General features: G+C 51.9%; 2 protein-coding genes and 1 pseudogene across 2 annotated transcripts in view; 1 reads left to right on the top strand and 2 right to left on the bottom strand.

Moving 5' to 3' along the window:
• Positions 1–11,385: 11,385 nt before the first annotated feature.
• Positions 11,386–43,558, top strand: LOC101937183 (uncharacterized). Its single transcript, XM_065565340.1, has 8 exons — positions 11,386–11,862; positions 13,548–13,841; positions 31,051–31,347; positions 32,132–32,434; positions 34,051–34,392; positions 35,111–35,212; positions 40,605–40,726; positions 42,296–43,558. Exons 4-8 carry the CDS (start codon positions 32,251–32,253, stop codon positions 42,440–42,442), a joined length of 897 nt encoding a protein of 298 aa, XP_065421412.1. The 5' UTR covers positions 11,386–11,862; positions 13,548–13,841; positions 31,051–31,347; positions 32,132–32,250; the 3' UTR covers positions 42,443–43,558.
• Positions 43,559–52,496: 8,938 nt separating this feature from the next.
• On the bottom strand, positions 52,497–53,407 carry LOC135975468 (apoptosis-stimulating of p53 protein 2-like; annotated as a pseudogene).
• Positions 53,408–63,066: 9,659 nt separating this feature from the next.
• Positions 63,067–70,925, bottom strand: part of LOC135975228 (Fc receptor-like protein 2) — a 154,335-nt gene continuing 146,476 nt past the window's right edge. The window contains exon 4 of the mRNA XM_065565388.1: positions 63,067–64,233. Coding sequence (XP_065421460.1) covers positions 63,641–64,233 — 593 coding nt within the window. The 3' untranslated portion in view covers positions 63,067–63,640. The remainder of the gene's footprint in view (positions 64,234–70,925) is intronic.

Below are 70,925 nucleotides of genomic sequence, written 5' to 3' on the forward strand. Positions count from 1 at the left end.
CTGAGAAGTGGCTGTGACCGCTGCTGGCTCCCTCCCCCGAGAAGACAGAGGTCACCCAGGGACACCCCGAAGGGAGGGGAGGAAGTGGCTCAGGGATAGCGACTCCAGTCTGGCTGCATTGCTGTGTGAACGCAGTCAGCGTCTTGCGGCTGGATTCCCTGCTGACCCAGTGGCAGTGCACTGCACCACCGTTAGGGCCTAGGCTGGGAGATGGTGGAGTCAGGTGGGCCCCGGTTCCTCTATGCCCTGCTGACAACCCCACCCCTGAGGGGGCAGCCTCCCACCAAGGCCAGGAGGCCTGTGCTAGCCTCCCGTCCGCCAGAGCCAGGACGTTAAACTATCCACTGCTCTGCCCTGCCCAAGTCCTGAGCCTCCCAGACTGTTCCATGCTCTGCTCTGCAGCAGGGCCTGAGCCCTGAACCTTCACTGCCCTGCCCATGGCCTGAGCCTCCCAGACAGTTTGATGCTGAGCCCCTGCCCAAGGGCCTCCTGAGCCTTTGCTACTTATATCCTGCCTGTCCTGAACGTTGGACCTGCTGAAGGCTTTGAGCCCAGCACTGTGAGCTTCCCCACAGAAGTGCCTAGTGGTTGCGCAGTCTTTGCTGGGGGGATGGGATCCCTAAGCCCACCACAGAGTAGCTGAGATGCAGGGAGAGGCACTGACTAGAAACAGAGGGAGAAACTGGGATGTTCAGGTGGGCTTCAGATTCCCAGCAACTCTCCCATCAAACTGCAGGAAAAGGGGGTTCACCTGTCACTGTGGTGGAGATGGGAGTACTGTCTCTAGATAGGATCTCTCCATTGGATTACCATCTCCAGTACGCACAGGCAAGGCCGGCTCTAAGTTTTTTTCCGCCCCAGGCAAAAACGAAGAGCGCCGCCCTGCCGAACCCCGCCCCACGCGAGCGCCGCCGAAATCCCCACCCCCGCAGCACCACGCCACCTAAAGCCCCGCCCCCTCCAAGCACCACGCCGGCCGAAGCCCTGCCCCGCCTCCGAGCGCCACGCCGCCCGAAGCCCCCGCCCCCCCTCCGAGCGCCGCGCCGCCCGAAGCCCCCGCCCCCCACTCCGAGCGCCGCGCCGCCCGAAGCCCCCCCCAACTCCGAGTGCCGCGCCGCCCGAAGCCCCCGCCCCCCACTCCGAGCGCCGCGCCGCCCGAAGCCCCCGCCCCCCACTCCGAGCGCCGCCCGAAGCCCCCGCAGCCCCTCTGAGCGCCACGCCGCCCGAAGCCCCCGCCCCCCCTCCGAGCGCCACGCCGCCCGAAGCCCCCACCCCTCCTCCGAGCGCCGCGCCGCCCGAAGCCCCCACCCCTCCTCCGAGCGCCGCGCCGCCCGAAGCCCCCACCCCTCCTCCGAGCGCCGCGCCGCCCGAAGCCCCCGCCCCCTCCGAGCGCCGTGCCGCCCGAAGCCCCCGCCGCCCCTCCGAACTCCACGCCGCCCGAAACCCCCGCCCCCACTCCGAGCGCCACACCGCCCGAAGCCCGCGCCCCCCCTCTGAGCGCCACGCCGCCCGAAGCCCCCACCCCTCCTCCGAGCGCCGCGCCGCCCGAAGCCCCCGCAGCCCCTCTGAGCGCCACGCCGCCCGAAGCCCCCGCCCCCCCTCCGAGCGCCACGCCGCCCGAAGCCCCCACCCCTCCTCCGAGCGCCGCGCCGCCCGAAGCCCCCGCCCCCTCCGAGCGCCGTGCCGCCCGAAGCCCCCGCCGCCCCTCCGAACTCCACGCCGCCCGAAACCCCCGCCCCCACTCCGAGCGCCACACCGCCCGAAGCCCGCGCCCCCCCTCCGAGCGCCGCGCCGCCCGAAGCCCCCACCCCCCCTCCGAGCGCTACGCCACCGAATCCAAAAAAATAAAAATTAAAAAATCGAGCGCCGCCCTGCCCCAAGGTGCTGCCCCAAGCACGTGCTTGGTCGGCTGGTGCCTGGAGCCGGCCCTGCGCACAGGTTCACGACCCAGCGTTTCGCTTCTCTGCCGTGAGCTCCATCCGGGCTCCTGCATTTGGGACTATGTTGGGGAGCTGCTGCCTATTTGGATAGAAGGATCTGTACCCCAACACCAGTTCACACCAAGGAGCCTCACACCTCAGGAGAACCCGCTCCCCTGTGGGTACACTATGCAGAAGGGATCCCAAGAGACTGCTGGGGAAGGTCGGCTAACTACAATAGCGGCAGAGGGATCAATAAACGGACTCCTTCCTACCTTGGCTTCCCTCCTGGCCCTTTCCCCAGCTCCTCCCTGGGCTGTCTGCACATATACTTCTCTCTGGACCTTCACTCCAGCCTCCAGCAACCAGAGAGGTGGGAGAGCTTCTCCCCACAGCCCCACATCTCCTCTGGGCTGCCTCCCTTTCTGCTCACTGCCCAGCCCTTCCCCAGCTGGGCTCCGTCTCCAACTGGGCCGGGCCCTCCAGCTCCCGTTACCCCTCTCAGTGACAGTGTGGGGTCAAGACCCATCACACGGGGTCGGGGTTTAGGGACTGGAAACCCTCCCCAGCCCCGTCACTCCCTGTGTGTGCTAAGCTCCCTGCGCTGCAGCAGAACCTCCAAATGTTAGATTAAAACACACCCCAAGGCCACAGCAGGACCAGAGGGCTGGTTTCCGAGTCTTCCCTGTGAATGAGCGAGATCCCCGCTGGGGTCAATGCCCCGTAGCTCCATTGAGTGAATGGACCCAGATCCCAGCTGGGGTCAATGGGCCGTAGCTCCACTGGAGTCATTAGAGCTAGATCCCAGCGGGTGTGAGCCAGTGTAACTCATCTGAGGTTCCTTTGCACCAGCTGAATCCCTGGCTCACCCCTGGGGGCGTCAGAAACCTGCGGCTGCTGCCCCACCCCCACACCAATTGTCAGCTCTGATAAATGGCCACCTCCCCTATGCACGCCCTATGCACCAGGCACCAGTGTCTCTCCAGTCCCTGATTTGAGCAGTGACCACGCCTGAGGGTTTGACTTCCTCTGCCTCCGTCAGAGAGGAGGGACCCATCCCCCTCCTTGCACCCAGATGGGGCCGGTGGTTGAGCTAAGAGCCCAGCTCCGAGCCCAGAACGACGAGCTCAGCATGGCGCTAACTCACCTTCTGCCTCTGCTGGGTAAGTGACCTTCCTCGGCCCCCATCCCTCTGTGTGTCTGTCCAGTGATACCCCTGTCCCCTATCACTCCATCCTCATACACCCCACATCCGCTCCCCAGAGCTCTGACTCCCTCTGTCCTCTTCTCTTCCAGCCCCTCTCCTGATTCTCCCCAGGGGGGTGGGGATCCCCCGTCCTCCCACACTGTGATGTGTGGAATTCAAAGGAAGGGGGGATCCCTGGGTGCGCCCGTGTCATTGGCTGGGTGGGTCAGGCCGCCCCATTCACAGGCATCTCCTGTGGAACCTGCCCCAGCAGCAGCAGCTCCGGTCCGGAGCTATGTCCGTGGGGGTGGAAGAGAGACCCCAGCGGATGCCTCCCTTTGCTGGGTCCCAGCCCAGGCCATAGGGGAGAAGATGCCGCGATGCCCATGGGAGATACCCAGCCCCTCATTGGCAGCCTCAGCAGAGAGAACAAGGGCTGGACGGGCCATGGAGACTGAGCACCCACCTCCCCATTACACTGAGTCCCCCCAGACAGGGGTCCAGCAGGATGGGGCTGTGTGGAGGTGGGAGCTCTCCCTACCCCAGCTCTGGGCTCCCACAGTGGACTCAGGGCCAGGGGGCACAGACCCAGCACCGCCCAGTGGGACATTAAAAGCAGGTTCTGCAGAGACCCCAGAGGAAACACAGTGGGTGGAAAACTCCCCCCTCCCTTCCCCACATCCGCCTGAACTTCCTCATTTCTCTTTCACGCCTTCTAGCTACTGCCAGGCAGGGCTGAAGGTCGGCTGATGGGTTCTCCCCCCCACTTACACTTCGTTCCCCCAGATGGAGGATGTGGGGTGAATACCCTGATGGGAATGAGGGTCTTCAGATTGAACCATTTGCATCAACAACCCTGCCCCATTCAACCCCCTCTGCACCCCACTCCCCCAGTGTGGAGAATGTGTGGCAGTGAGAACCCAGCCCCAGAGCTCCCTCGCATGAGCATGTTACTGGCTGAGACTCCAACACCCCTCGGGAAGGAGGGGAAAGTCCAGCAGGGACCGGAGGCTGCTCATTCCGGTGGTATCCAATCCCAGCTGTTCCCGGCTCATTTCCCATCCAGATGGGGTGGGTGTAGGGCTCAGCCACTGGGAGAGGATCCAGCCATGCTGTGCTGGGCCCAGCAGGTATTGGGAAGAGGGCTCTGTTCCCACTGGTTTACTGGAGAGCTCCCCCACGTATATTTGCCGTGGGTTATTTCACAGTCAGGGGGCAGGAGAAAGGGAGGTGGGACTAGGTTGAGGCCCTGGGTTGGGGCCTTGTTCCCCCACCTGCTCTTCCCCTCTGTAGCGAAGTGAGACTCACCCCTGCGGCGCCTCTTGCTGGTCATCTCAGGAATTAGCTCTTCCAGCCTCTGGAGCAGCCTCTGCAGCCTGGTGTGTCGCCTGCCACTGGACCCCATGTCCCTCCCAGACCCCAGTGTACTTTACATCCGGGTTCTGCCCCCTACCAGCAACCCACAAACTCCCCTCCCAGGGGAACCCCCAATCCCCTATCGCCCCCTTGCCTCAGTGGCTACTGCCAGTCTCCATTTAGCCCCCGCTCCCTGGGACAGATGCCGTCTATAACCCACTCATCATCGGCAAGGGGGGTTGGATCAGCTGCGTCTGCCTATTCCCGGGCAGCCCTAGTGTCCTTGTTGTGGGCCCTTAACTCAGCCTGGGGCTTAGCTAGGCTGGAGCTCCCCAGCTCCCTCGGCCTTCCCCAGCACTGCTCCACCCTAGATACCCACCTCAGCTCCCAGCAGCCAGATCCTTCGCTCTCTAGCTTCTAGAGAGAGAGTCTCTCCTACAGCCTCTGGCCCTGAGCCCTCTTATAGGGCCAGCTGTGGCCTGGTTGGGGCATGGCCTCAGCTGTGGCTGCTTCTCCAATCAGCCTAGCTTTTTCCAGCCACAGCCCTCTCCAGGGCGGCTTTAACCCCTTCAGGGCTGGAGCGGGGTGACCACCCCGCGACACCCTCACTCCATGGGTGTCTCTCCTGTGTCTCTACTCCAGACTCCCTGCCGGCCCACTTCCCGGTTCACCAATACGGCCTCAGGTTTACACCTTCTGCCCAGTTACAGCTGGAGAGAGAACGTGGAGATCTTGGTGGCTGTACAAGGACCATCAAATGCTCTCCCCATCCCTGGTCCTCAGCCACTTCTCCCTGGCAAAATCTCCACAAGGGTTTATTTCCTAGAGCAGCCCGGAGCTGGTCACCCACCCAGACACCGCAGCGATCGGCAACCCAGAAACCCCAGCGGTGGCAGATTGGGTGTGTTGTTTGGACACCGAACAGGATCTCAGTGTGTCGGGGTCTGATTTATACTGCTAGGTAGTGCCATGGTAGACATTATGGGAAGCCCTGAGCCAGATGTACTTTGACAATTTGACAGTGCGCTGGGAGTTGGAGAGGGTCCAGTTCCCAGTCCTGCCACAGACTCTCCCCTTGACCTTGGACCAGTCACTTCCCTTGGGGATCTCCAAGGAGACTAAGGCTGTTTGGTGCCAAAATCCCATTGAAATTTCTTGGGGGCCTAACTCTTTTAAGCACCTGATGAAGTCTGAGCCTCGGTTTCCCCCATTAGAATGGGGATAATTCCTCCTTCTTGTCTTTCCGGGGCGGGCTGATGACACATGCACAAATGTCCATGGCATACAAAGATGCCAGGGCGAGAGGAGCCATCTTACCCCTGGATTTGGCCCTGGGCCGACCACTGCTGGAATCCTGCATCCAGTTCTGGTCTCCACCATTCAAGGATGGAGATAAATTGGAGAGGGGGCAGGGCAGGGTTAGGGTTATGATTAAACAGTTGCAAAACCTGCTTTAGAGTGAGAGACTCCAGGAGCTCGAGCTGTTTAGCGTAGCAACGAGAAGGTTCCTATCTGGGGAACAGAAATTTGATAATCGACGGCTCTTCAATTGAGCAGACAAAGATCAAACACAACCCCAAGGCTGGGAGCTGAAGCTAGACAGATGCAGACTGGAAATAAGCTGCAGATATTAACTGTGAGGGGAATTCAATACTCGGAACATTCCCCAGGGGTCGTGGTGGATTCGCCAGCGCTGGCGATTTCTTAATGAAGCCTGAATGTTTTGCTCAGAGATCTACTCTAGGTGACAGAAGAATCAGTTCAGGGAAGCCCTAGGGCCTGGGTGACACAGGAGGTTGGACTCCATGATCACGATGGTCCCTTCTGGCCTTGGGATCTATGAAAATATAGGAGGAAGAGAGAGGGAGAGAGACAGGCCGTGCTTCGTTTGCCATGGTGTATTTCCAAGCGTGGGGGTGGGTGCCGGGCAGTGAGATGAGGCTGCCTGTGATCATGTCTGTCCAGGACTCCTCTCTTCCCCCTTGTTCATTCTCCTAATTCCATCATGGCCTCTCCCTCTCCACTGACCCCTCTGCCTCTGTTCTAGATCACCTGCCGGCCCCCAAACTCTCTCTGGACACCAGGTACACAGTGTATTTCCCAGGGGAGCGGGTTACCCTCACGTGCTCGGCTCCTGAGACTGAGCTGTATTGGAGATACAGATTCTTCTATCAAGGGCAGCAGGATCCCAGCGTAGTCCAACACCCGAATGAAGGCACCCGGCTGGAGCTCACAGCTGCGAAGGGAAATGCTGGGACATACACCTGTGCGTACTGGAGATGGGAATCCAATCGAGAGATCTCATCATGGAACAGCAGCGCTGTCTCCATCACAGTGACAGGTGAGCCCCTGTTTTTCCTGCTGTTTGATGGGAGAGTCTCTAGGGATCTGACACCCACCCTGTGACAGAGCCTCAGGTGCTCTAGAGCCGCTCTGGAGCAGTGCCTGGGAGGGCCCCGTCCATGTGTCAGCCCCCGTAGGGTCACAGTCTCACTAGGAGCCATTTGGCTGCAGCGTCTCCTGGGACTGAACCTTGGAGCCTTCAGCACCCCTGGGTCACGCCTCGAGCTCCCCGCAGCAACACCACCTCATTGCACACCTGAGACAGACACTTGCACACCCAAAGGGAGCAACGCGCCCCCACCTTCCTTAAACTGCAGTGACTCTCAGCGAGTGCGGTAACAGCAGGAGGTTTATTGGCTATTTCGGAACCAGCGTAGAAAGTCCTTAGTTACTGTCGAGAACAGAAAGTTACAGCAAAGTCCATCTGGGTCAGTCCAGAGTCCTCTGGCCCCTCTGTAGTCCAAGTCCCTGAGCGTCTTCTCCTTCCAGCAGCTCACAGTCAGGAACCCCACCTGGGTCCTCCTCAGTCCTTTGTTCTTGTTACCGAGGAAACCTTGTCACCTGACCCTTCTCCTTAGCCCTTTGTTCTCCATCTGGACACACCGCACTGCCTTCCTGCAGAGGGTGGGCCATCCATGGTCGTTAGCTCCTAGACATGAAATGTCCAGGAAATTTGAGTGACCATTGTCTTGTGGGGCTCTTCATGGGCATGGGGCCCCATGCCCCAGGCCGCTAGGCATCAGCCACACCCGATATCTGGGTCTTTGCAAAGGCTAAACAATCTTTTCCCACCCCCTCATTAGCCATGCAGCACATAGGGGAAACTGAGCCATGCACAATATTAATAGAAAACTGCCATATGGTCACCCTCCCCCCCCCCCCCCCAACACCTCAGCTTCACTCCCTGCCTCTAGTCAGGGCCACTCCCTGCATCTCAGACGCTCTGTGGTGGGTAGGGGGATCCCACCTGATCAGCAAAGAATGGGCACTGAGAGGGCACCGCTGTGGGGTAGCTCCAGCCCTGGGGTCCCAGGTGGGCACTGCTCTGGGGAAGCTCACAGCGCTGGAGACCTGGCTGGGCACTGTCAGGGCCACCCACTGTGAATCTTCATCCCTGCAGCTGCCTGGATTCCTCAGTCATGATTTCTATCAGGCAGGGATTGGTTCCTGTCACGTTACCCTGACCCCCTGCTGGCACCAATACGCCAGGATCCTCTGCTGCCGTTGTGTATCACAGGGGAAGGTGCTACTCTGAGGTGCTCGGCATTCAGGGGTGAAAGCACCATAGGATACAAATTCTTCTCTCAAAGCAGGGATTTGGTCTCCAAAGAGGTCTCTGGTCCCAGTGCAGTGACCGACTGATGCTCACAGCTGAGGCAGAGACAACCCGTCCCTTACCCCTGCTGTGCACTGGGCAACCCAGTCCAGCCAGCGGATCCCACACAGAGTGTCCCTGCCTCCTGCTGGGAAACATGTGGGCACTGTGCAGGGTTGGGGCTCAGTGAGATACAGGGGAGCAGTGAGAGGAAACGCGGTGGGTGGAAAAACTCCCCACTCCCTTCCCCACATCCACACTGGCTTCCACATTTCTGTGCAGTACTTTCTAGGTACGGCAACGCAGATCTAATGGTCGGCTGACGGGTTCTCCTCCCTCTTCTGCCTCTGCCCCCAGAATGCAGAACATGGGGTGAATACCCTGATGGAAATGGGGGTCTTGGGGTTGAACCATTTGCATCAGCAACCCTTCCCCACTCCAACGCTCTTTCTGCACCCCTCTTCTCCAGCATGGAGAGTGTGGGGTAGTGAGAGCCCAGCCCCACAACTCCCTAGGGTGAGCGTGTTACTGGCTGAGACTCCTGCACCCACCGGGCAGGAGGGGAGAGTCCAGCGGGGACCGAAAGTGGCTCATTTCTTGGTGGGATCCCCTCACAGTTGTCCCCCTCCCCTCTCCCGTCCAGGTGGTGGGGGTTGGAGCTCAGATACTGGGAGAGGATCCAGCCATGCTGTGCTGGGCCCAGCAGGTACTGGGGAGGGGGCACCGCTCCCACAAGTTTACTGGAGAGCTCCCCCATGTATATCTGCCATCAAGTATGTCACAGTCAGGGGGCAGGAGAAAGGGAGGTGGGACTAGGTTGAGGCCCTGTGTTGGGGCCTGGTTCCCCCACCAGCTCTTCCCCTCTGTAGCGAAGTGAGACTCACCCCTGCGGTGCCTCTTGCCGGTCATCTCGGGAATTAGCTCTTCCAGCTTCTGGAGCAGCCTCTGCAGGCCGGTGTCTCGCCTGCCACTGGACCCCATGTCCCTCCCAGACCCCAGTGTCCTTTACATCAGGGTTCTGCCCCTTAGCAGCAACCCACAAACTCCCCTCCCAGAGGAACCCCCAAACCCCTATCCCCACCTTGCCTCAGTGGCTACTGCCAGTCTCCATTTAGCCCCCGCTCCCTGGGGCAGACGCCGTCTGTAATCCACTCATCATCGGCAAGGAGGGTTGGACCAGCTGCGTCTGCCTATTCCTGGGCACTCTCTCTACAGCCCTAGTGCCCTTGTTGTGGGCCCTTAACTCAGCCTGGGTCTTAGCTAGGCTGGAGCTCCCCAGCCCCCTCGGCCTTCCCCGGCACTGCTCTACCCTAGGTACCCACCTCAGCTCCCAGCAGCCAGGGCCTTCACTCTCTAGCTCCTACAGAGAGAGTCTCTCCTACAGCCTCTGGCCCTCAGCCCTCTTATAGGGCCAGCTGTGGCCTGGTTGGGGCGTGGCCTCAGCTGTGGCTGCTTCTCCAATCAGCCTAGCTTTTTCCAGCCACAGCCCTCTCCAGGGCTGCTTTAACCCCTTCAGGGCTGGAGCGGGGTGGCCACCCCGCCCCGCGACACCCTCACTCCATGGGGGTCTCTCCCCTGCCTCTACTCCAGACTCCCTGCAGGCCCCCAGCCTCAGGTTTCCACCTTTTGCCCAGTTATATCTGGAGAGAGAACATAGAGATCTTGGTTGCTGTACAAGGACCATCAAACGCTTTCCCCATCCCTGGTCCTCAGTCACTTCTCCCTGGCAAAATCTACACCAGGGTTTATTTCCTAGAGCAGCCAGGAGCTGGTCATCCACCTAGACACCACAGGCATCGGCAACTGAGAAACCCCAGCGGTGGCAGATTGGATGTGTCGTTTGGACACTGAACAGGGTCTCAGTGTGCCGGGGTCTGATTTATACTGCTAGGTAGTGCCATGGTAGACATTATAGGAAGCCCTGAGCCAGATGTGCTTTGACAATTCGACAGTGCGCTGGGACTTGGAGAGGGTCCAGTTCCCAGTCCTGCCACAGACTCTCCCCGTGACCTTGGACCAGTCACTTCCCTTGGGGATCTCCAAGGAGACTAAGGCTGTTTGGTGCCAAAATCCCATTGAGATTTGTTGGGGCCTAACTCCTTTAAGCTCCTGAGGAACTCCGGCCTCAATTTCCCCCATTAGAATAGTGATAATTCCTCCTTCTTGCCTTTCAGGGGTGGGGTGATGGCACATGCACGAATGTCCATGGCATACAAACATGCCAGGGTGAGAGAAGCCATCTTACCTTTGGATTTGGCTCTGGGGCGACCGCTGCTGGAATCCTGCGTCCAGTTCTGGTCTCCACCATTCAAGGATGGAGATAAATTGGAGAAGGGGCAGGACAGGGTTAGGGTTATGATTAAACGGTTGAAAAACCTGCCATAGAGTGAGAGACTCCAGGAGCTCGAGCTGTTAATGTATCAACGAGAAGGTTCCTATCTGGGGAACAGAAATGTGATAATCGACGGATCTTTAATTAAACAGACAAAGATCAAACACAACCCCAAGGCTGGGAGCTGTAGCTAGACAAATTCATACTGGCAATAGGGCACATATTTTAGCAGTGAGTGGAATTAACCACTGGGACAATTTCCCAGGGGTCGTGGTGGATTCTCCAGCGCTGACGATTTCTAAATCAAGCCTGAATGTTTCTCTCAGAGATCTGCTCTAGGTCACAGAGGAATCAGTTCAGGGAAGCCCTAGGGCCTGGGTGACACAGGAGGTCGGACTCCATGATCACAATGGTCCCTTCTGGCTTTGGGATCTATAAAAAGATCCCAGAGGCCAGGTCGACCCTAGCTATTTTGATGCCGGGGGGGGGGGTTCTGTGGGGTCCCAGACCTCCGCTGGGGGCTCTGTGGGGCCCGCCCCAGTCCTCCAGGGGGGGGGGGGGAAGTTCACCTCTTCCTGCGGGAAGTGGAGTGACTTGGCCCCAACCTGCTCCACTCCCCTGGCTCCCAGACTTTGGGGGCAGGGGAGAACCGCCCCCCAGCAGCTGGGAGCCAGGGGAGTGGAACAGGCTGGGGCCGGGTCGCTCTACTTACCGGTGAGGGCAGGCCTGACCGCTTCTGCAGTCCTCAGGGCGTGGGGGTGGAGCAGGGGCAGGAAGAGGTGGGGTTGGGGCAGAGCAGGGGCTGGGGTCATGGGGAAGAGGCAGGGAAGGGGCTGGAGCAGCACACAGCAGTGCAGGGGACCAGGAAATCCTGGTGGCCTAGGCAGCCGCGTAATTTGCGTATGGGTAGGGACAGCCCTGCTAGAGGGAGAGAGAGAGAGAGAGACGGGCCATAGTTTATTTGCCATGGTATATTTCCCAGCGTGGGGGGTGGGTGCTGGGCAGTGAAATGAGCCTGTTTGTGATCATGTCTCTCCAGGACTCATCTCTTCCCCCTTCTCCTCATTCAATCATGGTCTCTCCCACTCCACTGAGCCCTCTGCCTCTGTTCTTGCTCACCTGCCGGCCCCCACACTCTCTCTGGACACCAGGTACACAGTGTATCTCCCAGGGGAGCGGGTTACCCTCACGTGCTCGGCTCCTAGGGGTGAGCTGGTTTCGGGATATAGATTCTCCTATCAAAAAGGGCAGCAGGACCCCAGTGCAGTCCAACACCCGAATGAAGGTGCCCGGCTGGAGCTCACAGCCGAGAAGGGAAATGCTGGGACATACACCTGTGCGTACTGGAGATGGGAATCCAATCAAGAGATCTCATCTGGGAACAGCAACTCCGTCTCCATCACAGTGACAGGTGAGCCCCTGGTTTTCCTGCTGTTTGACGGGAGAGTCTCTAGGGGTCTGACGCCCACCCTGTGACAGAGCCTCAGGTGCGGTGCTCTAGAGCCGCTCTGGAGCAGTCCCTGGGAGGGCCCCTCCCTGTGTCAGCCCCCGTAGGGTCACAGTCTCACTAGGGGCCATTTGGCTGCAGCGTCTCCTGGGACTGAACCTTGGAGCCTTCAGCCCCCCTGGGTCACACCTCGAGCTCCCCGCAGCGACACCACCTCATTGCACACCTGAGACAGACACTTGCACACCCAAAGGGAGCAACGCGCCCCCACCTTCCTTAAACTGCAGTGACTCTCAGCGAGTGCGGTAACAGCAGGAGGTTTATTGGCTATTTCGGAAACAGCGTAGAAAGTCCTTAGTTACCGTAGAGAACAGGAAGTTACAGCAAAGTCCATCTGGGTCAGTCCACATAAGCCACACCCAATACCTGGGTCTCTGTAAAGAGTAAACATTCCCCATGCAGTACATAGGGGAAACTGAGGCATGCACCATATTAATAGAAAATTGACAGAGTCACACACCCCAACACCTCAGTTTTACTCCCTGCCTCTAGTCAGGGCCACTCCCTGCATCTCAGACACTCTGTGGTGGGCACGGGGGTGTCAACTGATCAGCAAAGAATGGGCACTGAGAGGGCACTGCTGTGGGGTAGCTCCAGCACTGGGGTCCTACGTGGGCACGGCTCGAGGGAAGCTCACAGCGCTGGAGACCTGGCTGGGCACTGTCAGGGCCACCAACTGTGAATCTTCATCCCTGCAGCTGCCTGGATTCCTCAGTCATGATTTCTATCAGGAGAGGGATTGGTTACTGTCATGTTACCCTGACCCCCTGCTGGCACCAATACGCCAGGATCCTCTACTGCCTTCATATATCAGAGGGGAAGGTGCTACCCTGAGGTGCTCGGCATTCGGGGGTGAAATCACCATAGGATACAAATTCTTCCCTCAAAGCAGGGATTTGGTCTCTGAAGAGGTTCCTGGTCCCAGTGGAGTGACCGGCTGATGCTCACAGCTGAGACAGAGATTACCCGTCCCGTACCCCTGCTGTGCACTGGGCAACCCAGTCCAGCCAGCGGATCCCACACAGAGTGTCCCTGCCTCCTGCTGGGAAACATGTGGGCACTGTGCAGGGTTGGGGCTCAGTGAGATACAGGGGAGCAGTGAGAGGAAACGCGGTGGGTGGAAAAACTCCCCCTCCCTTCCCCACATCCACACTGGCTTCCTCATTTCTGTGCAGTACTTTCTAGCTACTGCTAGGCAGGTCTGATGGTCGGCTGACGGGTTCTCCCCCCTCTTCTGCCTCTGCCCCCAGAATGGAGAAAATGGGGTGAATAACCTGACGGGTACATCGGGTTGCAGGTCGATTCCGTACTGGGTGCAGTGTGAAGGTGTCTAGGGCTGAAATTTCCTCTTCTATTGGGTTGTGGTAGATGCGGGGGTGCAGCGTGGTGCTATGTTGGGGTGCAGTGTAATATTGGGGTGTGGTGTGATGCTAGTTTGGGGTACAGTGGGATTGCAAAGGGGCAACGATTCCTCTATGGGTATCCCCTCCCCCCACTGTCAGCCAGTAACAACCTTCTCCCCAGCATCTCCTTCTCCTGGCTCTGAGCCCCTTCTGCTGCAGTGAAATCTCACCCGTTTTCTTTTCCAGACACCCCGGCAGCCCCCACCCTCTCCCTGAGCCCCCCGCACCAGCTGTACCTCACCGGGGAGTCTGTTCGGCTCACGTGTTCGCCTCCCCGTGGAGATGAGGCAGTTACAAGATTTCAGGTCTACAAGTACAGGGGAAGGAACATCTCACCTGATGTCTTATCCAACTCCAGGGCCACAAACTTTAAATTGAAGCCAGGGGACTCCGGGTCGTACATCTGCCTGTACTGGATACGCCCATCCGGAAGGGAGATCCCATCTGTGCAGAGTGCCCCGGTCTCCATCTCTGTGAGAGGTGAGTGCTGTGCTTTCTCCAGCTTCCCTTGGTGCCTTTGCTTTACGGAGACTCCCCAGATTTCCTGTGGGCAACCCAGAACCTGCAGTTAATGAGATGAATGTCGCACACACAGAGCAGAGCTGGTCATCTCTAGCAGGGGGCAGTGGACACACACACACACACACACACACACACACACACTCACTCTCTCTCTCTCTCTCTCTCTCTCTCTCTCTCACTTTCTGCCATATGACAGGCAGTCCCTTCCTCTTTTTTCAGCCCCCACCCCAGCTCCCCAGCTCACCGTGTTCCTGCAGCAGCCTGTCTACATAACTGGAGAAGCTGTGACCCTGACGTGCTCAGTTGCTGGGTTTGAGTAGTAGCCGTGTTAGTCTGTATCCGCAAAAAGAACAGGAGTACTTGTGGCACCTTACAGACTAACAAATTTATTGTAGTGTAACCCTTCTGCCCCTCTGAGTTGGCAACAATAAGGGCCGGGTTCAGTATCTAGGGGTTCCGTTTCAATAACGCAATGCAAAACCGGCTCGAGCCCCTACCCAGTGACCTGGGACAATTACATCCCATCCCCCCGGGTGCCTCTAGGAGGCAATACTTCCCCTCTCGCAAGCACGGAGTCTGAGTGTAGCAAAAGCCTTTTAATAAAGGAGGGAAACAATGCGGCATTATGTTGGGGAAACACCACAAACAGGATTCATAACACAAACCATGAGCAAAAGACCCACCTCCAAGTAAGTTTGGCAGTGTCCTTTTCCCCTCAGGATCTTAAGTCCAATCACCCCAAAGTCCAACAACCCCAAAGCCTCTGTCCCTGGTCAGTGCCGCCCCAGAGTTCAAATGTTTATCTGCAGAGTTTTACCCCCCTAGCCTGGGAGGAAATGGGGGGGCACACGGGATGCTAAAGGGCACCTTATGTGATCCGAGGCCGATTGCCCCACCTCTCCGTGGAGTTCTACTGCAGCCTTTACCACGAATGGCTCCGCTCTACCAGCCGCGCCGCGCTGCTACGCTCCTCCAGCCGTCCCCGCAAACTGCTCCGCTCTGCTCCCCCGTTCTCTGGGCTGCTCCAACCGTCCCACAAACTGCTCAGCTCTGCCAGCCGCTCCACTCCACCAGCCGTCCCATGAACCGCTCCAGCTGCCCCCGCAAATGGCTCAGCTCCGCTCCACTCGCTGTTCCATGGGCCGCTCCAACCGTCTCACAAACTGCTCAGCTCTGCTAGTTGCTTAGCAATATATCTTCAGGCTCCCCCACTGGGTAACACAGCACTCAGTGATCTCAGCTCAGCAATTTCAGCTCTTTTAATGATTTCAGCTTGTAGTAGGGGAGCCCCAGTGCTGGTGCACCATTGGCCTAAAGTGAATTCAGCTCAGCAACTTTGAGTTAGACTCCTAATGGAACCAAAGTTAGTTCTGCTATTCAACAGTGGAGAAAGACAATAGTGCAATTGGTATTCCAGGCACTCAAACAGGGGCCATACCCTCAGGTACACATACCTGTCCCCAGCTACTCTCAATTCACTGGGTTGTGTAACCCATGCCCCTTGTCTAGCGAGTGCTACTTAGTTACTGGTGAGTCTCTCTGTCATACAACAGTTCCACTGGCCTTGATTCACAGAGTCAGGATAACAACACTTTATTCTTCTTGCCCCAATAACAGAGAAACTGGGGATCCCACACTAGCCAAAGTAACCACTTTCAGTTGTTGTTGTCCCAGGCTAGACGGGTGGGTGTGCCTATGCAAACAAGATCAGCCCCTGGAGTTCTTTTCCACACTTGCCATAATTCACCACCAGATGTCAGGGTAGAGCTCATCCTGACTCTGCTTATAGTAGCATAAGCTTTCGTGGGCTACAGTTGCTGGGGCGTCCAGTGTGGCCCGGATCCAGTTCTTCAGGGACAACCAGAGAATTGACACCAAGGGATTGTTCTTACCTGGTTACAGTTACACTGATATCATTCAGCTGTCAGGGGTGTCGGGATCGCATCCCAGAGTATACACCTGTGATTACTGGAAGATGGAGTCTGGGTGAGAGATCCCATCAGTGATAAGCCGACCCATCTCAGTAGCAGTGACAGGTGAGACCCCCTGTCACCCTGCCATGGGGCAGCAAACAGCAGGAATCTCTTCTCCATGTACTGGGTGAGATACAGCCCAGTCACTCAGCTCCACACAGGGCTGTTAGGGGCTTATTCCTTCATCCTCTCACTTCCCTGGTCCTTCTCGCATGAACAGAGAACAACAATACCCAAAGTCCGAAGGTGCAAACAATTTGATGTTTATTGGGGTGAACTTCCAGCAAGGAATGATTTCAATTTCCTTCCTTGGTGTCCCCCATCCCAGCTCTGTTACCACAGAGCCTTGCCTGTATCCCTGTTCCCATTCCCCCCCTTACTTCCTGATTGACTGCAGACTATATAGTAAAACTTGAGTTCTGCTTAGCTATACCTTAACCAATCATTTTACTGAAATTTAACTAACCAATCCTAACATATTGTAACATGATTATTTCACCAATTATACCCCACCACCTTAATTGGTTTACATCCAGCAAAATTAATTATACAGCAGACAGAAACAATAACAGAAAAATCAGAAGAGAAGACTGAGAGGGGATTTGATAGCTGCTTTCAACTACCTGAAAGGGGGATCCAAAGAGGATGGATCTAGACTGTTCTCAGTGGTACCAGGTGACAGAACAAGGAGTAATGGTCTCAAGTTGCAGTGGGGGAGGTTTAGATTGGATATTAGGAAAACTTTTTCACTAGGAGAGTGGTGAAGCAGTGGAATGGGTTACCTAGGGAAGTGGTGGAATCTCCTTCCTTAGAGGTTTTTAAGGTCAAGCTTGACAAAGCCCTGCCTGGGATGATTTAGTTGGGAATTGGTCCTGCTTTGAGCAGGGGCTTGGATTAGATGACCTCCTGAGGTCCCTTCCAACCCTGATATTCTATGATTCTAACCAGACAGAGATTATACAGACAAACAATAGGGAAGTGGGGACTACAGTCATAGAACAACACAGAAATGAGGATTTCACATCCCATCTATTGATTGATAAGTGAATTCTTGCCAGACCGGATGCTACCAAACTAAGTTTTCTTTAACGATCTTAAGATCTGTTTCTTTATCTGGTGGTGATGGGCACTATCAGGACAGGATTGTTTTCCTAACAGCCCAATAGCACCTTATTTCAGTGGGGCTGGTTTGGGATGTGAGGATGTGACCGTTCGCGTCCCACCTTATGGCTGCCTTTGCTGCTTAGCCAAAGGCCTTAGCCTAAGAACCAGGCCTCAGACTATCCTAGTGAGCGAAGGCCCATAGACAGGCAGACAGTGATTTTGATTCGTGTTTTGTACGTCTATAACTAGCTAAGTGATAAGAATACACCTAAATTCTTAAAGTCTAGGCCTTTGCAGACAGGCCTGAATATCGATATCCTAACAAGGGCACCCACTGGGTCAGTTTCACCCCCCTCTCCGGTCAGTGCCAATCCCTGGGTCCTTGGGCACCCTGGTAGTTTGGAGGTGCAGGGGGAGGGGTGCTGGCAGTGATATGGGGAGGGAGGGAGGGAGGAAGGGGAGGTCCCAGGCAACCAATAAACGTCGCTTCAGTTTATAGCAGGATTTGATCACCTGGGGTGTTTAACTGAAACCCAGATTTAGGGCCAGGACTGTAACATTCGTCAGTATCATAGAAACATCGATTCTGAGGCCAGAGGAGACGACTGATCGTCTGCTCTGAGCCCCTGCAGAACACAGGCCATGGAAGAGCCCTGGATTAACCCTGCTTGGACTAGGGCAGCTCTTTTAGAAAAGACACCTCGTCCAGACTGAAAAATCACCAATGATGGCGCATCCCTCTGCCCCCCTCTGGGTGCCGGGAGCCAGGACGTAGGTGGTCTGGCCTGATTGTCTGAGCAGGGCCGGAACTAGGAACAAGTTCAGAGCAAGGCAGGAACCAGGATGGGAGCGGAGCAGGAACAGGGCTGGAGACAGTTTTCAGGAGCCAGGCAAAGAGCAGGGTCCCACGCAGCAGCAGGACGTCACAGCTGCTCTGACAGCCCCCAGCCAGGTCATTTCCTGGTTTAGGCAATGGGTGCCAGCCAATCAGGCGACCCCGAGCCTTGGGTATCCCGACAGGCCATCCTATGCGGCCTGACATGCCAGCATTACTGGCAGCTGCTTCATCTGTCTCCCTTGGTGATGAAGAGGGAGTGTCAGAGACCCTGGTTCCCCCCTGCCCTGGGCTCCAGACCTGCCCACTCAAGGACCCCACTCTCAGGTCCTTAGGATGGGTCCCAGTGCGCTTCATGGGTCTCAATCCATCCACCCTGGCACCACTGGAGCCCTTTGGAAGGGGGGAACCAGAACTGTGCAGAGCAGCTTGGGATGAAGCGGAGGCGGGAGAATCTCTGGGTGTGGCTGGCTGAGGGGGCAGGAATTTATTTCATACGGGGGGGATGTTATTATTTACTTGAGTAGGACGTCATTTCTAAAGAACATTCTCGCCACCCTCCCCCCCCTTCAGTCTGTCCATCTGCCCCCAAACTCACTCTGAGCTCACAGTACTTGATATTTGTAAGGTGAATCTGTGACCCTGTCATGCTCAGACCCCTTGTCTCCTGCTGTTTGCTCACCCTGTGGCTGGGTATCTCTGCTCCAAGTACCGGGTGTGACACAGCTCAGTTTCTCAGCTCCAGATGGGGCCATCCACCGGGTCAGTTACAAACCCTGTCTCTGCTCAGTGTCACTTCCTGGGTCTCTGGATCCCCTGGTGTGTTTGGAGAAGACATAGGTACTACTTTGAGGTTCAGGGGCTGCCAGTCAGTAGTAACATCTGAAAGCTTAGGGAGGTTTAATGAAACAAACTCCAAATCTCCCCCAGAGAGCTGTAAACCTTGGAGCAGCCATTTATTGCCACACCAGAACTAGCCAACCGCCAGCCAAAACTGACTGGGCTATCCCCTAATAATCTAACTCAGTTGCCATAGCAACACAAGATTCTATTACCACAACAACCAAATACACAATATATTCCTCCTCCCTTAATAAGAATGTCCCCTAAATAAAACAAACACTAAACTAGAGAAGGAGGGTAGACTGCCTCCATTCCCGGCTAAACCCTGGGGATTATTTTGCCCCATAACCATGGGTTCGCCCTAGCTAAAGATCCAGCCGACGAGGAGGCCTTCTGTCTCCAGGTGGATTACGGTGGACTTCTGGTGTTGTTGGACCCAAAAGTGTCTTGAGCGCGGGCCTGACAATGGGCTCAGGGTTCGTAGGGTGAATGGGTGAGGATGGGGTATCAGCTCGTGCCGGGCAGAGGGGTATCTCTGCCGCTGGCAGTAATGGAGGGGAAAAGTCAGGAACAGGTGACTCTTGATTCGGTGTCTCGCCGGAGGTGGTGAAGTCGGGCAACTCAACTGAAGATGTGTCCTGAGGACTGGTATGACCTGGCAGCAGCTGAGCTACATGTCGCCGCCAGGTGAGATCCTCTGCAGTCCGGACTGTGTAGGGAACAGGTCCCGTTTGAGCGATGACAGTGGCAGGGACCCATTTAGCTCCAGAAGTATAATTCCGAGCCAAAACCGGCTGTCCCGGGCTAAAGGTTTGGTCTTTTGCTCTGGATGCACGCCTGATGACTTGATCTTGCTGCTGATGTTGCACAATTTGTTGGGGTTCAGAAGGTTTCAGCAGATCAAAGCAAGTGCGCAGCTGTCATCCCATCATTAGAAAGGCTGGGGATGCCTTGGTTATAGCATGAGTTGTGTTTCCGTAGGATAGTAAGAAGGTGTCCAAATGCTTTTGAATGGATAATTGTCCCCTTGCCGATTTCAAAGCTTGTTTCATTGTCTGCACAAATCTTTCAGCTAATCCGTTGGTGGATGGATGATATGGTGCTGAAGTGATGTGGTGTATCCCATTTGCCTTCATAAACTTTTGAAACTCCTGAGAGATGAACTACGGTCCGTTGTCACTCACAAGTTGTCCTGGCAGACCGAAACGAGTAAAGAGTCCTCGTAGTTTTTGGATAGTACTCTCTGCAGTAGTGGACTGCATTCTGGCATTTCGAATGGGCATCTACCACCACCAAGAACATGCTTCCTTCAAGGGGGCCAGCGAAGTCAACGTGAATATGTTGCCACGGATTTTCAGGCCAGTCCCGTGGATGTAGGGGTGCCCACTGGGGTGCATTCCTCACACCCTGACATGACATACAAGCTCTTGCCTTCTCTTCAATAGCACTGTCCAATCCAGGCCACCAAAAATAGCTTTGTGCAATTTCCTTCATGCGCACTATTCCACAGTGATCGGAATGGAGCTGTTCTAACATCTGTGATCTCAGTGGTGGTGGGATAATGACACGTCTCCCCCACAACAAACAACCAGATTGGATTGATAACTCCGTCCTCCTGGACATGTAGGTAACAAGGTCGGGTGAGACCAGAGAGGTTCGTCGAGATGTTCCATGCATCACCAGGTCCATAACTTGGGACAATACTGGGTCAACTCGAGTTGCCTTCTTTATCTGAATAGCGGTGATGGGTGTGTTCTCTACCTGTTCAAAGTAAAAGATTTCCTTCTGGGCAATATCTCAACAATTGACTGGCAAAGGCAGCCTTGAGAGACCATCTGCATTGCCGTGCAGAGTGGATTTCCGAGATTTGATTTCATAGGTGTGCGCGGAAAGCAATAATGCCCACCGTTGCATACGACTAGCGGCTAATGGAGGAATGCCTGTGTGGGGTCCAAAAACTGAAGTCAGGGGTCGATGGTCTGTGAGAAGAGTAAACTTCCGTCCAAACAGGTACTGATGAAACTTCCGAATTCTGAAAACGATTCCCAATGCCTCACGTTCAATTTGGGCATAGTTAGTTTCTGCTTTGCTTAGAGTGCGTGAAGCAAAAGCAATAGGTCTCTCTTCTCCCGAAGGCATAATGTGTGACACGACTGCTCCCACTCCATCAGGGGACGCATCGCAGGCCAACTGTAGGGGTAAGGATGGCTCAAAGTGCGTCAGAACTTCAGAATTTAGCAATGCATCCTTAGCTTTGTTAAATGCAACATCACAGGCTTCAGTCCACTTCCAGGCCTTGTTCTGCCCAAGGAGTTCGTGAAGTGGTTTTAGCTGTGTGGCTAACTGTGAGATGAACTTTCCATAATAGTTCAATAGTCCTAGAAACGAGCAAAACTGGCTAACATTTCGAGGAGGGGGAGCCTCCACAATAGCCTTAACCTTGGCAGGGGCCTTACGAATACCTGTAGCATCAATGATGTGTCCCAAATATTCAAGAGAGGCTGGAAGAATTCACACTTGTCTTTGCGGACTCACAGTCCATACTCTTCCAGTCTTTGTAGGGTAGCCTCTAAATTCTTTAGGTGACCTTCCTCATTCCTTCCAGTGACCAGGATGTCATCCCGAAAGCACTGGACTCCTGGCAAGCCACACAAGATCTGGTCCATAGACCTCTGGAACAGGGTGGGCGACAGTATCGATAAAGCCCCTTATGCGTCATAATAGTCAATAGCTCTTGGGACTTTTCATCAACGTACATCTGTAAATACGCTTGACTCAGATCAATCTTACTGAACTTTTGTCCCCCAGCCAGGCCTGCGAAGAGGTCATCGATGCAGGGAAGCAGGTATTGCTCTGCACACAACACTGGGTTGAAACTGACTTTAAAATCACCGCAAATCCGGAGGGAGCCATCTTTCTTCACAATTGGAACAACTGGAGTTGCCCATGGGCTATGGGTAACTGTTATTAGGACTTCATTGGTGACCAGGCGCCCCAGGTCCGCTTCAACCTTTGGCCTGATGGCATATGGCACAGTTCTGGGTTTCAGATATTTTGGTGGACTGTCAGGTTTAATGTTCAATGTCACAGTGATTCCCTTCATACTTCCCAGATCCTCTCCAAAAACAGCAGCATGTTTCCTTAGTACAGTGCTCAGACCGGTTTCTTCTTTAGTCGTTTCATGCACTTCTGCCCAGTTCAGCTGAATCTTCCCAAGCCAAGACCTACCCATTAAGGCTGGGTAATTACCTCTCACCACAAACAGTGGCAATTTAACAGCCTGTTCATTGAGCTCCACCTTAACATCAGTAGTGCCCAACATGGGCACAGCTTCTCCCGTATATGTCATAGACTCATAGACTTTAAGGTCAGAAGGGACCATTATGATCATCTAGTCTGACCTCCCGCATGATGCAGGCCACAAAAGCTGACCCACCCACTCCTGGAATAATTCTCTCCCTTGACTCAGCTGTTGAAGTCCCCAAATCGTGATTTAAAGACTTCAAGTCGCAGAGAATCCTCCAGCCAGCGACCCCTGCCCCATGCTGCGGAGGAAGGCGAAAAACCTCCAGGGCCTCTGCCAATCTACCCTGGAGGAAAATTCCTTCCCGACCCCAAATATGGCGATCAGCAGAACCCCGACTATGCAGGCAAGATTCTCCAGCCAGACCCGCATTGACCATTGATACTATTTACCAGCGATGGCACGTTATTGACCTATTGACTAAAATCACGTTATCCCATCAAACCATCCCCTCCATAAACTTATCAAGCTTAATCTTAAAGCCAGAGAGGTCTTTCGCCCCCACTGTTTCCCTCGTAAGGCTGTTCCAGAACTTCACCCCTCTGACGGTTAGAAACCGTCGTCTAATTTCAAGCCTAAACTTCCCGACGGCCAGTTTATATCCATTTGTTCTCGTGTCCACATTAGTACTGAGCTGAAATAATTCCTCTCCCTCCCTGGTATTTATCCCTCTGATATATTTAAAGAGAGCAATCATATCCCGCCTCAGCCTTCTTTTGGTTAGGATAAACAAACAGAGTTCCTCGAATCTCCTTTCATACGACAGGTTTTCCATTCCTCGGATCATCCTAGTGGCCCTTCTCTGCACCTGTTCCAGTTTGAGTTCATCCTTTTTAAACATGGGAGACCAGAACTGCACACAGTACTCTAAATGAGGTCTCACCAGTGCCTTGTATAACGGAAGCAGCACCTCCTTATCCCTACTAGATATACCTCACCTAATGCATCCCAAGACCGCATTAGCTTTTTTCACGGCCACGTCTCATTGCTGACTCATAGTCATCCTGCGATCAACCAGGACTCCGAGGTCTTCAGCACTGTTTTTGTTGCTTTAAGCAGAAGATGCTGTAGCTTTTCTTTATTCACAGTCTCTGAGACCAGCGAAATGGCTGCACCGGTGTCCAGTTCCATGCGTATAGGTTTGCCATCCATCAACGGGGTTACCCTGTATTCATGTGAGCCCACCGCCAAAGACAAAATGTGGAGTGGCTCTTCTTCTTGTGAGGAGGTGTCTCCTTGGTCATCCTGGGTCTGCTCTAGGGTATGCAGGGTTCCCTTTTCAGTCGGCCAGACCACAGGCCTCTTTTTCTTTTGTTTACAGGCACAGTCAATGTGTTCCTTTTTGCCACAGTGTCGACACACCAGGTCCTTACACCAGCACTCTGATGCCTGGTGACCCGGCTTACCACAGGGTAACATTCCTGACTCCCCACAGTTTTGTGGGTAGGTTCTTGTGACACCTTATGCACCCTAGGGGATGCACCAATGTATTGTGCCTCCATTGTAGCCAGTTCCATGGAGATCGCAATATCAATGGCCTTCTGTAAGGTAAGCTGAGCCTCTGTCAATAGGCGCTTCCGTATAGCTTCACTGTACAGGCCACACACTAACCTGTCACGTAGGCATCATTTAACATCTCCTTAAATTCACAGTGTTCCGCAAGCTTTCTCAAAGTTGCTACAAATTGTACAACTGTTTCATCTTCTTTCTGGCCTCTTTTGTGGAACCTAGATCGTTCAGCAATTACCAGTGGTTTGGGACAAAAATGGTACCCCAGGATTTCCACAATGTCACTGTAAGATTTGGGACCGGCTCTAGGCACCAGCAAAGCAAGCAGGTGCTTGGGGAGGCACATTTCCAGGGGCGGCATTCCGGCCAATGTCTTCAAAAATTCCAACATCAATCCCCAGCTCTCCTCGGGCAACAACGTTCCCACCAACTGCCTGGATGTGGCAGGCAGTGGCCCTCCGGGCTACTGCTACAATGTCTGCCTGACACCGGAGTCCACCAAGAATGACTTCATGTTCCTAAAGCCCTACAGCCCGAGTCCCACAAGGAACAAGGAGAAAGCTGCCGAGAACTTGCCAGGGCCGGGAAGGAAGCCCCGAGCAGCGAATAACACCGTCAGTGCCACCAGCCAGGTAACCCTGCGCTGCCGTACAGCCGGTGGGGCTCAGGGAGATGCACCGGGAGAGAGTGCCATGAAATACCTCTTCAAGGGTTAGCCCAGCTTCCCCCTTCTTCTCTCCCTCCCCCGCCCCCTTGGAAACGAATCTGAGCTGGGAGAAATCCTTTCATTCAGGCACAACTTTTTAAAGCTAATGACCCGACCCTTTGATCAAGTGGCAGTGTCGGGATTAGCACCCGTCGGACAGCAGGCAATTCTCCAGCGCGCTCCTCACCCATGTCAGTGAATGATCTGGGGAACGTCAGGCTCATTTGAAATGAGGGAAAGTAGCAGAAAGCGCTCAGAAGCAGCAGCCCAGCTCCTAGTAAGACTGAACTACGGAGCGTGCCCAGGAAAGCCCAGGGCTGTCTCAGGAGATAACTGTCCCCTTTTGAGGGCTCTCGCTCAGCCTCCGACCGCGGCTGCACAACCCCGTAGCCTTCCTTCAAGAGACCCAGACGTGACACCGGGGCAGCAAAGCACGCAGTGATTTAAACCTCTTGAAATGTCCCTCTCTAGTCTGTATTTCCCCTCCGCACATATCACAGGCGGCACGAGTTACTCAGGTGCTCTAGTGGCCCATGGGGCTTTTCAGCTCCTCTGTCTCAATAAGAAATTCAGGCAGATACACCCGGCTCAAGCAGATTCAGATGCAGTCGTTGCCCAACGCTGCATCAGTACCGCACCCAGTAACACAAAACAAAACAAAACAAAACAACAACATTGCAAAGTGCAAACGTGTAAAAGCCAAAAAAGCGGGCGGGGAGGGATGGGCGGCCAAATTTTTTTTTGCTTGGGGCAGCAAAAGCCCTAGAGCCGGCCCTGGTAAGATTTAGTCTCTCTCTTAACAGGGTGGAGTAAGCTGCGTAGCAGGGAGTAGGTCTTAGCCCTACAACACTTGAGAATATTGGCACCTTCTTCTCTTCTGCAATGTCATTTGCAATAACAAAAAGCTCAAAACACTCAGTATATATGGGCCATTGCACTATAGTCTCCTCGAAAGGTTCCAGCGGCCCCGTAAGTGTAGCCATGGTTTTAGTTTCAGTTCGCACAGTCAGTACAAACAAGCCAGTTCTCATCCCCTTCCCGCAGAAAAAGGTTTGTTCGTTTTTTTTGTACCTTAACTTCAACTTCCTTCTGTTACTGGGGCATCACAGGGATCCCACCCTCGTCGCCACGTTGTTGTATCCTTGGGGGCAACAGTTTTAGGAAGAAATCACTGGAGACACAGAGAGCTGTAAACCTTGGAGCAGCCATTTATTGCCACACCAGAACTAGCCAACCGCCAGCCAAAACTGACTGGGCTATCCCCTAATAATCTAACTCAGTTGCCATAGCAACACAAGATTCTATTACCACGACAACCAAATACACAACAAGCCGGGGCCCTAATCCTGTGATTACACAATACACCAGGTTCCAGGAGAGGCCATATCCATGCTGAGTGACCCTCTCTCAATATCAGTCCAGAATAAGGCCTCTTTCTCTTTATGTTTAGCCCTGGGGCCGACCTACATGATCTCCTACATCACACACAAGTCACACGGTACATTGGTTGCAGGTCAATGCTGCACTGGGGTGAAGTGTGGAGGTATCGAGAGCTGCAACTTCCTCTCCTATTAGGTTGCAGTAACATCCTGGGGTGCAACGTGGGGCTATGTTAAGATGCAGTGTTATATTGGGGTGTGGTATGATGCCAGATTGGGAAGAAGTGGAATTTCCGGGAGCAACTCTTCCTCCTGTGGGATCCCTCCCTCACGCCAGTTACCCAGTAATAACCTTCTCCCCAGCATCTCCTCCTCCCAGCTCTGTGAGCGCCTTCTCCTGCAGTGAAATCTCACCCATTGTCTTTTCCAGACACCCCGGTGGCCCCCAACCTGTCCCTGAGCCCCCCCATGCCAGCTGTACCTCACCGGGGAGTCTGTTATGTTCACGTGTTTGGCTCCTCCCAGTGATCACACTGTTACAGGATTCCAGTTCTCCAGAGCTGCTGGAAAGATTATCTCATCCTGTAACAGTGACACACACCCCCTGAGCTATATAACACAGAAAGACACTGGATCATACACCTGTGCGTACTGGGTAGAGCCATCAGGTGGTAGGATGAAATCTGTGGAGACTTCCACTGTTTTCATCAATGTGACCTGTGAGCTGTCTCCATCTTCTCTTGGAGGATGTACATTCTCGCGACACCCCATTTCCTTTGGGGAATCCAGGACCTGCAGCCAATGAGCTGAATGTCGCACACACAGAGCAGGGCTGATCCCCTCCAGCAGGGGGCAGCAGGGAAAGACACACACACACACACACACACACACACAGATACAAATTCAGACACACAAATACATGGATCTCTACTGAATGCCAGTCTCCCAAACCCTTTCCCCCACCTCCAGCTGAGCTCCTTTCCCCAGCATCCCCAGATGGACAGCGTGGGGTGACAAGGACGATGGGAATGGGGCTGTCGGGGTTCCATCAATGATCCTCCCAGCCTCAGCTTCCCAGCCTCTGCCCAGTTACAGCTGGAGAGAGAACATAGAGATCTTGGTGGCTGTACAAGGACCATCAAAGGCCCTCCCCATCCCCGCTCCTCAGCCACTTCTCCCTGGCAAAATCTACACCAGGGTTTATTTCCTAGAGCGGCCGGGAGCTGGTCACCCACCTAGACACCACAGCGATCAGCATCCCATATACCCCAGTGGTGGCAGATTGGATGTGTGGTTTGGACACTGAACTGAGTCTCAGTGGGTCTGGGTCCAATTTATACTGCTAGGTAGTGCCATGGCAGACTTTATGGGAAGCCCTGAGCCAGATGTGCCTTGACAATTCGACAGTGCACTGGGACTTGGAGAGGGTCCAGTTCCCAGTCCTGCCACAGACTCTCCTCTTGACCTTGGATCAGTCACTTCCCTTGGGGATCTCCAAGGAGACTAAGGGTGTTTGGAGCCAAAATCCCATTGAGATTTGTTGGTGGCCTAACTCCTTTAAGCTCATGATAAACTCTGGGCGTCTGTTTCCCCCATTAGAATGCGGATACTTCCTCCTCCTTGCGTCTCAGGGGTGACGTGATGGCACATACACATACAAACATACCAGGGTTCGAGGAGTCATCTTACCTCTGGATTTGGCCCTGTGGCGAGCACTGCTGGAATCCTGAGTCTAGTTCTGGTCTCCACCATTCAAGGATGGAGATAAATTGGAGAGGGGCAGGGCAGGGTTAGGGTTGTCGAGGATAACAGAGTTCTCACTTTTTGTTTGGGTACAGCAAGTCAGATACTTTATTTTCTCTAACAATTGCGTAGAGGGAGAGAGCTAAGCAGGTCTCTCTACAGGTAAACAATTACAGCAAACCTTTATACCTTTCATTACAGACAATAATAAGCAACAGCTGCAATTTGTTTATACAGAGCCCATCTTGATATCTTATTTTTCTCACTTGTTTTGACTCTAGTCTACATACAATATTTTCTACCCATTATCAACACAAGGTCGTAACAACTTCTCACACAGTTCTTTCCCACTCTTCTCACACAATGCTCGCTTCTACAAATCTCACATTATTAGGGTTACAATTAGCCTGACTCTTGCTAATGAACTGTCATGCATTGCATCCCCTTCTTGTCAGTTCTTTCTCTGCTTCCACAACCCCCCCTTTTGTACTACTAGTACAACAAACCTTCTCAAATCTCTATTTGCATTAAGTCTTGGAATTCAGATTCTACATCAGATGCTTCAACCTTAGGGGTTTTGATTGGATGTAATGACAATGCATGGTGAGCATGGACATGAAAGGTATTACTATTATTATGTCCTTTACAACAACAATAACACACTCCTACACTAGCTAACAACAACACAAGCAATAACATTCCCATAGCGATAATATGATGGGGTTGTTGTATAATCTTAGTCATAAAACACAATACATCTAACTTAGTACTATAGGCTGTCTGAAAGGCATACTTTTCAACTTGATATATATTTTGAAGCATGTGAATTTGCCCTTGTACCTCAGAGATTTTCTGAACCTCTGGTAACAGTGAAAACAAATTCTGAAATCTATCAGGTACTAAACTAGTCCAATTAAAGGGTATCTGGAACCTAAGAGCTACTTGCAAAACTCTATCTGCAGTCCAGTAGATAATATGATTGCCTGCAGTGGTAGTGAGATTAAAATGTATGTCTTGCAATGTGGTGGCATTAACATACACACAGCTATCATTGGCTTGAAAAAGTAAGTGTCCTGTCAGGGTACTTCCTTGTCCCCTACCCTCCCAGCAAACCTAGTCATGAACAGTGACAACTTCTCCTGGCTTCAGTTTACGTTTGCTGACAGAGATGGTACTGAATATCACTGAGGCTGGGAAGGCATTGCAGTGGGATCTAAGAGGGGGATGGTTGCTGCAGTTAACCGAGATTGGTGTGCATTCGGTTTCCCAGTCATTGCACATCACTACTGTCAACAATGTGTGATTTGTCAGCAGCATAACATTGGGAAAGCTGTTAAAGTTAGGCAGGCAGCTCCCCCTCCCCCTTGGGGACCTTTTGTAAATATTCAGATTGATTTTATTCAACTGTCTACATGTTGTGGTGATGAATATGTATTGGTTTTAGTGGATGTATTTTCAAATTGGGTTGAAGCTTTTCCCTGCAGGAAAGCAGATGCCAGGACCGTTGTGAAACTTCTGCTTAAAGATTTTGTACCACGACTTGGCATCCCTGTGAGTCTCAACAGTGACCGTGGAACTCATTTTACTAGACAGATTGTAAAGGAGTTCTGTGCAGCTTTGCAGATCCAACACAACCTTCACTGCCCCCACCACCCGCAGTCTGCCGGGGCAGTGGAACGCCAAAATGGAATTCTGAAAAATAAACTGGCCAAGATTTGTGCTGAAACAAACTTAAAGTGGCCAGATGCCCGTCCGCTGGCACTAATGAGTATGAGAGCCACTCCCAATCGAAAGACTGGACTCAGCCCTCATGAGATTTTGACAGGGCGCCCGATGCGACTACCAACTGCGCCCCCACTGACCCTAGCTCAGATGGACATTCATTTAATGGATGACACAATGCTTAAGTATTGCCAGGCACTAACGAAATGTGTTAAGTCTTTTTATACACAGGTGAAAGAAGCACTACCCAAGGATCCTGTGCAGCCCTGCCACGCGCTGGAACCAGGAGACGGGGTCTACATAAAGGTCCATCAGCGAAAGACTGCCCTGGCTCCACGCTGGAAGGGCCCTTTCCAAGTTGACAGTAGTGATGTGCAATGACTGGGAAACCGAATGCACACCAATCTCGGTTAACTGCAGCAACCATCCCCCGCCCCCCCCCCCCCCGATCCCACTGCAATGCCTTCTCTCCCCTTTTCCTCTCTGTGTGAGCCACTGACAGTCTGATCATCTCACTGGATGCAACAGAGTAAGCGGCGCCGTCTTTCTGAGACTAGCTGACACTCTTTGCTGAAGGGAGGTGTAGGAGGGTCGTGGCCATCCTCGTTAGTCTCTCCTGTGTGAGTACCGTGTAGGGAGAGATCCTTAGTTTATAAGCCGCTAGCACGGACAGGGCATCCTCCTCCCTGTGTGTGTGATTGGAAAATGGGGGCGGCCAAACTAACAGGTTCCCAGAACCGCATACAACTACCTTATTGGGGGCGGCAAAACAATTCCCCAGAACCGCTCTGCATCTGACCTTGCTGCACAGTCAATAAGTTCGGATGGCGTGAGCCCAACAGGGACAGACGGCCCCACGGACAGTCCTCCTCCGACACCCCAATAGAGATTTCAAAAGGTCTCTTACCTCTATTGTGGCGCCATGGGGTTCGCAGGGGAACGATCTGTAGCAGCTGCCGGTGCTTCTGCGGGCGTTGCCATCCCGGACGAGCCCCCAAATTGTCGGAGAATAACAGAATTCTCACTTTTTGTTTGGGTACAGAAAGTCAGATACTTTATTTTCTCTAACAATTGCGTAGAGGGAGAGAGCTAAGCAGGTCTCTCTACAGGTAAACAATTACAGCAAACCTTTATACCTTTCATTACAGACAATAAGCAACAGCTGCATTTTGTTTATACATAGGCCATCTTGATATCTTATTTTTCTCACTTGTTTTGACTCTAGTCTACATACAATATTTTCTACCCATTATCTACACAAGGTTGCAACAACTTCTCACACATTTCTTTCCCACTCGCCTCACACAATACCGCTTCTACAAATCTCACGTTATTAGGGTTACGATTAGCCTGACTCTTGCTAACGAACTGTCATGCATTGCATCCCCTTCCTGTCAGTTCTTTCTCTGCTTCCACAGGCTTATGATTAAATGGTTGCAAAACCTGCCTTAGAGTGAGAGACTCCAGGAGCTCGAGCTGTTTATCGTAACAACGAGAAGGTTCCTATCTGGGGAACAGAAATTTGATAACCGACGGCTCTTCAATTGAACAGACAAAGAACGAACACATCCCAAAGGCTGGGAGCTGAAGCTAGAGAGATGCAGACTAGAAATAAGGAACAGATTTTAACAATGAGGGGAATTAACCCCTGGGAGAATTCCCCAGGGGTCGTGGTGGATTCTCCAGCACTGGCAATTTCTGAATCAAGCCTGAATGTTTCTCTCAGAGATCTGCTCTAGGTCACAGAGGAATCAGTTCAGGGAAGTCCTAGGGCCTGGGTGACACAGGACGTCGGAGTCCATGGTAACAATGGTACCTACTGGCCTTGGGATCTATAAAAAGATCTCGGGGCGGGGGGGAAGAGAGAGAGAGAGAGAGAGCTGAGCCATGGTTTATTTGCCGTGGTGTATTTCCCAGCGTGGGGCGGGCTGCTGGGCAGTGAGATGAGGGTGGTTTGTGATCATGTCTGTCCAGGATTCATCTCTTCCCCCTTCTCTTCATTCTGTCGTGGCCTCTCCCTCTGCATTGACCCCTCTGCCTCTGTTCTAGATCCCCCGCCGGCCCCCACACTCTCTCTGGACACCAGGTACACAGTGTATCTCCCAGGGGAGCGGGTTACCCTCACGTGCTCGGCTCCTGGACATGAGCTGGCTTCGGGATACAGATTCTTCTATCAAAAAAGGCAGTGGGGCTCCGACATAGTCCAACAATCAAATACGAGATACTGGCTGGAGCTCACAGCTGAGACGGGAAATGTTGGGACATACACCTGTGCGTACTGGAGACGGGAATCCAATCGAGAGATCTCATCTAGGAACAGCGACTCCATCTCCATCCCAGTGACAGGTGAGCCCCTGTTTTTCCTGCTGTCTGATGGGAGAGTCTCTAGGGATCTGAAGCCCACCCCAACACCTCAGCTTCACCCTGTCTCTGGTCAGCCCCATTCCACACATCTCAGCAACTCTGTAGCGGGCTTAGGGTGCCAGCTGACCAGCAAAGACCGGGCAATGTGAATCTTTGGCCCTGCAGCTGCCTGGATTCCTCAGTCATGATTTCTGTTAGGAGGAGGATTGGTTACTATCACATAACCTGACCTCCTGCCAGCACCAGTACGGCAGAATTCCCTACTGCCCATGGAGTCAATGGGGCATATTCCCAGATGGGGTCACTGGGCCGTAGTTCCACTGGAGTCAATGGGGCAGACTCCAGCTGGCGTGTGTGATGCTCCCGGGGGTGGGGGTACCCATGGCTGTGAGGCACGTCGCTACCACCAGTGCAGGGAAGCCTGGTCTGTGCCTGCTGGGGGCAGCTCCCCGACACCCCCAGCCTCAGCCACACAAGCCCCCCCTCCCCGCCCCTGCAGGCTGAGCTGGCCCTGGGCAGGAGCTGCCCCCTCAGGTACCAAGGAGGGGACGTTGGTCCCACTGGGTTCCCCGGCAGTGAGATCTCTGCTGCTCCGTGTTTGCATGGCCCGGTGGGGACGTGGTTCCTGGGCACTGAGCTGGGGCTGGCTGGGGTCTGTGTCCAGGATCCCGCCTTCTTCTGCTCTTCACTGGCCCTTCCTCTGCTTCTGTGTCACCAGCCGCACAAGTAGGAATCGTCTCCTCCCCGACCCCCTTGTCTTTTCTAGACCCCCTCCCGGCTGCCCAGGTCACTGTGTCCCCCCAGCAGCCTGTCTACGTAACTGGAGAAGCTGTGAACCTGACGTGCTCAGCTGGGGTGTCCACCGTGTCCGGGGTCCGGTTCTTCATGAACGGCCAGAAAATCCACTCCAAGGAATTCCCCTCATCCTGGTACAGTTACACTGAGTTGATTCAACTGTCGGGGGTGTCTGGACTGCAAGCTGGAAAGTACAGCTGTGAATCCTGGAAGACAGTGTCTGGGCGAGAAATTGAATCGCAGAGGAGCCAACCCATCTCCATAGCAGTGAGAGGTGAGTCCCCCGTCTCCTGCTGTTTGCTCACCCTGTAGCGCGGTCTCTCATTCATGGGGTGAATCACAGCCCAGTCACTCAGCTCGTGACAGGGCACCCACCGGGTCAGTGTCACTCCCTGGCTCTCTGGATCCTGTGGTGGGTTTGGGGGAGTGTTGGTGCGACTTTGGATTTTGAAAACTTGGGGAGGTTTAAGGAAACAAACCCCAAATCTCCCCCATCTGTAGCAGGGGTCAGGCCCTGGTGTCAGACACGCTGTGGGGAGGTCGGGCGCCCCAGCAGTAGGGAGAGGCTCCCAGCTGATCAGTAAAGTTTGGCACTGAGAGGGCACTGCTGTGGGGGAGCTCGCTGCACTGTCATCCCACCTGACAGGGCAACCAATTCTAAGGTCCCAGCCCCGCCTCTTTATTCATGATTATTATCACAAGCGGGAGCAGTTACTGATGTTACCCCGACTCCCTGGCAGCGCCAATGCTCTCAGGATCCCCTGCTGCCCATGAGAAGAAGGTGCTACCCACAGGTGCTCAGCACCCAGGGGAAAGCGCCATCAATGCAAATTCTTCTCTCAAAGCAGGGATTTGGTCTCTAAAAACATCTCTGGTTCCCAGTGGAGTGACCGGCTGATGCTCACAGCTGAGACAGAGACCACCTGTCCCTTAAAGCAGTCCAGCCAGGGGATCCCACACAGAGAGGCCCTGCCTTCTGGTGTGTTACATATGGGCACAGTGCAGGGTTGGGGATCAGAGAGGCACAGGGGTGCCGGGAGTTTCCCATGGAGAAGTTTCCATTCCCCCTTATTCCTGAGATGAATGTAACCTGGTAACATCTGCCCCTCACCTCCCAGATCCCTGCCAGGTGTGACCCTTCTTTGGTATCTGAAGCTGACGCCTGTTTTCCAGACCCCAGTGCGGCCCCATCCCTCTCCCTGAGCCCAGAGCACCCCAAATAACTCCCCGGAGAGCCTGTTCCCCTCACACGCTGGGCTGCCCCTGGTGTTCACTAAACTGCAGGATCCAATTCGACATGGTGGGCTGATGGAGCATCTCAGCTGGGGGCTCATCCACGGGCAGCTTCATTCACCCCTAGAGCATCACAGAGCCAGGGGCTCTGGGCCATGCACCTGTCTGCATGAGATGTGCCCATCTGGCCGCGATATCCCTGCTGGGAAGAGCCAGCCCCTCTCCACCAGCCTGGACACAGACCTGGGTATCCAACATGGCCGCCTTGCACCTCTACCCTCTGGGACGGTAGAATCCCACCAGGGCATCCAGCTCTCAGTCTGCCCAGAGGGGGCGGGATCTCCAGACAACCTGAGCCCTCCCTAGCTGCCAACGGCTCCATAAATACAAGGGGCTGAGACCTTAGTAATGGTCAAGTGACAGGAAAGAGTCACATCCTGGCCACCTTCTCACCCCCACATCCCAGCCCCATATTGTATCTGAAGGAAGCCATCCCCACCCCTTAGCCCGGCTCTCACTTATTTCAATGGGGAGCCCCTCAGGATCCTGAGGTGAAGCAAGAGGCTCTGGAGAGAGAGCACAGGTCAGCTCTGAATAAATTGAATTCTGGGCACTGCCATGTCCCAGCTGACCCCTCTCCTTTGCTGCTCCCCACAGATCCCCCTCCCCAGCCAGTGCTGGGGCTGGATCCCCCTTCTGGAGCAGTGAGCGAAGGACTCCCCCTGCTCATCATCTGTGCGGTCTCCAGAGATGCCAGAGAGTGGAGATTTCACTTCTACAAGGACGGATTCGAGATCGTCCCCGGGAACATGGGGTCTGAGATCAACACCACGGAGCCTGGCATCGGCTCTGTGAATGTCTCTGTGCTCAGCATCCTACAGGCTGGTCCAAACAACACTGGGGAATTCACCTGTGGGTACGAGGAGAACGTGAGCGGGAGGTGGATCCCGTCCCCCAGGAGCCGGGCTGTGAACGTCACTATGAATGTCACCGGGACAGGTCAGACTTCCCTAATTTCTTAATTCACCTCCCTGTGTTAGTCCCATTCGAGGAGAACCATCCCCAGGAGCTCTCCTGGGAAAGGGAGGTCGGATGAGGTGACAGATGTCAAATGGGGATAGAAAACAAAGTAGAGATGAAAACCCCGCTTCTCCTCCCAGGTCCTTTCTATCTATGACACTTCCATGGCCCAAGTATCTGAGCCCCTCACAATGTTGTTAATAGATTTAGCCCAGAGGTGGGCAAACTATGGCCCGCGGGACCGTTCTCCCCGGCCCCTGAGCTCCTGGCCTGAGAGGCTAGCCCCAGCCCCTCCCCTACTCCCTTATCCCTCCCCTGTTCCTCCGCCCCCACAGCCTCAGCTTGCTCGCTCCGCCGCCGCCGTTCCCCAACCTCTCATTTAGCCCTTCGGTGCCCATTTTAGAGATGGGGAATGGAGGCAAGAAGAGGGTAAGTCCCACAGGGGGCCTGCAGGAGAACAGGGAATTGAACTCCAATATCCAATACCCAACACCAACCCCATAACCACTGAACCATCCTTCTGCTCTTTGGAACAAGGCTATTACAGACTGAACGTACCATAGACAACAGTGAACAGTGGTTAGAAAGCCCTTGCACCAAAATCTGACTCCTTTGTGGGTCTCAGAACTTTTCTCAGGGATGTCTGGCTGTTCTCATGGCCCCTTCCCTCTCTTTTTTTATTCTGCTGCGTGAACAGCTTCTTACAGTACCCGTGATATTCTGCTGACAACAGGTGGCCTCTTGCTTCTGGTTGGAGCCATTGCTGCTCTCATCTGTTACTGCAGGAGGAAGGAAAGAGGTGAGTGAAAGGGGGAGACGCACTGTGATCGCCCATCTGCTCCCTCGATATGGTCTTGCCAATAACTATTCTGTAGTGATCAACGTAAATAGTTTTAAACTATTAACAACCGCAAAGCAACGGGCCATGGTGTGGGCATGGAAACCAAATCTGAACTATGCCTGGCAAATGAGGTATGTACCTTTCAATGAGAAGGCAGTGTTTACAAAGAAGATAGAGATGTAAAAATATTTATGGGTTTTCAAATGTATCTTGGTACGTATTTATTTTAATAACACATGTTGTCAAATAACCAACTCAGCTGAAGCTTGATTTAAGACAATGAATCAATCCTTAATACTGCAGTCTATAGAGAAAAGAAAGAAAACGTACAAACCCTCTGAGCCTGGAGAAGTGTTGGCAGCTTACTTCACTTCTAACTCACTCCCCCAAAGTCACACCTTATATACTGGTTTAAAACAAAGAAAATCCTTTCTTGTGTTTTCATTTTTTTTTAATTAATAAGCCAGTGACACCTGTGATGCAGGGGAGGGATAGCTCAGTGGTTTGAGCATTTGGCCTGCTAAACCCAGAGTTGTGAGTTCAATCCTTGAGGGGGCCATTTAGGGAACTAGGGTAAAAATTTGTCTGGGGATTGGTCCTGCTTTGAGCAGGGGGTTGGACGAGATGATGACCTGAGGTCCCTTTCAACCCTGATAATCTATCACTACTGGGCCTGTCTATCACCACAATTTGCTCTTAATGACTTGGACATTAATCAATACATTATTTAATGGTTTGCAGTTATACTGATTATAGAATACATGTGTTATAACAAATATTCCCTGTAAATGTTGGTAACTACTAATATTTTATTAACCACAGTGAGCATTTATAAGCATCCCTTATAAACTACACCAGTTAGTCTATTGCAATGACACGTCATTTACTAGCAGTTGCTTTCTGGATATCTGGGTAGGTCAAAAAGGTCAGGGGAAAAGTAGAGTGGAGAACAGGCTGAGTACAGACCTACTATGATTATAGACATTCGTTAGTCTAAAACAAAACACTCTTTGGTAGTAGAGTTTAGCTAAAAGGATTCTGAGCTTTTGGGCCTAGGAATAACAAGAGTTGTATATAGAAAAGAGAATCATAAAAGATTAATATTTACTACCAATAGTAACATCAATAAACCGGTAAAGAAACAGGCTTTTGAGAGGCAGTAATCTGTGTTTTCAAGCAGCAGATTATCAGTACATTCAAAAGAGTTGAAAACCGTTAGCAGGTTTTGTGCTGGGGACTGAGGGGTTAGTTCAGTGGTTAGGGTTAGGGTTAGGGTTAAGAAGAGGGTAAAGTATAGAACTGGTTGTGACTGGGGCTCCAAAGGGGCCACACTGAGATTGCTCAATCAGGGCAAACGGCAAAGAACGGGGCAGATGATCCCCCAAACTGATGGTTATTCTAATACTTAGATTTACCAAGCTAGCAACAGAACAGCTTCCATGCTACCTTACTGCAAAAAGAAGAACAGGAGGACTTGTGGCACCTTAGAGACTAACAAATTTATTAGAGCATAAGCTTTCGTGGACTACAGCCCACTTCTTCGGATACAGACTAACACGGCTGTTACTCTGCTACCTTACTGGTTACCCAGAAGCGAAAACACTGTTCCCTTAAAGCAACCCAGCCTTGGGCTCCCACCCAACAGCCAAGTCAAATATTACTGAACATTTTGTTCATCATAGAAAAAGCTCTACCAGTGCCCAAGGATTGGACACTTACCCACCAAGATAATGAATATCTTACCCAAATACGCGCTGCCAGCCAATTCTTATTCACTACACTAAGATGTATTAAAAAGGAAAAGATAGGGAGAGTGTAGGTTAACAGATCGTTGTACATACCGGTATGAATAGAGATCTTAGGTCAGTTTCGTAGTAGAGATGGTGAGCTTTAGAATTCCGAAACAAGTTCCATAGGTTCCAGTCCAATGTCCAATATCAGGGCGATCCAGAATGGAACTGGAGACCTCTGTCTTGCAACTCAAACGTCCCCTGATGAAGCTTAAGCAGATCTGAGATAACACGATCAGGACCCAAGATTCCTTTTATCTTGTAGTTCTCTTGCAGCCTCTGGACAGCATACAGTCCTTGGGTGAACAACAGGCAAAGCATTGTCCCTTTGAAGTAGGCCTCTTATTTTCTAAGCATCACCGGTAATTAGCTACATTGATTAGCATAAGGTAATTACCCATCTTCAGCCATTTATAGGTAGTTTACTACAAACTTCAAAGAGAAATTAGAAGGATGATATTACTACATTCGCAGTTCATCTAAGTGCTAACATCTCTTTTTGATCTCTGAACTAACAGAATACAGACAGGAACTGTTTGGTTACATTATGAACCTCTAACAATATATATGTAAAAAGAACAGGAGTACTTGAGGTGTGGCTGATGTGATTAGGTCCTATGATGGTGTCACTTGAATAGATATGTGGACAGAGTTGGCAGTGGGGTTTGTTGCAAGGATAGGTTCCTGGGTTAGTGTTTTTGTTGTATGGTGTGTGGTTGCTGGTGAGTATTTGCTTCAGGTTGGGGGGCTGTCTGTAAGCGAGGACTGGCCTGTCTCCCAAGATCTGTGAGAGTGAGGGATCATCTTTTAAGATAGGTTGTAGATCTTTGATGATGCGCTGGAGAGGTTTTAGTTGGGGGCTGAAGGTGACGGCTAGTGGCGTTCTGTTATTTTCTTTGTTGGGCCTGTCCTGTAGTAGGTGACTTCTGGGTATTCTTCTGGCTCTGTCAATCTGTGTTTTCACTTTAGCAGGTGGGTATTGTAGTTTTAAGAATGCTTGATAGAGACCTTGTAGGTGTTTGTCTCTATCTGAGGGATTGGAACAAATGCGGTTGTATCTTAGAGCTTGGCTGTAGACAATGGATCGTGTGGTGTGTCCTGGATGGACATCAGCCATGCCATCAGAGCTCGTTCACCTGCACATCTACCAATGTGATATATGCCATCATGTGCCAGCAATGCCCCTCTGCCATGTACATTGGCCAAACCGGACAGTCTCTACGCAAAAAAATAAACGAACACAAATCTGACATCAGGAATCATAACATTCAAAAACCAGTAGGAGAACACTTTAACCTCTCTATTCACTCAGTGACAGATGTTAAGGTGGCAATTTTGCAACAGAAAAGCTTTAAAAACAGACTCCAATGACAAGTTTCAGAGTAACAGCCGTGTTAGTCTGTATCCGCAAAAAGAAGAACAGGAGTACTTGTGGCACCTTAGAGACTAACAAATTTATTAGAGCATAAGCTTTCGTGGACTACAGCCCACTTCTTCGGATGCATATGAGAAGCTGCTGAACTTGAATTAATATGCAAACTAGATACCATTAACTTAGGTTTAAACAGAGACTGGGAATGGCTCGGTCATTATACTAATTGAATCTATTTCTCCATGTTAAAGTATCCTCACACCTTCTTGTCAACTGTCGGAAATGGGCCATCTTGATTATCACTTCAAAAGTGTTTCTCCCCTGCTGATAATAGCTTCTCTTAATTAATTAGCCTCTTACAGTTGGTATGGGTACTTCCATCTTTTCATGTTCTCTGTATGTATAAATATCTTCTTACTGTATGTTCCATTCTATGCATCCGAAGAAGTGGGCTGTAGCCCACGAAAGCTTATGCTCAAATAAATTTGTTAGTCTCTAAGGTGCCACAAGTACTCCTGTTCTTTTTGCTGATACAGACTTACATGGCTGCTGCTCTGAAACCTGTCAATATATATGTAAACACACACAAAACACAATCATTATCTGCTAATCTGTCTGTAAAGGTTGAATCCGGGTCAATTAGCCTGCAAGTTGTGTAGGCCCTGTGTCACACTGGGGCATAATTTAAATCTAGGAATTAGGGGATTCATAGAATTCAAGGCCAGATGGAACCATTAGATCATCTCACTCCCCTCCTATATATCACGGGCTATTAATGTCAGCCAGGCACCCCTATACTGAGCCCACCAGCAGAGAACAGGAGGGACCAAGGTCCCACCAATGCCTGGACACTCTTGAAAGGGCAGGGGATTGCTTGGGAGAGATGTGTTCGGATGATCCCAGCAGGTGATGTGTTCCCCCTGCTGCAGAGGACGGAGAAAAACACCCAAGGTCCCGGCTGCTTTGAGCTAGGGGCTGAGGATGAATAGCTGTCATTGTTGTGTAAGAAAGTGGGATGTGGCAACAGAGATCAAAGATCAACCTTCCCCTTGCAAGGCGGAGGTGAGCGATGCAGGTAGACCAGGAAACTACGGACTGTTACAAACAGCAAACTCTGGCTATTGTGTTCTACTCTGTCTGAATATCAGAGAGTTCCACTGTTGGATGCAAGCTGTCTGTGTCTTCATAACAACAACACAGACCTCAGAGCCTAAATCAAGGGTACACATAAAATAGGATTTAGAATTAGGGTTAACATTACAGTGATACTTCAGGATTTGGGTTCAAATTGAATTTTGGGTTTCTGAGGTTCATCTTAAGTGTAGGTTGTGACTCTCAAAGGAGGCAAAGAGTCATTAGACGTTTGAACAGAGACTGGGAATGGCTCGGTCATTACACTAATTGAATCTATTTCCCCATGTATCCTCACGTCTTCCTGTCAACTGTCCGAAATGGGCCATCTTGATTATCACTTCAAAAGTTTTTCTCCCCTTAATTAATTTCATCAGGATTTGGGCCTCTATTTCCATTCTAAGAAACCCCATCACTAATTAGCTGAGTTTGGGCTAAGGGCTACATATTTCATTTTTAAGGTATTTACATCACCACCATTACCAAAGTGTCTGAGCATGTCACAGTCTTTAAGGTGTTTATCCTCCCAACACTGCTGCAAGACAGAGAAAGACAATTATCCCCATTTCATATGTGGAACAATGAGGCACCATGGGCCAGAATTTTAAAGGTATTGAGGTGCCCAACTCCCATGGTGTCCAAAATTACACAGGAAGTGGGTGGCAGAGCAGACAGTCCAAACTTGGTTTCCCCATACCCAAGGCAAGAGCACTGAGATAGGTCCAAACCTCTTCTCAGATTGTTAGGGTTAGTTGTTAGGGTTATGGTGAGGGGCTGGGTTGTGGCTAAGCAATAGCTCTAAGGTTAGATGTGAGCATGAAGATCATCAGTTGTGGTTATGGTTAAGTGAGGGGAAATATAAACTTAAACAAACAGAGATAAATTGTTGGCTTCGTTTTCACCCTGTGCCCTGGTAGAAGCTGCAGAATCACACACATACAGAAATCAACAGGTAAAAAGATGAGTGTAACTTCTTTCTCCAGATTGCACAATATAGCAAGTCATTTCCTCATGATACTCCAGACTTCATCTCCATTTTTATCTGGTTCTGTTTTAGTTCCAAAGCCTCAGAAAAGTATTGAGGGATCTGAGCCCAGAGGATGTGCCAGAAACCTGCATCCTGGTCATGATCATCAGGGATCTAAAGCCAGGGTTCCTGGTGCAGAGCAGATGGAACAGGTAACAAAATGGATTTATAGGCTAAGCTTCAAACCCAGGCACAGTCCAACTGCCTTAAAATTGCACATCCTGGATCTTTTCCGCAGTCCTGAGATAGAGCTCCCTGTCTAGGGTGGGGCAGACAGAGAACAGCCACAACGAGATGCTGCACAGGGTTTGTTCATCCAGGAGGCATCGCTGGGAACTTGTCACCCCTTTCACCATCACCCCAAACCTCCACTGAGTCACTGAAATGTAGGGCTGGGAAGGGACCTCAAGGAGTCATCTCATTAGAAATTTTCTCTTAATATCCAACCTAAATCCCCCTTGCTGCAGATAAAACCCATTACGTCTTGTCCTACCATCAGTGGACAGGCAGGGCCAGTGCTACCATTAAGGCAAACAAGGCGGTTGCCTAGGGCGCCAAGATTTGGGGGCACCAAAAAGCAGTGCCCCCAATTTTTTTTACAGCGTTCCTGGGCTGGGCTGCCAGCGGCGCGCTTACACGTCTGGCTCAGACTCCCTCTCCCAGCACAGTGGCCGCTCCATGCAATTATTGTCATTGCCGGCAGGGGCGGCATGCTCGGGGAGGGGGCGTAGCAGAGGTGATCTGGGGTAGGGAGCCCTGCGGCAGCTCCCCCCCACGGCAGCTCCCCACCCCCCAGGGAGCCATGCGGCAGCACCCCACCCCAACTCACCTCTGCTCCACCTGCTCCCCGAGCACGCCGCCCCCGCTCGAATTCTCCTGCCCTCCCAGGCTTGCGGCGCCAAACAGCTGATTGGTGCCGCAAGCCTGAGAGGCGGGAGAAGTGGAGCGGCAACCACGTGCTCGGGGAGGGGGCGTAGCAGAGGTGAGCTGGGGTGGGGTGCTGCCGCATGGGTCCCCGGCGGGAGGGGAGCTGCCGCGGGCGGCGCCTCAGGGCAGAGGGGGGCAGGGAGCTGGGAGGGGGCGCAAGGTGTAAGTTTCGCCTAGGGCACGAAACTTCCTTGCACCGGCCCTGTGGACATGGACAACAATTGATCACTGCTCTCTTTAAAATGTCATGTTAGAAGACAGTTATGTCCCCCCTCAGCTTTCTCCTCTCTAGACTAAAGATGCCCGATTCTTTCACCCTTTCCACATAGGCCGTATTTTCTAAATGTCTTATAATTTTTGTTGCTTTTCTCTGGACTCTTTCCAGTTCATCCACACCTTTCTTAAAGTGCGATGTCCAGAGCTGGACCCAGCGCGCCAGATCAGAGCTCCCCAGTGCTGAGTAGAGCGGGACAATTACCTCCCACGTCTTACCTATGGGATAGCCGTTTGTCAGCAGCACCGTGCTGTTGCTTCATATGGATTTTGTGCCCCACTAGAACACCTTTCCTGCAACACTCCTGTCACGTCAGTTATACCCCATTTTGTACTGCTGCCTTTCATTTTTCCTTCCTCACTGGAGAACTTTGTAATTCCCTCAATTTCATTTTACAGATTTTAGGGCAATTCTCCAATTTTTTGAGCTCACTTTCATCCTGTCCTCCAATATCCTTGCAACCAGTGCAACCAGTCTGTTCACCCCTCCCTCTCACCCTTTCTCTTTCCTCCCCCACCAGGGCTCTGAAGTCACCTACGCGCTCATGGTATTCCCGGCTTTGGAGGCCCAGGCAACCCAGTCGAAAAACAAAGCCAAGCCTGCTGAAGATGAGCATGTGCTGTATAGCGAGGTGGTGACAACGCACACCCGAAAGGCAGCTAAATAAGGAGAGGAAACCCTCTCTACGTCTCTCTGCATCTTCTCCTCCTCCAGGCAGCCGTATCCTTAACCCTTTATATCTCAAGATCCCTTTTATGCCACTTGGCAAAGCGCACACCCAACACACTTGTCAGACTATTTAGCCAACCAGCAGCTTGTCGGGTATCATAGAAAAACTTGTGACCCACTGCCCGGGAATATCACTGTATGATGTATGTAGGGGTTGTGTAGAAAGAGTTACATATGTATGCTGGAAATATGTTGTGGGTGTGGTTGCTAAACAAGCGACAAAGAGTCCTGTGGCACCTTATAGACTAACAGATGTATTGGAGCATAAGCTACCACTCTGATACTTGATCAACAAGGTGGCCCGAGACAAAGGAATGTGGACTTATGAGTCTCCATGCATCAAGCAAACTGGCAGATAAGAAAAACAGGATGGCTTGTGTGATGCTGGGAAGTCTGATCTCCGCTTTTGCCAGGCTGCAGGCATTAGCTAAGAACTGACAACCTCATAGCTGGAGATCAGAGCAGGTCACCTGTATATTCATTTTGCTCTAAATAGGTAATACTCTTCTAAGAATGTCTTTCGTGTTTAGACTCTATAAAACGCTTGTATGTTGCTGCCTGCATTACTCTCATGCATAATGTCAATATCCCATGTTATAAGGTGATATCTGTTTGCTCTGTAACTGTAAACGCCCAGTCTGGAAAGAAGCATGACCAAGTGTGAAATACAACTTTGCCAGAGGAGGTGTTATTTCCTGCCCAGCAAAGGAAGGCCCATAGAGACCTGATACACCATTGTGGAACATCAGAGGACGAAACACTTTGTTGATTGTGTCCCCCCCACACATGAAGAGGAAACGTGGATAGGAACTCGTCCCGTCCTCTTCACATCTGGGGGAAGAGAATAAAAATCCCTGATGAGAAGAAATTGCATCTTTTCAGCTGCCTTCTAGGTCTGACCTTAAAGACTCTTTGAATTGACAGATCACTACAAATCTGTCACTCTTCGGCTTTTGATGGTAATTTATTGGCGTGTAAACATTTTCTTACTTTAATCTGCTGATAACACTTATTCTTTTTTCCTAGTTAATAAAGCTTTAAATAGTTTATCACAGGATTGGCTACAGGTGTTGTCTTTGGAGTAGGATCTAAGGTACCAGTTGATCTGGGGTAAGTGACTGGTCTCTTGGACCTGGAAGCAACCTAAACGTGATGTGATTTTTGGTGTCAGTGACCATTACAACTAATTCCAGTTTGTTTGGCTGGCAAGGTAGACTGTAGACCCTAAGGGGACTGTCCTGTGACTCCATGATAAGGCTGGTAAAGTGATCCAGGAGTCCACATTTGTTACTGGCTTGGTGAAATCTAATTATAGAACCCATCACCTGTTGGGGTGTGTAGTGAGGCTTATTGGAAAGCCTGGAATGTGAATGGGCACAAGCCCGTCCACTTCTAAAGGCCCCTCCCCCAGCCTAGCGGGAGGGACCACTGGACCCGGGTTCCAACTGATTCCTTGGGACAACTAATGAGAAAACAGGTTCGGGAGTGGTGGTCAGAGGTTCAAAACCAGGGTATCGGATGGGGACACCGAGCAGAGGACACCAGACAGCGCCCACTGCTCCTCAAAGCTGTCAAGGACGCTGCCCAGTGGAAGTCTGCCCGGAGACGTGAGAGCAGGGAGGAACGGAAATAGGCCCCACAGTCGCAGAGCACCCCCTCGTCAGCATCCTCCTCCTGGTGTTATAGATGGTGACTTTACCCAGGGCCAGGAGGAGGTTGACGAAGAGGTCTCATGACTTTGTAGGGCCAAGGATAGGGTGTGCGAAAATAAACAGGTGTGGGGAAAAGTGCAGCCAGAATCTCAACAAGAGGTTCTGGAGGAGCTGAAATAGGGGCTGCAACCTGGTGCATTCGAGGCAGGTATGCGCCAGGTTCTCCCTCATGCTGCAGAAGGGGCAGGCCTCAGGAATGGGAGTGAACCATGCCAGATAGATGCCTGTGCTCATGGCTCTGGGAAGGAGCCGCCAACCGATATCCCCGGCGGGCCGTGGGACCAGGGCGGAATAGACACTGGCCCAGCGGGGCTCTTCACCCTCCACAGGTGGTAAATAGTCCCACCACTTTGTGGGTGAGGAAATGCAACGTGTGGAGCACGAGCGTGTACAGTTGGTCCCTAGGTGCGGTTCGGAAGCAAACCGGCTGCAGAAGGGATCCCAAGAGACTGCTGGGGAAGGCCGGCTAACTACAATAGCAGCAGAGGGGTCAATGAACGCTCCAGCAACCTACTGAAATGCAGCCGTGTCAGGGGTGGGGCGCAGCTCAAGCCCTGGGATGATTTCTCCTCCCATGATGGGGCCCTTCAGCTGGGTCATTTTAAAGACTCTCCCCTGTGGGGATAAACAAAGAGTCCAGTAAACTCAGCTCAGATAAACATAATTCTCCATCTCTCCCCCGGCTCCCCTGCCCCCGCAGCCCCTTCACCCCTCCCCAGGCTCATCCGGCTCTGGCACAGACCGATGCTTCCTAGGACTTTCCCTCTGGAGACCCTCTCCCAAACTCGGCGGTGCTTCTCCTCCTTGTGTCTAGGAATCCCGGCCCCCATTCCCCGGGGCTGGTAGGGGAATGAAAAATGATGCACTTTCCCCACCTCCAACTGGGCTGGGCCCACCCTCCAGCTCCTGTTCCCCCTCTCAGTACCAGTGCGGAGTCAATACCCAACACACGGGGTCAGGGATTGGGGACTGGAAACCCTCCCCAGCCCCGTGACTCCCCGTGTGTGCTAAGCTCCCTGCACCGCACCAGCACCTCCAAATGTCAGTTTAAAACACACCCCAAAGCCACAGCAGGACCAGAGGGCTGGTTTCCGAGTCTTTGGTATGAATGAGCGAGATCCCCACTGGGTGTCAATGGGCTGTAGCTCCAGTGAGTGAATGGGCCAGATCCCAGCTGGGGTCAATGGGCCGTAGCTCCACTGGAGTCACTAAGTCTAGATCCCAGCGGGTGTGAGCCAGTGTAACTCATCTGAAGCTCCTTTGCACCCTGGCTCACCCCTGGGGGTGTCAGTAATCTGGGACTGCTGCTCCGTCCCCCGCCCACTGTCAGCCCTGATAAATGGCCACCTCCCCTACGCACGCCCTACGCACCAGGCGCCGGTGTCTCTCCAGTCCCTGAGCTGAGCAGTGACCACACCTGAGGCTCTGACTTCCTCTGCCTTCATCAGAGATGAGGGGCCCATCTCTTTCCCTGCACCCAGACAGGGCCGGTGGCTGAGCTGAGAACCAAGCTCCGAGCCCAGAACGACCAGCTCAGCATGGTGCTAACTCTCCTTCTTCCTCTGCTGGGTAAGTGACCTCCCTCAGCCCCCATCCCTCTGTGTGTCTGTCCAGTGATACCCCCGTCCCATATCCCTCCATCCTCATACACCCCCCATCCGATCCCCAGAGCTTTCAGCCCCTCTGTTCTCTTCTCTTCCAGCCTTTCTCCAGATTCTCCCCAGGCCAGTGACCCCTGCAGGTAAGAACATCTCCTGTCCTTGCTGAGATGCTCTCGTTGAGGGTGGGGAGGTCTCAGGCAATGGGATCCCCCTCCTCCCACACTGTGATGTTTGGCATTGCAAGGAAGGGGTCATCCCCGCATGCCCCCGTATCATCCCCTGGGTGGGTCAGGTCGTCCAGTTCACAGGCATCTCCTGTGGAACCTGCCCCAGCAGCAGCAGCTCCTGTCCAGAGCCATGTCGTTGGGGGCAGAAGAGAAACCCCAGCTGATGCCTCTCTGGGGGGATCCCTTTGGTAGGTCCAAGCCCAGGCCATAGGGGAGAAGATGCCCCAGTCCTTCATTGGCAGCCTCAGCAAAGAGAGCGGGGGCTGGATGGGCCGTGGAGACTGAGCCCCCACCTCCCCATTTCATGGAGTCCCCCCCATGCATGGGACCATCACTGTGGGGCTGTGTGTGGAGGGGGGAGCTCTCCCTGCCCCAGCTCTGGGCTCCCACAGTCAACTCAGAGCCAGGGGCACAGACCCAGAACTGCCCAGCGGGACATTAATAGTAGGTTCTGCAGAGACCCCAGAGGAAACGTGGGGGATAGAAAAACTCCCCCCTCCCTTCCCCACATCCACCTGAGCTTCCTCATTTCTCTTTCACTTTGATGCTTTCTAGCTACAGCTCGGCAGGTCTGAAAGTCGGCTGATGGGTTCTCCCCCCTCTTGCACTTCTGTCCCCCAGATGGAGGATGTGGGGTGAATACCCTGATGGGAATGAGGGTCTTGGGGTTGAACCATTTGCATCAACAACCCTGCCCCATTCAACCCCCTCTGCACCCCACTCCCCCAGTGTGGAGAATGTGTGGCAGTGAGAACCCAGCCCCAGAGCTCCCTCGCATGAGCATGTTACTGGTTGAGACACCAACACCCCTCGGGAAGGAGGGGAAAGTCCAGCAGGGACCGGAGGCTGCTCATTCCTTGGTGGTATCCAATCCCTGGTGTCCCTGGCTCCTCTCCTGTTCAGGTGGGTGGGTGTAGGGCTCAGCCACTGGGAGAGGATCCAACCATGCTGTGCTGGGCCCAGTAGGTACCGGGGAGGGGGCTCTGTTCCCACTGGTTTACTGGAGAGCTCCCCCATGTATATCTGCCGTGGGTTATTTCACAGTCATGGGGCAGGAAGGTGGGGCTGGGTTGAAGCCTTGTGTCGGTGCCTCATTCCCCCATCTGCTCTTCCCCTCACTCCCTAGGGGTCTCCCCGCTATCTCTGTTCCAGACTCCCTGCGGGCCCCCACACTCTCTCTGTGCTCCCCCCCACACACTGTGTATCTCCGAGGGGAGCCACTCACCCTCATCTGCTCATCTCCCAGGCCTGTCTGAGGGATGAAATCCAGGTTCTACCAGCACTTGGGTGAAATCCCCAAACCCAACAACCGGGACAAGGTGGAAACCAAGGCTGAGCCAGGGCCCTACTCCTGTGACTACGTAATACACAAGAGTTCAGCAGAGGCCATATCCATGCTGAGTGACCCTCTCTCAATAGCAGTGCTGTGCTTTGTGTTGAGCCCCGTGGCCAACCTACCTGATCTCCTACATCACACACAAGTCACACGGTACATTGAGTTGCAGGTCAATGCTGTACTGGGTGCAGTGTGGAGGTATCTGGGGCTACAACGACCTATTGGGCTGCAGTTTGATCCTGGGGTGCGGCGCGGTGCTATGTCAGGGTGCAGTGTAATATTGGGGAGTGGTGTGATGCTAGTTTGGGGTGCAGGGTCAGATTGGGGTGCAGTGGAATTGCCAGGGCAACTATTCCTCCTGTGGGATCCCTCCCTCGCTCCAGTTAGTCAGTAACAACCTTCTCCCCGGCATCTCCGCCTCCCGGCTCTCTGAGCCCCTTCTCCTGCAGTGAAATCTCACCCATTGTCTTTTCCAGACCCTCTTGTGGCCCCCTCCCTCTCCCTGAGTCCTGATCTCCCCGGGGACCTGCCCAGTGAGCCTGTTCCCCTCACATGCTGGGCTGCCCCTGGGGTCACAAAGCTGAAGGATCCAATTCAACATGGTGGGGGCATGGAGCACCTCAGCTGGGGGCTCATCCAGGGGCAGCTTCACTCATCCCTAGAGCATTGCACAGCTGGGGGGCTCTGGGTTCGGCACCTGTCTGTACCGGGTACCCCGATCCGTCCGGGAGATCCAAGGTGGGAAGAGCCAGCCTGGATACAGACCTGGGCATCCAACATGGTCAGTGATCAGCACGACCTACTCAGCAGAGAGCATGTGTGATGCTCCCCGGGGATAACCAGGGCTCTGGGGCATGCTCCTACCACCTGCCCTTACTGTGAGGCAGCCTGGTCTGTTCTTGCTGGGGGCAGCTCCCTGACTGCCTGGTCTCAGCCGCACAAGCCCTCCCCTCCCCGCCCCTGCAGGCTGAGCTGGCCCTGGGCAGGAGCTGCCCCCTCAGGTACCAAGGAGGGGACGCGGGTCCCACTGGGGTTCCCTGGTAGTGAGATCTCTGCTGTTCAGTGTTTGCATGGCCCAGCGGAGATGTGGTCCCTGGGCTCCTCCGGCCATGCCGTGCCGCCCCCTCGACTCCCCTCGTGGCTCCTCCGGCCATGCCGTTCCATCCCCGCGGCCCACCCCCTGGCTCCTCCGGCTGTGCCCCCCGCCATGGCTCCTCCAACCATGCCGTGCCGCCCCCTCGGCCCCCCCCATGGCTCCTCCGGCCATGCCGTGCCGCCCTCGCGGCCCCGCACATGGCTCCTCCGGTCGTGCGCCCACCCATGGCTCCTCCGGCCATGCCGTGCCGCCCCCTCGGCCCCCCCCGATGGCTCCTCCGGCCATGCTGTGCCGCCCCCTCAGCCCCCCCCCCGATGGCTCCTCCGGCCATGCCGTGCCACCCCCGCAGCCCCCCCCATGGCTCCTCCGACCATCCGTGCCGTGCCGCCCCGCAGCCCCCGCTCATGGCTCCTCCGGCCATGCCGTGCCGCCCCCGCGGCCCCCCCTCATGGCTCCTCCGGCCATGCCGTGCCGCCCCCGCGGCCCCCCCTCATGGCTCCTCCGGCCGCGCCGCCCCCCCATGGCTGCTCCGGCCGCGCCGCCCCCCCCGCATGGCTCCTCCTGCCATGCCGTGCCGCCCCCGCAGTCCCTCCATGGCTCCTCCTGCCGTGCCCCGCCACCATGGCTCCTCCGGCCATGCCGTGCCGCCCCTTCGGCCCCCCCATGGTTCCACCGGCCACACCGTGCTGCCCCTGCGGCCCCCCCTCATGGCTCCTCTGGCCACGCCGTTCCGCCCCCGCGGCCCCCCCATGGCTCCTCCGGCTGTGCCCCCCCCATGGCTCCTCGGGCCATTCCGTTCCACCCCCGCGGCCCCCCCCGATGGTTCCCCCGGCCATGCCGTGCCGCCCCCGCGGCCCCCTCCATGGCTCCTCCGGGCGCGCCACCCCCCCCCCCCCATGGCTCCTCCGGCCGTGCCCCCCCGCATGGCTCCTCCAGCCATGCCTAGCCGCCCCCTAGGCCCCCTCATGGTTCCTCCGGCCATGCCGTGCTGCCCCCACGGCCCCCCCCATGGCTCCTCCGGCCGTGCCGTGCTGCCCCCTCGGCCCCCCACATGACTCCTCCGGCCGTGCCCCCCCACCATGGCTCCTCCAGCCATGCCGTGCCGCCCCCTCGGCCCCCCCCATGGCTCCTCCGGCCACGCCACCCCCTCATGGCTCCTCCGGCCATGCCATGCCGCCCCCGCGGCCCCCCATGGCTCCTCCGGCCATGCTGTTCCGCCCCCGCGGCCCTCCCATGGCTCCTCCGGCCATGCCGTGCCGCCCCCGCGGCCCCCCATGGCTCCTCCAGCCATGCTGTTCCGCCCCCGCGGCCCCCCCATGGCTCCTACGGCCATGCCGTTCTGCCCCCGCGGCCACCCCCATGGCTCCTCCGGCCGTGCTTCCCCCCATGGCTCCTCCGGCCGTGCCCCCCCCCTTTGCGTGCAGGAGGTCAGCGCCGGCTGGGCAGGCCAAGCTTCAGAGCTGACCATGGGCCCCACCTGCTGGCGCCATGGTAACCCCTAACTAAGGCGCCGCTTTTGGAAAATGTGCTGAGGGGAAGTGGCTGCTTCCCCTGCACCCCCCCCCCCAGCTACGCTACTGGTGGGGATCACTGCCGGGGCACTATTTCAGCCCCACATTTTTGGGTGGACCTCCCACCGTGGGAGCTGCAGAGCACTCCCCCGCCACACACAAACACACACACCCTGGTGCTGGGAGGGGAACAGGGAAAGGACAAAAGAAGCAAGAGAAGAAGAGAAAGGAGGGAGGGCTGGAGGAAAAGGTGAAACAAAACGGACAAACCCCAATGTCCCCAGTGATTCTAAGGGACAAAATCCCAGGTATGGAATAAAATGCTGCCTCCTTAAGCTCGTGTTTTCCATGCCTAGAATTCAACTCCCACCCGATGGATCAGACTGAACAGGTTTCACACCTGGAGGAGGCTCTTACCTTCTCCACAGGGACGTCTGCTTTCTAGTACAATCACGAAAAGGGAAGGAGAAAACTCGACAGAGGTTTCTCCTGCCGCTCACGTACGTGAACCCGAATGTTCTCTCAGTCCTCAAAGAGAGACCTCGAGACAGAGACTTGCTTTAGCAAAGCCCCAGGGGTCTCTGAGCTTTCCCGGGCCACTCGCCTCTGTCCTGCCGGGCTGATGTCAGCATCTCTCTGTGAGGTCACCACCTTTGACCAATAGTCTGAGGTCCTGCAAAAGGCCTTTGTGATGTCACTGTCACGCCCCTCCCTTGCTGTGCTAATGTCCTGCCCCTGGCCAGGCACTTGGGAGCTTTGAGCTACTCCCTGTGGATCACCCCACTCAAGGCGTGTTCATTTTAGGAAGTGAGCCGACTAGACAGTAAAACCTCAGACGCTGCTCCCAATGCCACACTCCGTTTTTCAGAAATTACTAGACTTGATGGCCAGAAGAGACCATTAGAGCATCTAATCTGACCCCCAGCATGTCACAGGCCTCCTGTACGACACCATAGCTACTTTGGGGGCAAACACATTACAGAACGGCATCTAGTCTTCATTCAATGACATAAAGAGATGGAGAATCCACCACTTTCCTTGGTAGCTTGTTCCTGTGGTGAATCATTCTCGCCGTTGAATATTTGTGCTTTATTTGTAATATGAATTTGTCTCTTTTCACCTTCAAGCCACTGGGTCTTGTTCTGCCTTTCTCTGCTTGATTAAAGAGCCCTTTAATACCCAATCTTTTCTCTCCATTAAGGCACTTCAACACTTCAATGAAGTCACCTTTCAATCTTCTTTTGATAAGCTAAATAAATTAATGGAGATATCCTATCTCCTAGAACTGGAAGAGACCTTGAAAGATCATTGAGTCCAGCCCCCTGCCTTCACTAGCAGGACCAAGTACTGATTTTGCCCCAGATCCTTAATTGGCCCCCTCAAGGATTGAACTCACAACCCTGGGTTTAACAGACCAATGCTCAAACCACTGAGCTATCCCTCCCCCATCTAAAGCAGTTGAGCTCTTTCAATCACTCACTAGAAGGCATTTTTCTCCAGCCCTCAGAACATTTGGTGGCTCTTTGCTGCCCCAGCTCCAATTTCACAACATCTTTTTCAAAGGAGGACAGTATTCCAATATCGGATGCAGTATTCCAATATCGGTCTCACTGATGCCGTGTCACCTCCTGTGATGCTATTGACATAATCTGTAACTGTATAGATCACCATTGCCACCACTGTTACATATTTGCAGCCAATATTGTATAAAGGTTGTCGCGGAAGGGGTCTATGGAGAGATTCTGATTGGCTGATTAGGATTATGCTCTCTGTATATGTGTAGCAGTTTTGTAGTTGACGTTCTGAATATTGGCTCTATACTGTCTGTATTTCAAACTTGTGCTATGCTTCCAGGGAACACCCCAGACAAGTTGGTGTTAGCTCTGCCTAGACTGCTTGATGGTCCACTAAGGACCATGAGCTATAGAATTGACCCATTGAGAGAAGGTAGATACACCTTGTGACTCAGCAAGGCATGCAGGGACCTGCCTATGGACAGAACTCTAAGGTTTTTCTATGCCACATGCTGGATAGAGTGTCCTTGGGACAAAGAAAGCAAAGACCACATGGCAAGAGACTATAAAAGGCTGATGCCTTGTCTCCATCTTGTCTTCAATCCTGCTTCATACCTCTGGAGGGACTTGGCTAAAAAAGGAAGCTCTATACAAAGGACTGAATGACCCATCCCAGCTGTGGATGTACTCCAAAGACTTGATTTGAACCTGCAGTTTAGAAAAGCAGAGGGCACTAGTTGAACGTCAGGCTTGCTTAGGCCAGATGTAGCACAATGCCATTTGCTTGTAAGCAGCATTTCAGCTTATGGAATGCCCTCCTCCATTTGTGAATCCATTGATCCTTCATTTGTTTTCAAGCACATTCTTCATTGCTTTCAAGTTACATTGTTATTAAAAAAGTCTCATGAAATTGGAACTAACACAAAATGATTTCTTTTAGAGAAGTGATAAATCGCCCTTGATTAGAACTTCATAACTCGGGATACTGTGTAATTTCATGCCAAGCTTCTTTGCCTTGCTTTAATCCTTGGGTACAGCCCCAGCAGGTTGTGTGGTATATATCCTTCCTTGTCATTTAGCCATGCCCACCACCACTCAATTGCATCTTCATCTTCCCGGCGTAGTATTGTCATGCAGTCTCCTTCTTTCATGGACAACTCATCGTCATTCTATGCTTCATAATCCCAGAGTGCGTAGATCACTCCTTTGTTCATTATCCCCATTTTCTTCTGCACTCTGCACAGAAACTGAGAGCACTGGGTGTAGCCTTCTTCCATTTCTTCACATTTGTCTGCAGCTGTCTGCATGTCACTGTAGGTCATAGCAAACACAGCAGCACCTGATTCCACTAGGAATTTGCACACCTGGACGTTCTTGCAAGATGCCGCGCAGTGTAAAGGGGTCCATCCATCACTATCTGCAGCGTTAACATTCACACCAAACTGTACCAGAAACTTTACAATCTCGGTGTGACCAGCACACACGGCATTGTGAAGTGCTGTAATTCCTTCATCATTGGGCAGGCTGGGATCCTCAACCTCATAAATGATTCTCTGCACAAGGTCAAATTCTCCCTCCAAAGATGAATCTAAAAGCAATGCAAGGGGGTTGAATTTCACTCTCATTCCATGGGCAATCCTCTCTGAGCCAGTTTTATGTAAGTTCGTCCTCTTCCCAGGAGGTAAGAAAAACTGTCCAGTGACTTCAGGGGGTCGCATACTGAAGGAGTCCTCTCCCAGTCCCTCTGGTTCTTCTGATGGGTAAGGTGGTGGTGGGTATGGAGGATATTCCTCCATGTAAACTTCCAGTGGTTCTGGTGACTCTAGACTTGGTTCTTCCATTTCAGACTGCATGAGTGCATCACTGTCTGATGTTACCTCAGGCACGCTACCTAGCCCTGCTGAAGGTAGAGGCAATTCATTCTGATCTGTGCTTCTATCACTGCTACAAGCCTGAACCAAGAACTTTGCCATTACTGTATGCAGGGCTGGCTTTAGGAAGTGCGGGTCCAATTTGAACATTTTAGGCGGCGCCCCGACAGGGATGAGTAAAAAAAAACACACGTAAAAAAACCCCTTTCATTTCTTCCATGTATTATTTACTTTCCATAACTATATAAATAAAATCAAAATTATATATTACCTATATTGCTTGCTAGAGTCAGGGCAGGGGCAGGGCAGGGGCTGATTGGAGGTAGGGTCTGCCTGGAGGCAGGGCAAGGGGTGCAGGGCTGGCTGCGGGCAGGACAGGGGGTGCGGGGCTGGCTGGAGACAGGGGCTGGTTGCGGGCAGGAGAGGGGGTGCGGGGCTGAAAGCAGGGCAGGAGGTGCAGCAGGGGCTGGCTGCAGGCAGGGGGTGCGAGGACAGCAACAGTGGGGTTCGTTGCCCGGTGTGCTTCTGTCATAACTATAAAGGGAAGGGTAACAGCTGTCCTGTGTACAGTACTATAAAATCCCTCCTGGCCAGAGACTCCAAAATCCTTTTCCCTGTAAAGGGTTAAGAAGCTCAGGTAACTTGGCTGGCATCTGACCTAAAGGACCAATAAGGGGACAAGATACTTTCAAATCTTGGAGGGGGGGAAGGCTTTTGTTTGTGTTCTTTGTTGGGGAGTGTGTTCATTCTCGGGACTGAGAGGGACCAGACATCAATCCAGGTTCTCCACATCTTTCTAAACAAGTCTCTCCTATTTCAAACTTGTAAGTAAATAGCCAGGCAAGGCGTGTTAGTTTTCCTTTGTTTTCTCAACTTGTAAATGTACCTTTTACTAGAGTGTTTATCTTTGTTTGCTGTACTTTGAACCTGAGACTAGAGGGGAGTCCTCTGAGCTCTTTAAGTTTGATTACCCTGTAAGGTTAATTTCCATACTGATTTTACAAAGATGATTTTTACTTTTTTTCTTTAATTAAAAGCCTTCTTTTTAAGAACCTGATTGATTTTTCCTTGTTTTTAAGATCCAAGGGGTTTGGATATTGATTCACCAGGAGTTGGTGGGAGGAAGGAGGGGGGATGGTTAATTTCTCCTTGTTTTAGATCCCAAGGGGATTAGATCTGTGTTCACCAGGAGTTGGTGGGAGGAAGGAGGGGGGATGGTTAATTTCTCCTTGTTTTAAGATCCAAGGGGTTTGGATCTGTATTCACCAGGGAATTGGTGAAAGGTTTCTCAGGGCTTCCCAGGGAGGGAAAAATTGGGAAATGGTGCCAGCGGAACCAGAGCTAAGCTGGTAGTGAAGCTTAGAAGTTTTCATTCAGGCCCCTACATTTGTACCCTAAAGTTCAAAGTGGGGATCCAGCCTTGACAGCTTCGCACCAATAAACATACCGGGATGGAGAAACAATCAAAGTTTATTTGAGATCTCAAAGTGATGCAAGGAGACAGGCAAGTCTCAAATCAAGCACACCAGCAAAAACAGTTTCTCTCTTCTTATACATTTTACAACTAAGCCCCCCCTCCCTCCCCCTCTCTACCACCCCCCCTCTACTCCCCCTCCCCTCTCTACTGAAGGCATGTTTATACATTTAAGCAATTAAATCATTCTAGGGCTATAAATCTAGCTTGTTAGTAACACTCCTCTAAACAGTTATTTGGTTCTGTTTACCCTTAGTTTATTACCCCTTCCCCAGCTAGAAACATGCAAACCTCATCATTATCGTTTGGTACCTGGTATGAGCAAGGTCGTAATTGCTAACTGGCTGTTTACACATTCCAATTCCTGTCCTTGGTTTTTGAGGACGATTAGAGTTAAACATGGAAGGACAGAGTTTAAACATGGAAGAACTTTGGCTCAGGTAGGCCTAGTGACCCCAACAGCCCCGCACGCCTTTTCCTACCCGCAACCAGCCCCTACCTGCAGCCAGCCCCTGCTGCACCCTCTGCCCTGCCTCCAGCCCCTGCACCCCCTGCCCTGCCCGCACCAGCCCCAGAGACCAGACAAAGGCGGTGGAACCGGATCCCCTGCCAACGACTGCAAAAGCCATAGTGGATCCAATCCCAGAGACCCAGGCAAAGCCAGTCCCAGAACCAGAACTGGCAACACAACCAGCACCAGAACCACTGCCAGCACTGAGTCCAGCGCTTGCAAACCCGTCTACAACTTCAACGCCAGAGGGCACCAGCGAGCCTGACCTGGCATCCTCAAAGACAGTTGGTAGTTCCCACTAAGTACCGGGTAAAGCTCTTGAGCTTAGCCCATGATCATCCCAGTGGCCATTCTGGGGTGAACAGAACCAAAGACCGGTTGGGGAAGTCCTTCCACTGAGAGGGAATGGGCAAGGATGTTGCTAATTATGTCCGGTCTTGTGAGGTGTGCCAACGAGTGGGAAAGCCCCAAGACCAGGTCAAAGCCCCTCTCCAGCCACTACCCATAATTGAGGTCCCATTTCAGCGCGTAGCTGTGGATATTCTGGGTCCTTTCCCAAAGAAGACACCCAGAGGAAAGCAGTACATACTGACTTTCATGTATTTTGCTACACGATGGCCGGAAGCAGTACCCTTAAGCAACACCAGGGCTAAAAGTGTGTGCCAAGCATTAGCAGACATTTTGGCCAGGGTAGGTTGGCCCTCCAACATCCTTACAGATTCGGGAACTAATTTCCTGGCAGGGACCATGAAAAACCTGTGGGAAGCTCATGGAGTGAATCACTTGGTTGCCACCCTTTACCACCATCAAACCAATGGCCTCGTGAAGAGGTTTAATGGAACTTTAAGGACCATGATACGTAAATTTGTAAATGAACACGCCAATGATTGGGACCTAGTGTTGCAGCAGTTGCTTTTTGCCTACAGGGTTGTACCACATCCCAGTTTAGGGTTTTCACCATTTGAACTTGTGTATGGCCGCGAGGTTAAGGGGTCATTACAGTTGGTGAAGCAGCAATGGAAGGGGTTTACGCCTTCTCCAGGAACTAACATTCTAGACTTTGTGAGCAACCTACAAAGCAACCTCCGACACTCTTTAGCTCTTGCTAAAGAAAATCTCAAGGATGCTCAGGAAGAGCAAAAGGCCTGGTATGATAAACATTCCAGAGAACGGTCCTTCAAAGTAGGAGACCAAGTCATGGTCTTAAAGGCGCTCCAGGCCCATAAAATGGAAGCATCGTTTGAAGGACCATTCACGGTCAAGGAGCGCCTAGGAGCTGTTAACTATCTCATAGCATCCCCCACCTCCAACATAAAGCCTAGGTATACCATGTTAATTCTCTTAACCCCTTTTATTCCAGAGAATTGAAGGTTTCCCAGTTTACAGCCAGGAAACAGATTATGCGGAGTGGCCTGAAGGTGTCTACTACGAAGGAAAAAGTAATGGTGGCATGAAAGAGGTGAACCTCTCCACGACCCTTGGACGTCTGCAGCGCAGCAGATCAAGGAGCTGTGCACAAGCTTTGCGCCAATGTTCTCAGCCACCCCAGGATGGACCGAACGCGCATACCACTCCATTGACACAGGTAATGCTCACCCAATTAGAACCCCACCCTACCGGGAGTCACCTCATGCCCAAACTGCTATAAACAGGGAGATCCAGGACATGCTACAGATGGGTATAATCCGCCCCTCTAATAGTGCATGGGCATCTCCAGTGGTTCTAGTTCCCAAACCAGATGGGGAAATAGGCTTTTGCGTGGACTACCGTAAGCTAAATGCTGTAACTCCTCCTGACAACTATCCAATGCCACGCACAGATGAGCTATTGGAGAAATTGGGACATGCCCAATTCATCTCTACCTTAGACTTAACCAAGGGGTACTGGCAAGTACCACTAGATGAACCCGCCAAGGAAAGGTCAGCCTTCGTCACCCAGGCAGGGGTGTATGAATTTAATGTACTCCTTTTCGGGCTGCGAAATACACCCGCCACCTTCCAAAGACGTGTAGATGGTCTCCTAGCGGGATTGGGAGAATGTGCAGTTGCCTACCTAGGTGATGTGGCCATTTTTTCTGATTCATGGGCAGAACACCTGGAGCACCTGGGAAAAGTCTTTGAGCGCATCAGGCAGGCAGGACTAACTGTTAAGGCTAAAAAGTGTCAAATAGGCCAAAACAAAGTGACTTACCTGGGGCACCAGGTGGGTCAAGGAACTATAAATCCCCTACAGGCCAAAGCAGATGCTATCCAAAAGTGATCGGTTCCAAAGTCAAAGAAACAGGTCCAATCCTTCTTAGGCTTGGCCGGATATTATAGGCGATTTGTACCACACTACAACAAAATCGCCTCCCCACTGACAGACCTAACCAGAAAGAAACAGCCAAATGCAGTTCAGTGGACTGATGAGTGTCAAAAGGCCTTTAACCAGCTTAAGGCGACACTCATGTCTGACCATGTGCTAAGGGCCCCAGACTTTGACAAACCATTCCTAGTAACCACAGATGCGTCCGAGCAGGGCGTGGTATCTCTGGAAGGTGCTAAACAGAAGCTACTAAAGTTAGATATTTTAAAATCAGCAAGTCCAGATAACTTGCAGCATAGAGTTTTAAAAAAAATAATTGCGGAGTTCGCTGGACTTGACTGATTGGATATTTTTATAAAAGATCCACTCTAGGAATTATTTTCGGAAAGCCCTATGGTCTGTGTTATCCAGGAGGTCAGACTAGGTGACCACAATGATTCCTTCTGGCCTTGGACTCTATGAATCTATATGGGAAAGAATTTGCCGGTGAAAGTGGAGGGAGAATCACCCCATCTGCTGGCAATGCGGAGGATCTGACAGAAACCGTGTGAGGGAGCACACAAATACCAGGTCTATCGATGAGACAGAGACTGAAGTGGGTTGGAGTAAACTTTAATTATGAAGCAGGAAGGGAGGGGAGTTTACAGGAATTCATACAGCTTGTCAAACGAGTGGCAGATGGGATCTGGAAAATGAGAAGAAAGGTGAGCTTTCTTTCTTTCTTTCTTTCTTTCTTTCTTTCTTTCTTTCTTTCTTTCTTTCTTTCTGTTTAGAAGCAGCTCCCACATCAGCAGTGGAACCAAAGGCAGTGATGTGACATGGAAGATTACAACAGCAGGCTAAAATATATTTTGTGTTGCATTCCCGGTGCTGCACAGGGTTCTAAAGCACATGACCAGGGAAGAGACCTGCAGAATATTCAAAGCAAATATGTTAAGCTTCACAACACACGCATGGAAGGTGGAGATCATGAACACCATTTGTCAGATGGGGAAACCGAGGCAAGGGGCGGGGAAGATTGATTTGGCCTCAGCATCACAGACAGCTTGGAAAGATTCATGCTAAAGACCTTTGGAGGTTCTTTTTCGGGCTTGGATCTCCATCCTGTGAGTCTCCTAGGAATCTGCAAACAAAAAGTGACAACACTGGAGTCTATACCACGCTTCAGTCCCACCTGTTATTTAGATCTCTAGCTAAAGGTGGGGGAGGGCAAGTTCTGAGGAAGGAGGGATGAAACTGCCGGGGGGAACAACCAGTGGCTGACTCACCGATGCTCTCCATGGGGCTAGGGGCACTGTGCTGCAGATAACAGTGTGAGCAGGTCACTAGGGGGTGCTCTCCCCCTTGGAGTCAGGGGTGACCCCACTTTCCCAGAGCTGCAATACGGGGCACTGTGCTGCAGGGCGCAGGGCAGGGACCCAGTAGCTGGCGCTCTCCCCTGGCAGTCAGGTCTGATGTCATAATGAGTCTCTAGGGGGCGCTGTGCTGCCGGGAGCCCCATGACCGACTGCTGGAGTGTGACCCCCAGCGTTCAATCCCAACACAGCTTATTCTGCTCTGCCTACCCGCTTCCCACCCCTGCCATTTCAGTGCAGTTCAGGATACTCCTTTGCTCCCCATCCAAAATGGTTGGGCAGCTGTCATGTACCCAACACACCCCGCCCCAGAGGTGGCTGCATGTCAGCCGATGGCTGAAGAGCTGCCCATGGGAACAGAGCCTCTGACATACAGGATACCTAGCCAACTGTGGTACTGGTAGGTGCAACCATCCCTCTGCAACTAACCTTGTGTAGGCTGAGAAAGAAAAGGGAAGAAATTTCAGCCTTGGTGGGTCATTTTGAGTTCGGGGACAAGTCCCCAGCACCCTGCCCATCAGAGCTGCCTGCCCCGGAAGAAGCCAGTTACCTTCGCGCTTCATCAGGAAGTAGGTGACGAGGAAGATGAGGCTCTGGAGGGTGAAGAATAAGCCCCCCACGGCCAACTCCTGGGACCAGCTGCCTGGGTGGGCTGTGAAGAGGAAACGTGATGGTGAGGGAGGGGCAATGCACTGCTCAGAGTGTGTGTGTCCCTGCCGCCCCCTGCTGGATGGGGTGAGCCCTGCTCTGTGTGTGTGTCTGTGTGCGCACGAGGGCTGGGGATCATACGTCCTGGCAGCTGCTGAGAAAGACAGAAAAGGAAGATCCAAGATATGAAGCAAAATAATATAATAATTCTTTGGGGTCACTTGATTGTAATAATAAACAAATGCAAAACAACAACAAACCACAACATGTAACTGTTGTTTTGCAGGTACAGGTTGTGACGTTATTGACATAAACTGGGACCGTATAGATCATTGTTGCAACCAAGGTCCTGTAGTGGCACCCAAATCTTGTATAAAGGGGGTCAAATGGGGTGTGTAGGACAAGGTTATGGTTTACTGGTTATGATCATGCTGTCTATATGTGTGTATCTGTTTTGTAGTTGAAGTTATGAATATTGGCTCTATACTGTCTGTATGGCAAACTTATGCTATGCTTCTGGGTGACATCCCAGACAAGCTGAGATTAGCTCTGCCTAGCCTGCTTGATGGCCCATTAAGGACCATCAGCTATACAATGGACCCATTGAGAGAAGGCAGATACGCCTTGTAACTCAGCAAAGTATGCAGGGACTGGCCCATGTGACTCCAGACTCCATTTTGCTGTAATTTTCCACAGTAAGAACAAAGAGGTGTTTTTACACCTGGAAAAGACTATATAAGGCTGATGCCTCATCTCCATCTTGTCTTCAATGCTGCTTCATACCTCTGGAGGAACTTTGCTACAAACTGAAGCTCTGAACAAAGGACTGAGGACCCATCCCAGCAGGGGATGTATTCCAGAGACTTAATTTGAACCTGCAGTTTATTCCATCGCTGCTGCAAGCCTGAACCAAGAACTTTGCCATTACTGTATGTAATTGATTCCATTTAACCAATTCTAACTCTCATCTCTATCTTTTTCCTTTTATGAATAAACCTTTAGATTTTAGATTCTAAAGGATTGGCAGCAGCGTGATTTGTGGATAAGATCTGACTTGTATATTGACCTGGGTCTGGGGCTTGGTCCTTTGGGATCAGGAGAACCTTTTTCTTTTACTGGGGTATTGGTTTTCATAACCATTTGTCCCCATAACGTGTGGCCCTGGTGGTTATACTGGGAAACTGGAGTGTCTAAGGAGATTGCTTGTGAGACTTGCGGTTAGCGAGTGGGATGAGACCGAAGTCCTCCTAGTCTGGCTGGTTTGGTTTGCCTTAGAGGTGGAAAAACCCCAGTCTTGGGCTGTAACTGCCCTGTTTTAGCAATTTGTCCTGAGTTGGCACACTCAGTTGGGTTCCGCCAGAACCGCATTGTCACACAGGTACAAAAGATCTCCGTCTTCCCCAATGTTTCTGTTGGTCTTATTTATTTAGTAGTCCACTGACTGTGGGGAAAATAATGCCAGGTGACTTGCGGAAGTGTTTGTGCATGTGGTAAATGAAGGTGGGGAGGGGTTACTTCCTTTTATGGACACCCAGCCAGCCAGTTAGCTATAAAAACACTGTTAGTAGCTCTTCTCTATTTGCTTTACCTGAATGGGTTAAGAAACCCACAGGTAAAGGGAAGTGAGTGGGCACCTGACCAAAAGAGCCAATGGGAGAGCTGGAACTTTTTAAAATTGGGAAAAGACTCCTTGTGTGTGTGTTGTGGTTCTCAGGAGAAGAGGGGAACGGGGCAGCAGTTATGCTGTGAGAAGCTTCAAGCCAGGTATGAAAAACCATCAGATCATACCTAGATCTTGCTTATCTCAAACCCCAGACATGTAAGTAAATTAGGGAATGTCTAGGAAGAGGCAATTAGGATTATTTCTTTTATTTTGTATTGGCTTGTGGACTCCTCTGTGCTAACCCCAAATGCTTTTGTTTTGCTTGTAACCTTTAAGCTAAACCTCAAGAGAGCTCTCTTGATGCTTAATTTTTGTAATTGTTTCTTTTAAAATCTAGCAAAAAGCCTAAGTTTCAGATGTATTTTCTTTCTTTTTGTTTTTAATAAAAGTTACCCTTTTTAAGAACAGGATTGGATTTTTGTGTCCTAAGAGGTTTGTGCATACGCTGTTTGATTAGCTGGTGGCAACAGCTGATTACCTTTCTTTTCTTTCTTAGCTCTTCCCCAGAGGAGGGGTGGAAGAGCTTGAGGCTACCCCACAGGGAGGAATTCCCAAGTGCGCCTTCCTGGGTCCAAAGAGGTTTTTTTTGCACATGGGTGGTGGCAGCATCTACCCATCCAAGGTCAGAGAGAAGCTGTGACCTTGGGAGTTTAATAGCAGCCTGGAGTGGCCAGTATTAAGTTTTAGAATCCCTGTGGGCCCCACCTTCTGCACTCTCAGTGCCAGAGTGGGGTATCAGCCTTGACGGTGCATAACAAACGTTTGCCCCTGCAAGAACAGAACAACTCATAGGTGCCGACTCCGTGGGTGCTCCGGGGCTCAGGCACCCACCAAGAAAAATAGGGGGTGCTCAGCACCCACAGGGATAGATGACTCTTTCATGGGCCCGGCATCTTAACCATGGCCCACCCCCTGCTTTGCCCCAAGGCCCTGTCCCCACTCGGCCTCTTCCTCCTGATACCTAACCCCACTTAGCCTCTTCCTCCTGAGGTCCTGCCCCCCGCTCTGCTCCAAGGCCCCGCCCCCACTCAGCCTCTTCCCTCCACGGGCTGCCTCCCACTCACGTGGGGGGAGGGGGCGGAGAGGAGCGCCCACCAGAAAAAAACAACAGTCAGAACCTGTGGGACAACTAAAAAAATGGCCACCTACAAAATGGTTTCACAAAAAAAAAAAAAGCGTCGATATTCCCCTACAAGCCGAGACAGCGTGTTTATCCCCAGACTCTGTTTTACATTGGAAACTTTGGAAATTTAAAAAATAATCTGGAAACATCAATGGACCGCAGGTTGAAAACCACTGCCCTAGAACATGGATTTTGGTTATTTTCCCCCTTCGAAAGCGTGGGCAACAGCTACAAACAGGATTGGTTATAAAAGTCTGTGGAAACTTTCCTTGGTTTAACAGCTTTTGAAAAGTAAGTCAGGCTCTTCTCTCTGGTACAAAGGGCGATCAGCTCTTTTAGTCTTTAATTCTTTCAAGCACTTTGGGTTGCTTTTGCACCCTGGGCAAAACTTTCATAAGAACATAAGAACGGCCACACTGGGTCAGACCAATGGTCCACCTAGCCCAGTATCCTGTCTTCTGACAGTGGCCAATGCCAGGTGCGTCAGAGGGAATGAGCAGAACAGGTAATCAGCGAGTGATTCAAGAGCACTGTTTCTACCAAATAGCCCTTGCGGTTTTTATTTTGAAGAAAATATTCCCGAGGTTTGATGTTTTGATTCAAACGCAGGGGACAGGGCAGGAGGGCGCGATGCTTGCTGAGAACTGTTGAGCTCCCAGCGGCTTAGCATCCTTAAGTGATCCGACATACGGGCATAACCGGCAACGGCTTTAGAAAACCTATTCTGCTGGGCTCAGCCATGCGGCCGTGGATCCCCGAGACTGCCAGCTCCTCGACTTGCTGCCATTTGTGTGGGGATGGGAACCGCCCTTGGGGTGTGGTGCTTTTTTCTCTCTGCCATTTACTTACCTTGTAACAGGCTGGGGGGCAGGGCAGAGCTTTCTTGCTGCTTTAAAACGTTTTCTTTCACTTGATTTTCTCTCTCTTTCTGTGACTGGCCGGAGGGCTTTCCTGATGTTCTAATACTTTTCCTTCCTGGTTGATTTAAAACTCACTCTCTTCCTTTTTTCCCCTTTCCTGCAGGTTTAACATTTTCTGTCCTTTCCCTCTTTTGCAGTTTTAAAACTCTTTCCTTGTTATTTTCCTTTCCTGCAGTTTTCAGACTTTCTCTCTGACCCTTTTCCTTTCTTGATCGCTAGGTGAGAATCCGCTTTCTTTTGTAAATGATTTAAAAGGGGCTCAACCTCCCTTTACTCACTGTTATTTAAAATGTGTAAACACCCGGTTTTGTTCAAAAATCTTCTAACCTGAACACGTGAAAACACAAACAAGCTTCCTAATTCCCCACAGAAAGAAAAATGAAAACATGAATCTTTTCTCCAAAATGCCCAACATGGCAAAAGTGCACACGTCCATAAATGAGACTGGAAGGTGGGACATAAAGCAAAAAGGGGACATGGAAATCTCTCAAAATTGGTATGCTGGGTAAAAGGCGCAGAAGTACTACGCTCTCTCCTCAGGGGTATTACAGACTGGCAGGGCTCACCTCTCATGCTGATGACCACTGGCTCACTCCTCCTGGCTGGGACATTCCGTCCGGACAGACGTACCCAGTATGAACAGCTGTACGACCCAAATACCGTTGGTCCAGTGATGTTCAAGTTGTAGGTGTAGTTCTTCTTGGAAGAAGCCAGCGCTAACACAGCTATTCTATCTCCAAAGTACTGGAAACCTTTAACCCTGTCCACTGAAGGGGGTGCTGAACACACGAGTCCCACGGAGTCACCAGCACGGTACACCCGGCGCCAGGGATTCAAGGAGAGGGATGGGGCCGCAGGAGCATCTGGGAAACATCAATGACACCTATCCATCCTGAGGAACACAGGACCAGCATCTTCAATCCCAACCCAGTCCCTTCAGGCTGTGGGGGACCCATCCCTAGTCTGCGGCCCACCCGTGTCCTTCCTGAGGTCCTCGTCAGAACTCACCGAGAACCCCATGGCCTGGATTAAAGGGGACTCTGTATGGCAAATGTATCTGTGGTGCTTATAGAGCCAGAGTAGCTGAGTGTGTCCCAGTCTTTAATTCAGGAGGGGGGCAGTGCTGTTACTTCCCCCAGGAGCAACAGGCACTCTCTAAAAGTGGGTGGGCCATGGGCTCCCAAACCGTGGCCCTGCCCCTTCTCCCTGAGCCCCCATCCTAGTGTCGCCCCTTCCCCCGAGGCCCTGCCCTCGTGCGGCATTTTCCCCTGAGGTCCTGCTCCCGCGCCACCTCTTCTCCCCAAGACCCCCACCGCCGGCTCACTCCGCTCTGCCCCTGCCCCCTGCCCCTCACCCTTACAGCTGGTAAAAATGGGGAGGGCAGAGTCCTCCCACTTATAACAGTGATGAGGCCCTGCCCCCCCCCACCCCGTTCTGTCATCCCTGACTCCCCCCCCATAACAGATGCACAAAGAGCCAACGATTGGAGTTAAGTGCCTACATGGCCCAGGCCCTTTGGAAAACCCCACTAGGGACCTAAATGCCTCTTGAGGTGCCTAAATACCTTGAGAAATGGAGACTATGAATTTCAAAGCTATTTAGATGCCTAAAGACAGAGGTAGGCGCCGACCTCCCATGGATTTCATGGCTTCATAGATTCCAAGGTCAGAAGGGAGTGTTGTGATCATCTGGTCTGACCTCCTCTATCACCCTTGCCAGACAACAGCCCTGAAATAATTCCTAGAGTGGATCTTTTAGAAAAAAGATCTCATCTTGAGTTAAAAATTGCCAGTGGTGGAGCATCCACCATGACCCTTGCGAGATTGGTCCAGTGGTTAATTACCCTCCCAGTTAAAGATGCCTGGTAATTTCCATTTCAGTGGGGGTTGGGTTCCTCCATGCTTTTGAAGCGCCTGTTAAGGGGGCTGCTCTAACCACTGAGCCATATTCCCTCCCACAGCTAAAACAGAAAAGGCCGAGCTACATTAGGAATGTAAGCTCCTCGTTTAATGGCATTGGTCAGGTTTCTGTTCAGGACCAGGACTGAGAAGAAAGGAAATGCCTTCAAAGGATGAGCCCAGGTGCTTAAATTCATGACTTTGCTAGACACCCAAATTCATGGACTCAGTAGAGACACTAGATTTATGGCTCGTTGCAACAGTCTCTCACCTACTAACCCTCCTTCATCCTATAACTGCAGAGGTGTTCGCCACCCTTTTCACCTTGAATGGTTGCTCACAATGTGCTTTAACTCCTAGTGCTGAATAATCGGTTCCATCTTGGATGTAGCCGTTCCGCCGTGACACCCCGAGAACCTTCCCCAGCCCAGAAGAAGAGCTCTGTATAGCCCAAAATGGAGTTGCCAACCCTCCAGGATCATCCTGGGGTCTCAAGGAATTAAAGAATAATCTCTCATTAAACATGATGTCATACGATGAAACCTCCAGGAATACGTCCAACCAAAATGGGCAACATTAGCTCAAAAGCTTGTTGCTTTCACCACAGAAGTTCGTCCAATCAAAGATATCACCTCCCCTGCCTTGTCTCTCTAATATCCTGGGATCAATACGGCCAGGACAAAGTGGCAGATTGGAGGAGGCCCCAGGGGGTGGGTGTGATGTTATCTGATTAAAATATGACCATATAGATCATTGTTGGAACCACTGTTATATATTTGCAGTAAATCTTGTACAAAGGTTGTCAAGTGAGAAGTCTATGAAAAAGTTATGATTTGCTGGTTATGATTATGCTATTTGCATGCATGTATCATGTTTGTATTTGAAGTTATGAATATTGATTCTATACCTGGCATTCAAATGTTTGCTTCTGGGGTAACACCCACAAGGTAGCACCCAGCACATCTTGGAGGGACTATTCAAATTAAGTGACTCATCAAGAAAAACTTGGTTGACAATGGACCATGGGAGATGCCCATCTACACTGAGTGGACTGTCATGTAAACGTGCTGTCTGGAGTGTAGGTAATGGTTTCCTGCAATGACTGAGCGAAATGCATGGACATGGGACTTGCCCATGTGACTCCAAACTCCATCTGGTTGCTGTAATTTTCCACAGTAAGAACAATGGGATGCCCTCCACATGGCAAAAGCTATAAAAGGCCCTGGAAACACCTCCATTTTGTCTTCAATCCTTCTTCTTACCTCTGGAGGAAGTTTGCTAGAAACTGAAGCTCTGAACAAAGGACTGAATGACCTATACAAACACGGTTGCCAACTTTCATGTGGTAAATAAGCACGCCGACTTTCATAATAAGCCAAAAGTCAAGCTAATCCCATTTCATAAAAATGCCAAAACAAGCCAATCCCTAAGAACCCCAACACACTATGTGACTAGATCTCTCTGATGTGCAGTCTGGGACTGTGCTGGGCCCACTGTGCGTCCCTAACTCTCTCCCCACCTTGCCTCTCCTTGCCCTCTCTTGCCCCTGCTTGTCAGGAGCCGATCAAAAAAAAAAAAAAAAGAAAGAAAAAAGAAGCAACAAACAAGCAACAAGCTACAAGCCAAAAACTAGCCAACAAGCAACTCACAAGCCAATTAAGCCAAAAACAAGCCCAATTTCTGCATTTTTTTTGAGGGTTTGGCATGTCTGCATCCAAGCTGTGGATGTTCCAGAGACTTGACTCAAGCCAGCAGTTTATTCCATTACTGCTACAAGCCTGAACCAAGAACTTTGCAATTACTGTATGTATTTGATTCTTTTAACCAGTTTTAACTCTCAGCTTTCTTTCTTTCTATTTATGAATAAACCTTTAGATTTTAGATACTAAAGGATTGGCACCAGCGTGATTTTTGGGTAAGATCTAAGTTATATATTGACCTGGGTGTGTGGCTGGTCCTTTGGGATCAGAAGAAGCTATTATTTGATGAGACTGGTTGTAAAGAACCACTCATCTCTGAATCCAGTGGTTTTGGTGGTGATATAAGAACTGAGGAAACTGCCTTTATGTCCTCTTGTTAGCCAGTGTGGGGAACCAGGAGTTTGTTTGTGGCTGGTTTGGTAAAGTCTATGGGGGATCAGCCACCAGTCTTGGGGTGTCTCTGCCTTATTTCTCAGCAGTTCGTCCAGAATTTGACATCCTCACTTATAACCCACTGAGGCCTGGTTAAAGTGGGGGATGAACACGCAAACACAAAGACACACAGTAACTCCTTGCTTAACGCACTAGTTCTGTTCCTGGAAAATGCTACTTTAAGCAAAACGATGTTAAGCGAATCCAATTTCCCCATAAGAGGTGGGGGCGGGGATAGGTTCCAGGGAAATGTTGCCAGACAAAAGACATTATACATATCTATATATGCACATAACCAGTATAAGTTTTAAATAATTGAATAGTGTACATAGCAGTGCTTATTGCGAAGCTTGTTTGAGGTGCTGGAGTCAGAAGGTGGGATATTTCCCAGGGAATTCCTTGCTGCTAAATGATGAACTAGCACTCGGCTGAGCCTGCAAGGGTTAACACATTGTTGTTAATGTAGCCTCACCCTCTACAAGGCAGCAAGGATGGAGGAAGGAGACACAATAGACACATGGCAGCGGTTGGGGGTGGGGAGCTGCATATCTGTGTGAGACAAAGACACACACCATGTGTGTGTGTGTGTGAGAGACAGACAGACAGACAAAGAGACAGAGATGTGCATTGCCCCTTTAAGTACGCTGACCCCACTCTAACTACACTGCCTTTTTAAGTAGATCAGTAAGTTGAGACAGCAGCTGGTGCCAGCAAGCTCCCTCCATCCTGAGCCCTGTCGTGTCCCCCCACCCGCTCTGTGGAGATGGGGTACAGGAGCGGGGGGAGGTGGACACCCTGACATCAGCACCCCTCTTCCCCCCCCACCTGCACAGCAAGCTGCCAAACAAGGTTATAAGGGAGCATTGCACAACTTTAAACCAGTATGTTCTCTAATAAATCACCAACGAAACAACGTTAACCGGGGACAGTAAAGGAGGAGTTACTGTACCCTTCACTTGAACGGAGACGGGCTGGCTCTTCTAAGATGCGGTTTCTTGCCCGGATGCCCCCGTCCAGTATGCACAACTGTCAGCCCCGGTGGTGGCCAGCTGAGCTGTGAGATGGAGCTGGGCTTCCCTGTAGAGATCAGGGGGTGTTTTGAAGAGCCGCTCCCCACTTTGGTCGAAGAACCGGTACCCCGTCGGCTCTGCAGCCCCGGGAGCCGAGCACCTGAGTGTCAGACGCTCCCCCTCAAAGAATTCCGGGTGAGGGGGGTGCAGAGAGAGTGTGGGGGCTGATAGGGGAGCTGGAATGGAAACACAGAGGTTAGTGCAGAGGGGGAGACTACCGGGGAGTGAGGGGGAGAGGAAATGCAGAATGAAACCCCGACACAGATCTCCCCCATCCCCCCGCCCATTCCTCCCACTTCGACACGAGGAAATATCCCAGGGCAGATACAGCACCTCTGGGTACATTAAAGTCCCTTTACCTGTAGGTGACACCAGGCTGGGGAAAATCTGGAGAGAGGCTGAAAAAGAGAAGCGAGGGAGTGAGAATTCTGGGAAAGAAAGAAAGAAAAGGAGAGCCCTTGGAAAGAAAGTCTCTCACCCAGCACAGTCAGAAGGAAAGTCAATTCCATGCTAAGCTGGTTTCTCTACTGCTGAAATTTGAGTTCTCTGCTCAGCCACCAGCCTCGTGTCCTGCCTGGGGCCGTACCCAGCACTTCCCCTCCACCAGCTGCACAAAGCCCCCCTCTGGCAGATTTCCGGGACTCAGCCCGGGCACACACCAGGCTCCTGGGCCAGGCTACTGCACCTGCCTGGGGCTCTAGGCATATTTCTTCCCGTACCTCTGCTTTTCTCTGGGAAATGGGAAGAATAATACTTGCCTGCCTGCCATATGGGATTATTGTATAAGGATTTGATTGAGATCTGTGGGGCCAGGAACATTACATTTTTAAACCTAACCAGTGTCCCTTACGTGACTTGCCACAAGATGTCAGAACATGTTAGTATTAGAGCTGGAAATGTCTCTCAGCCCCGATCCCCATTCTGCTCCTCTGCCCTCCAGACCGCTCACTAAAGTTCAGAGTGGGGAAGCAGCCTTGACAGTAGCAGGGCAACATGTAAATGTATGCATCTAGGAGCAAAGAATGTAAGCTGTACTGAAAGGATGGGAGGGGGGACCATCCCGGGGAGCAGTGACCTGACAAAGACTTGGGGGCCATGGTGGATAATGAGCTGAACATAAGAGCCTAGTGTGACACTGAGGCCAAACTAGCTAATGTGACCCTGGGATGCATAAACAGGGGAATCTCAAGCACTTATGCAACCACTGCTTGAAAACAGTGTCTAATTCTGGTGCCACAATTGGGGAAGGATGGTAAAAAAAACTGGAAAGGGTTCAGAGACGAGCCACTAGAATGAGTAAAGGGTTAGAAAATGTACCTTATAGTGATAAACCCCCAAAGCTCCATCTATTCAGTTTAAGCAAGAGAGAAGGATAAGGAGTGATTTGATTGCAGGCTAAGTATCTACACACTCCATATATTTATTAATGATTCCCCTTGTGTCAGAATCCCCAAAGCTGTGAAGTAGCATCTTCTTGATCGGGCCCGGGAAACCTCAGAGGGATTTCAGAGCATCTCTGATGTTAGTGGCAGCGTTAGTGCATGGGTCAGATGTGATATAAAGGGAAGATTTCTGAGGCAATGTCCTCTTTGGAACTACATCCTCTTCCCCTGCCTGTTGGGAGAGCAATAATCAGTCTTCAAATGTGACTTTCCCTGGCCACCCCGATCATTAGGAGGCAGTCAGATCTGGGATCACCAACACGGCAGATTGTACAAGGTAGTGACTATTTTTATAAAAACTGAAATTTACTACAAGTGATGGGCTTTGTTACTGCAGGGGGGAAGAGGTGGTTGGGAGGCTTTTCAAATATAGGCATGTGGTTTAGAGACATCTACGAGTTACGAGAACACCCCACAGAGCCTTTACAACCAAAACTATCTGAGACCTTTGTACGACAAGCTCTGTCTTCTCCTTAGGCAGCGGCTCTATGCTGCTCTGATCTGAAAAATGTTTCCCCTGGGGCCGGTTGGAGCTGGGAAGTTAAAAATGGAAAAAGCTGAGGGAAGTGCTCATATCTGCTTATGAAACCTAAGTGAGATTCCCAGCACCTACCTCCCTAATTCTACTTTGACAATCCGAGACTGAGAAGTGATGTGAGTTACGGAGGGTCCCAAAAGGTGTCCATGGTAGGGCAGAAATTGAACCCAACTCCCCAGAATCCACAGCCAGTGATGTACCCATAAAGCCATCCTCCCTCTCTCCTCCTGACACAGAGCACTGTCCTTTCAGAATGTGACTTTTAGGACTGGTTGATATTTTTTGCCCAAAAAAAGAGAGAAAAAAAATCTTGAAGAAAATGAGGTTTCCTCAAAACGTAAATTCTGGGGAAGAAAATCAAGGTTTCCATTTTTTTATTAGAAAATTGGATCTGAACATGTCACTTCTTCCTTTTTCATGTGCAAGCAAAGTGAAAGAAAGTGTTCCCCCACTGTGATGTTATCTAATTAAAATA

The sequence above is a fragment of the Chrysemys picta genome, chromosome 13 (assembly GCF_011386835.1).
Source record: "Chrysemys picta bellii isolate R12L10 chromosome 13, ASM1138683v2, whole genome shotgun sequence".
NCBI classification, from domain to species: Eukaryota; Metazoa; Chordata; order Testudines; family Emydidae; genus Chrysemys; species Chrysemys picta.

What these genes read in the sequence shown, in the direction of transcription:
- LOC101937183 (XM_065565340.1), top strand. Translation starts at nt 32,251, where the DNA reads ATGAACGGCCAGAAAATCCACTCCAAGGAATTCCCCTCATCCTGGTAC. An exon ending in TATGAATGTCACCGGGACAG is followed by an intron (nt 34,393 to 35,110) that starts GTCAGACTTCCC and finishes CTGCGTGAACAG; the next exon opens with CTTCTTACAGTACCCGTGAT. An exon ending in CTGCAGGAGGAAGGAAAGAG is followed by an intron (nt 35,213 to 40,604) that starts GTGAGTGAAAGG and finishes GTTCTGTTTTAG; the next exon opens with TTCCAAAGCCTCAGAAAAGT.